The sequence below is a fragment of the Canis lupus genome, chromosome 7 (genome assembly GCF_011100685.1).
Source record: "Canis lupus familiaris isolate Mischka breed German Shepherd chromosome 7, alternate assembly UU_Cfam_GSD_1.0, whole genome shotgun sequence".
Lineage (NCBI taxonomy): Eukaryota > Metazoa > Chordata > Mammalia > Carnivora > Canidae > Canis > Canis lupus.
Genome location: NC_049228.1, coordinates 12640173 through 12712261, shown reverse-complemented (window position 1 = coordinate 12712261; position 72089 = coordinate 12640173). Strand labels below are relative to the sequence as shown.

Here is a 72089-nt window from a genome sequence, read left to right as displayed (position 1 = left end):
TTGTGAAAATAATTGAATTTTGAATGAGAATCTTAAACCTGTCTATAAATCAAAAGTCATCCTGTTGGTTTAGAGATAGGGAAACATAATACATAATTCTTCATTCCCAATCAGCCATGTCAACTACGTTATATTTTAAAGTGCTCTTTTCTCTGGCATTATATTTAAAACCATTCAGACTAAAGTTATTATTTTACTATTTTTTTCAGATACTTTTTTATACTGATCAGACCTAGTACCACAAATTTCCACACTCCAAAGGCCTTAACAGTTCTTCGATTTGGTCATTTGATGGAAAATGGGGAAAATTGAGGAAAGAAGAAATTGTCAATAGCATAGTAAAAAAAATTTTTTTTTAAATTTTTGCTCCTACCATATTCCATTCACTCATTATTTTTCACTTAACTTAGAATGTTTTTTTCAATTACTTATTGTGTTCTGAGCATGTGGAGCATTAGAGAAAACAACACAAGCACTTTCTCTGCTTTCTTCCTGATGCTTACAGGCTTCCAGGGTGGTAGGCATTAAACAAAGAATTACATGAATAAGTATTTAAGAAAACTAATACTGGGTCGAGGTGCAATCATAGGACTCAATTTCAGGAAAAAATTCAGGTGACAAAGGAGGAGCCCTAGCTGAAGGGTTTTTTTTTTCTTTTTCTTTTCTCTCTCTCTCTCTCTCTCTCTCTCTCTTAGTGAGCATGAGCGGGGAAGGGGCAGAAGGAGAGAGAATCCCAAGCAAGCTACACAGTCAGTGCCTCCCCACGAGGTGCTCCATCTCGCCACCCAGAGATCATGACCTGAGCTGAAACCAAGAGCTGGACGCTTAACCCACCCCCAGGCGCCCCTGAAGTTTCTTCTTACACCATCTTTACAAAATTCTGAAAACCGAAGTCTGCCTTGTATGGAGTATTCTTTGCCTCTGTTTATTTCTACCTTTGATATAGTTCTGACCATAGATCCTGATCTTTCACATTTTGCTGGAAAATGGAGGAGTTAAAATCATGGCAAAATGGGACAATTCAGAAAGGCGCCTTCTCTTTGCAGGAAAGATCAAAGTGACGGGGTCCCAGCTTGCAAAGCCTGAAGCAAGCCCCTAGGAGAGATTTTTCCCCTTCTTTCGTTTTCTTTAGATAACAAAAACAGCTGAAGTGGGACTGCTGAGTTCTATGATATTTCTTTTTTTTCTTTTTTTCTTTTTTTTTTATTTCTGGAGGAAACTCTGTACCGTTTTCCACCCGGTTGCGCCAATTTACATTCCCACCAACAGTGCACCAAGGTTTCCTTTTCTCACCAACTTGCAGTTATAAAGTAAGGTACAGCATGGGGAATCTAGTCAATGATGTTGTAATAACTGTTTCTGCGGTGACAGATGGCATCTTTTGTAGCAGTCAGGATTCTCAGTGACTAGTAAGAGGAGCTGACTGTGAGTGCAACATCACAGCAGGCGTGCGTTTGTTGTTGGAGGATGTAGGCCAGTTCACAGAGCACCTAGCTCCAGGTAACGGTCCAGGAAAACATCCAACATCACATCGCAGGACTGGTCTGATGGGGAACTTCCTGGCGCCGCAGTCAAGCAGTGAATGTGCTACTCTTGAACTTGATGTTGCTGCAAATACTTTCATCACCTGACACAGTTGCCTCTGCCACCTTTTTGGTCACTAGCTCCAGAGTTCAAGCGTGGCATGAGTGCCATTGACTGGCGGAGCCAGGGGGACATGCCTACTTGACTGTCCCTGCACTGTTCCCGAACCGGATTATGCCCTAAGCTAAAGGCAGACACTCAACCACTGAACCACCCAGGCATCCCAATGTGTGTGTATTTTAAATGTTTATTATTTCACAGTAAGCAATGCCATCAACAGAATAAATTGACAATGGACAGTGATGTTCATCATGGCTCAAAGTAACAAAAAAAAATTTAATTGCCATGACCTTATGAAGAAACTCTTTACCATTTATTGAAGTCTTAATAACTGAATCTTTTTCTAGTCTTTCAACTTTTCTGTGACCCGAGATTTAGGTGTATCTGTTACCTGGTAGATGAATTTCTTTTCTTCTTCTTTTTTTTAAATAAAGCCTGCCAATTTTTCTCTCATAAATGGAGAGTTTACTCCATTTAAATTTATCATGATGACTGATATATATAGACTTGTCTCTATAATATTGAGTTTCCGTTCTGTCTTTTCTGGGACTCTGATTTTCAATGAATGAGATTTTTATATTCCTTTTCTTCCCTCTCCAGCTTAGAAGCCAGGCACTATAGTTCTGTTTTTTAGCATTCCCCTACAATTTAACATGCATACTTATTTTAACAAAATATAGGCTCTAAGTATCCTTGAATTATTTTCATATTGTTCCTAACTTCAACACTAGTGTTTATTCTAAGGGATTAAACATTATTGTTTTATACTTTCAGTAGACTTTTAGAGTTACCCACTGGTTTACCAATTTCTTTGCTCTCCATTCCTTATGTTTTAGAACTTTAGGAACATTTTTCTTTTGCCCAAACTACTTCCTTTATGAGGGTCTATTAGAAGCAAATTCTGACAGTTGTAGTTTACCTAAAACTATCCTTATGTTGCTCTCATTCTTAAGAGATAGTTTCAGTGGGTTCTAATTTACAATTATTATGACACTGCATACCTGGCTATTAAAAATTTAGATGCCAGTTGAACTATATTTTTAATTTCCTTTGCTTTCTTCTGCTTTTAAGGAGATTTCCTCCCTACCCCCCTTCTGTCCACCCCGTCCTCCATTTACAATTTTATGCAATGTGTCTAATTTTGCATTTCTTTTAATTTACTGTGGAAGGGGATTTAATGAGCTTCCTAAATATAAGGATTGGTACCTCTGATCAATTCTGGGAAATTCTCAGCCATTAACTTATAATATTCTACTCTTCTCAGTTGTCTTTATACCATCAATTTCTGAACCCAAAGCTGGATTACATCACATTTTTTCTTTTTTAAAAAATCCTCTATGGGTCTTAAAAATATTTTTTTCATTTTCCTGAATCCCAGGGAAATTTATTTCCTCATATTTATCTTCTACTCCATTAATTTTCCCTTATGTTGTGTCAAGCCTACTGTTGAATTTATGTATCTTTAAATTTTAATGATTTTGTTTTTCACTCCTTAGTAGTGGGTTTTTTTCTTTTCCCACCTACAAAGAACATTTTAGTGGTCTCTTGTTCTCCTATTATACTTTCAACTCCCTCTTGAACATTCTGTGTTGACATTTAAAGTCTCTTTGGGCCTGTTTGTTTTTCTGCTGGTTCTAACTTACGATACTATATGTCCTGGTGTGTTTTGCAATATTTGTATACTCATGTAACTTAATCTTGACCTGTGGGAATTTCGAAGGGCTAAAACGAAGATTGTCTTGAGGCAATTTGTGTTTGCTCCTGCCAGGAACTTTCTGGAGTATTATGATCCCAGGGCACTTTCACTGAAATCTCAAGTTAAAGTTTTTTGTTTCTTTTTTTTGCCACACATATAGGGTTGAATCCACTTGATCTTAGCCAAAAGGCCGAGAAGCGATTATAGGGTTGAATCCAGATCACATATCTGTATGAGGGCTGATTGTAGTTACAGATTTTCAAGGGATTCTTTTCTTCCCCATTAGTTAACTGCAATACTTAGGATAGCCAAGATCCTTTACTATTCCCTTCTGAGGAATACATTTATTTCTAGTTTATGCTTACACTAAGGATGTGCAAACATTTGACGGCCTAGATGTATAAGGGCCTAGGTTTATAAGATTCAAAAGCCTCACTCTGAGTGGAAAATTCTCAGCAACTGTATTTTTAAAATATTTTGCTTTCTTATTATTTTCATAGCATTAGACTTCAGAATCTCCACTTAGGTATATTTTAGAACCAGGCTTTGTGAGTATATTCTGTGACTTGTGTGACCATCGAATTCTTAGCACAGGCACTATGGTTTGCTCTCGAGAGAAGAGTGGCTTAAATGTATACTTGCCTCACGGGTTTCTGGCATTTACTAATGTTCTGGCTTCTAAGGATTTCTGACTGCCTCACCATAAAGCATCTCACAACTCAGCAACACACATGAAATATTTCAACCTTCATGTGTCACTGTTTTCAGTGGTATACCTGTTCAGGTAATACTGCTAGAAAAAAAAAAAAACTGTCTTTTTTCCCCCCATTTATTCTTTTTTCTTTCTTTTTAAAAATAATATGAATTTAAAGATATCTTCAGCAGCCACATGCCAACTTCTATGTCTTAATATGAAATCTTAGCTGAAATGATCAACCTTTACCTACCTCACCCCATCCTCACTCTCTTCCAGTGCTATATTGAATCGGGGAGAGCGGTTCTTCTTTCTTTGTAACTTAAATGTTGAGGTCCTGATGAACTATTTCCAAGGGTTTATAGATAATTAATTATTGACCAGAGTAAATATAAGTAAGAGATATAAGTCTACATACCTGATATTAACAAATGCTGGGGTACCCTGCCCCTTCTAGTTGAGTTTTGGAAAATTTGGACTTTTAATGCCTCTTGGGTGAAGACAAGAGTGGAACTCACATGATTTTAAAGCTGGAATAGATTATATATTTCAAAGATGCATGTTCTTCTTTGCCCGTGGCAGATCTTTTGTATCAAAGAAGATACGTGGTGTGTGGAAGTAAAAAATACATGAGAAAGTATGTCTCCACTTTCCTTTTAATCTATATTCAGGCAAAAATAAAAGAAAGACTCACTGAAAAGATCCACCTATCATGAGAAATACTGTGTGTGACATGGTACAAACATTACAGATTCTGAGCAGACTGCAAGGTTTTCAGATTCAGGATAAACTTCTTCCTACCTTGGGGTCTAAATTTATGTTGAAAAATGCGAGCTATTTCACAAAAATGACTGGGAAGGAGAATCCCATTCCAAGAAGGTAAACCAGAATAGAGAGAGAACGGGCAAGGGAGGCAAACGGACAATACTTGAGAGGCACTCTTGTGACAGGAGCCAGAATCTGTTCTGAAGTGGAGCACAAGGAGCGTATGGTTCACTGTTCACAGGCACATAGACATTGGTCCAACTGGCAAACCAAATGGCTCTGCTCTTTTCAGGCCATTCCCAAGGCAAAGTGGGAGAAGAGTAGTGGTGAAAGGGCTCTACTCTCACTTGTTGTTGGGAATACCCAGGAATCAAACAGGAGACAAAAGCAATGAAGGAAGCAGCAGTGAGCCCTGTGGTTGGGTGTGGCCAGTCACTCCATCTCTCTGAGGTCTGGCCCAAGTCTTTCTGGCTCTGTGATTCTACTACGGTGTTTCTTAACCAGGACTGCTCATCAGAATTATTTGGGTGGCTTTTGAAACATACCTATGCCTGGAACCACCTCTGGAAATTCTAATGAAATACTTCTGGCAAAGAGTCTGGACAAAACTGGATGAAGCAACAATCCAGCAAAACAGGGGCCGTGGGTGCCAATCAGTACAGAATACTGAAATGCCCCTGGATGGGCAAAAAGAATTAGGAAATTGTGCTCATTAGAACTTCCCTCAGGTCCAAGTCCCTGCTCCGCTGTGTCAGGTATACTTGGACCCAAGCTCGAGCTTGTAAATAAACCCTCGTGTGTTTGCGTCGGTGTCGGCTCCTTGGTGGTTTCTCAGATTCACAATCTTGGGCACAACATTTGGGGGCTCGTCCGGGATCCGAGAGACCCCCCAGGACCCTATCCGGAGGGTTTCACGCGTGGTGAGTGCACTCAGCTTTTTCCACCTTTTGCGCGCATATTCTCTGAGAGCTCTAACCTGTAGGAATTCCAATCTGTATTAGGTCGGCATTGGCTTAGGTGGACGCGCTTGAGGGCCATAGACCGGGGGGTCTTGAGGAGACGTCCCTTACCCCTGCCTGGAGGACAGAGGTCCTCATCTGTAAGGAGGATGGGGTCCTCATCTGTAAGGGGGACGGGGGTCCTCATCTGTAAGGAGGACGGGGGTCCTCATCTGTAAGGGGGACGGGGTCCTCATCTGTATGGAGGACGGGGGTCCTCATCTGTAAGGGGGACGGGGGTCCTCATCTGTAAGGAAGACGGGGGTCCTCATCTGTAAGGGGGACGGGGTCCTCATCTGTAAGGGGGACGGGGGTCCTCATCTGTAAGGAGGACGGGGGTCCTCATTTGTAAGGAGGGCCAGCTGCCAGCCCTTTGGATTACTTTCTGTCTTGTCTCTGCGGCTGCCCTAGAACGTTTGTCTGTTACTGTGTTCTTGTTACCTGTTAGCGCTCTGGTCTGTGTTACCTGGTCGTGTGCTGGTCTGTGTTAACTGCGCGCTGGTCTGCGTTACTGTGTTCTTGTTAACTGTACATTTGACCGTGTTATTTGTTAACTGTTATAACTATCTGTGCCTTAGTGTGGACGGGGGACATAATGGGGCAGATGCAAACCACACCCTTGTCTCTTATGCTCTCCCACTTCTCGGATGTTAGGGAAAGAGCTCGTATTCTGAGCATAGACATACGGAGAGAGAGATTCCAAATTTATTGCATTTCAGAATGGCCAACCTTTGACGTGGGATGGCACCGAGAAGGAAGTTTTCACCTACCTATTATCTTACAGGTTAAGGCCGTGATCTTCAGGAACAAACCAGATGGCCACCGTGACCAGATGCCCAACATCCTGGCCTGGCAGGACATGATCGAGAATTCCCCTCCTTGGCTAAAACCCTTTTTACTCCCCAAAGCGCACAACTCGGCTGAAGGTAAGGAGAGACCCCGGGTCCACCGCCAGACTCTGGGGGCAGGTCTCCGGGCTGCCGCGCTCAAGCCTCCCAATCTGGCCAAGGTCTATGATGTGAGGCAGGGTAAGGATGAGAGTCCAGCAGCCTTCTTAGAGAGAGCCATAGAGGCTTTTAGGCAGTGCACCCCTATGAACCCAGAAGCCCCGGAAACAAAGGCCGCAATTATCATGGCTTTGTTAACCAGGCCGCGCCGGACATTAAAAAGAAATTGCAAAGAGTAGAGAGACTGGAGAGAAGAGCTTGCAGGACTTAGTGATAATAGCAGAACGAGTCTATAATAGAAAAAGTCCGGAAGAACCGCATGTTACCACCCCACACACTATTAAAGGGGCACTCAAACAGCCCCAGACCGCTGGATCAGCAATGCCCCTCTGACCCATTATCAGAGCCTATGCTAAACCCCACCAGAATTTTATTTAAGCCACCGACAACCCTGAATCCGGCAACGCTACTCCCTAACCCAGACTGGGACCCCCTTCCGCATGACTGTCAAGAAATTTTGGCACAGGTGCACGGAGTCAGAGCCGATCTCCAGGACCAGCCACTGCCGAATGCTGGTGCCACCTGGTACACGACGGCAGCAGTTTTGTCCGAGAAGGAGTCCGATACCCGGGGGCAGCCTAACCACGGAGACGGAGACCGTCTGGGCGGAGCCACTGGCAGCCGGACTGTCGGCTCAGCGAGCAGAACTGGTCACACCGGCCACGGCGCTGACCGCGGGGGAAGGTAAACGAATCAACATCTACCCCGACAGCAGGTCCGCCCTCGCCACCGCTCACCTCCACGGAGCCCTTTACAGGGAGGGAGGGCTCTGACAGCGGAGGGAAAGACCCTTAAAAACCAAACGGAGATCCTTGAACTCCTGAGGGCCCTCTGGCTGCCCAAGGCCCGGGCCGTCATCCACTGTCCGGGGCACCAAAAGGCAGACGCCAGTAGCCAGGGGAAACCGGCGAGCAGATTTAAAAGCAAAGGAGGCGGCCCTTCTGGTGACCCAGGTCTTAGCAACCACGCGACCTGACCCCGGGGGCACGACCCTGCCGGACACCCCCAACTATACTGATGCTGACTTACACTGGATCAAACGCTTGCCTGTGACCCTGTGCTTGCGTGGCTGGTGGAGGGCCGCAGACTCCAGCATCATCCTGCCAGAGGAACTGGGACGGCGAGGCCTATCCAAAATGCATCGGAGTCCTCACATGGGGACAAGGAAGATGGAAGACCTCATAGGACATGCAAAGATCACTATTAAAGACTCTCGAGCAAAGATCGAGCAGATTGCGGCGAGCTGCCACGCGTGCCAGTTAACTAATGCCACCGCCCATGGATCTAACCGGGCACCCGGCTCCGGGGGGACCGCCCAGGAGCCTACTGGGAAGTGGACTTCACTGAGGTAAAACCTGGAAAATGCAGATACAGGTATTTACTAGTGTTTGTAGATACTTTTTCAGGAAGGACAAAGGCATTTCCCACCAAACATGAAACGGCACAGACCGTGACCAAGAAACTGCTGGAAGACATCGCACCGAGGTATGGTTTTCCTGTTAGGATCGGATCGGACAAAGGCCCAGGATTCATCTCTAAGGTAACACGGGGAGTGGCACCAGTACTTGGGGCAGATTGGAAATGACATTGTGCGTATAGGCCCCAGAGCTCAGGACAGGTAGAGAGGATGAACAGAACATTAAAGGAGACCTTAACTAATTAGCCCTGGAGACTGGCGGAGACTGGGTGACTCTCCTCCCCTTCGCCCTATATAGAGTAAAAAACTCCCCATATAAGATGGGACTGACTCCCTACGAGATCATGTTCAGTCTTCCTCCACCTGTTATCTCCAATTTAAAACCTGAGGTGCTTGCTGAATTTGATGATCACCAACTTCTTTTCTCCCTCCAAATGTTACAACGAACCTATGAGCAGGTGTGGCCTTAGCTGAGGGCCCTCTATGAGACTGGGCCACCCCCGGGCCCCCATTGATATCGGCCAGGTGACTGGGTGTACGTGCGGAGATACCAACACCAGACACTTCAACCTCGCTGGAAGGGACCTTACATCGTGATCCTGACCACTCCCAATGCTCTCAAGGTCGACGGGATTACTCCCTGGGTCCACTACACCCACGTCCAGCCAGCTGACCCACACACCATTCTCAAGGACTTTGTTCCAGAATGGAAAAGCCAACCAGACAAGGACAATCCCCTAAAGCTAAAACTGCACCATTCTTCCTTATTTCCCACCTCCAAGACTCCCTAGTCTGAGGTTGTTTTTCCAAATAGAAGGGGATTAGACTTAGTCTTACAACAAAGGGTTGGGAGGGGTATGTGCTGCCTTAAACGTAGGATGTTGCTTCTTCGCTGGAATATAAATGGGAGCGAGAACAGCAACAAGGCTGGTTTGAATCCTGGTTTAATCATTCCCCCTGGCTCACTCTAAGAGCAACCTGAACCCATGATTGGGTCCTGCATAGGATCCTCTGAAAAAGGGGGGAATGTGGGACCCAGGAAATTTAACAAAAATCCCCTACCCCTGGAGAAGCAGAGCAGGACTGATTCCATTTTGTGCTACACCTGCCACCTCTTGTATGACCCCCACATAACCTGCTTATTGCTTAAGGCACTGCCCCGCCCTAGTCGAGCCGCTGGGCACACCCTAATTGGAAATCGGCTCATAACAATGTAACCCTGCTTTGTGCCCGCCAAAACTGCACGCCAATTCTGACCAAAGTAATAGGCCAGCTCAAATGGATACTATAGGGTAAGGTGTAATTCGATTGGCCACCTGCGTGTGGACCGACATGACTGTGCAACTATCTGCGTATCCCATTGGCCACTGGCCCCTATAAAACTGCTACACCTCTTAGTCTCAGGGTCCAAGTCCCTGCTCCGCTGTGTCGGGTATACTTGGACCTAAGCTGGAGCTTGTAAATAAACCCTCGTGTGTTTGCATCGAAAAAAAAAAAAAAAAAAAAACAACTTCCCTCAGCGACAATATTCTTTACAGTTGAAAGGACAAATGTTGATAAATTGCTTGAAAGCCAACAAATATTGACTTAATAAAAGGTGTGTTTACCCAACAACTTCCCTATGCTGAGAGCACGGTCTACCAGTTTAAAGATAAAACTGATGCCTCCTCCTCTAATCTTCTCCCACAGGGCATGTCTCCTCTAAATAGTGACCCCTGTTAGACAGTTGGTCCCAAGTCTACATGTGTCTTTTTATTTTAATGGTCCCCATGCCAACCCCCAACTTTATCCATATTCCAGGTAAGAGACATTGTTCTAGAAATAAGGCATAGAAAAATAATTTTGGAAACCAAATAGTTCTATATTATGTTATATCATCATCATCATCCTCATCCTCATCATCATCATGGAAAGTCAGTATGACACATAATAAACAATTATCATTATTGTCATTAATATTAAGATACTATAGAGCATATTTTTCTCCTTGGTATTAGGAAGCTCCGTAACCAACTACTTGCTCTACTACTTTTTATCACTGTGAGCTTGGACAAATTAATTCATTTGTCCATAATTTGTGCCTTGATTTCTCCATCAGTAAAATGAAGAGAAGTATTTAAGATTATTAAGAAAATTAACTATGGTAATATATGTCATGTATTTGTAAGAGTGCCTGGAATACTCGATAAAAGTTTGTTTTGTTATCTTGTTCATTGTCATCATTATTTGTACTATTATGAATCATGGATATGTTGGATCTGGAATCAAAATTGGTGTGACCGATATTAGAACTAACAGATTTTTTTAAAAGAATTTAAAAATGAACTGGAAGAAGCAATTGAGTGAAAGCTGACTTGAGTAATGATTTTCCAGATCCTGTCATATACAGACTCAGGAGATGGAAACTTTATCAAGTAAAACCAATAGCACAGAACATAGGCCTAGATTTATGGCCAGTGTCAGAACCAAAATATCTAATCTCTGAAATCCAAAACCAGTAAAAAAAAAGATCAAAAAGTGGAGACAGGCCAGACACAGGGAATCAAAATGAAAGAGCCATTTTAACAACCAAGAATTAAACCAGCGGAAGCTCCCTGGTTTCTCTCACTACACTGGAGCAAGTTAGGGACCTGACCTGCCATATTCCTGGTTTTCAGAGCAAGGCAACAGGTTGTTGCTCAGAGTAAGGGGGCCCATATGCATTTGACAGCACAGAATTGCAAATAAGTCTCCTCTCAGAATTGTTATGAAAATATAATGGGACTGTGCGCAGTCTCATAGTATAAATTGCTACAACTGTTATTTGGATAAGATTAAGTAACAACACTGAGATGCCTCTTTTTCCTCTTGGTTTATTCCCAGGAGAAAAGAAAGTCATTGCTGTTTTACTCAAGACTTAAATTTATTACTCAGGAATCTCAATTATTTAATTTTCGTAAATCTTTTTTTAAGTAACAGACTCAAAAAAAAAAAAAAAGTAACAGCCTCATTCAGTTTCTTGATTTCTATTTATTTCATGGGTTGTTACTCATCTCCCCCCTTGGTATGAAGCACGTTTTATTAATTCCTGGCCTTGGGAATTAAGTTATCTATATAACAGATGTAAAAGTAAGCTTAATTAGAGCCCGCATTTTAACAAGTTCAAATGATACATATGGTATGTGCATATGTTAAAGTTTGAGTAGATTTTTATCATAGAGGAGAGTACTTTGACATGAGCAGGCCTCATCAGGGTCTTCTCTCAGACTTGATATATGTATCTTAGAGAGAGGGACTTCCTTTCCTATATAGGCCTTCATTTCCTATAGGCATAAGGATTTAAGTTTGGGTTTGTGAGGGCTGCCTTCCCCACCACATAGAGAAAACCAGCCAGAAAGCATACCCAGGCCAAATAACAAAGGAAGGTTATGAGATATAGCAAGATAGAACCCATACAATATTACTTGAGTTCCTGCCATGCCTGAAATCAGAACTTGAAGTTCACAGTTAAATGAGTCAATAAATTAATCCCTTCTTGGCTAAAACTATTTTGAGTTGAGTGTCACTTGAAACAAAGCGTTCTGAAATACATAAGACAGCAGTATCAACCATCAAATATGAAATCCCAAAAAAGTACATACATTTATCATTCTGGAGCATCATGCAAGAGACAGATTTAATTTAATTTCCAGGCTATTTCTGAGACAGAAACTTTGTAGAGGAAGTAGTCAATGGGCAAATGGATAAATACTATATCTCATTGTCAGGAGAAACACTTGTCTCCTTTCATCCCATGCTGGTTTCCCCTTCTGTTCTTTTTCCAAGTATCTCCCAAGCTAAGATTTTCAATTAGTTAATAAACAGTCTCCAGCTGTTTCTCTTGTTGTGCAAATTTCAGGAGGAAAATTAATTAGCATGCACCTGAATGTATTTAGACAAGATTTTCAAGTGGCTTTTTACTCTAAAAAATATGAGCAGTCCTATACAAATAAATCAACAGGCATTGGGAATACAAGATTGGAAACAGATTTTCCCTTTGCCCTGGGTTAACAATATTGAATGGGCAAAATGATCAGAGTGATGGATACTTGCTAAAGAAGAAAAGTTTCTTTAAGGAATCAGGCATATTGTTCTATTAGTGCTGAAAAACTGTTTTTATTCTCTGGAAAGAGGGAGGATAATAATGCCTCTTTGATACATAAACATGCAGAGCAGAAGAAAATGATTGCTTTTAATCCTCTTAAAAGAGCAATTAAGTTTCAGTGGGTTCTACCCACTGTTTTATCTCTAGTTCTTTATCCACTCGATGTAGGCAATATCGTAGGGAAGAGAAGTTTGCTCTTACAGACTCATCAAAAAAGTAAGACTTCTAAGGCAAAAGCTTTGGATCCAACATTTAATGTTTATCAGTCCTCAGAAAACTCCGTTCTTTATTTGACCTGTAAATATGTTTTATGATAAATAAGATATAGCAATTATTTGAAATCCAAAGGAAAAACACATTTTCCTCCAAACAAAACAGAATGGAAATGTTGCATTAAGTAAGAGCTGTTTCTCTGTATCTGTGCCTTTGCCATTTCTTTAGCTCACAGTGTTCTCTCTCCTATTTCTAAAATATATAAAATAATTCTTGCCTTAATATCTATACATCCTAAATGCCTACCACTGATTAGAATTTGCCACCCGTACTTATGTAATAATCCTAGTTAACTTCTACATAGTGCCATTGTGTTGATTGCTTTACCCATATTAATTCATTTAATTATCAGAAGAACCCTATGCAATAGAATTACCATCATCTTCGTTTTACAGACGAGGAAACAGAGCATAATAATTTGCCTAAGATCACAGAGCAACTAAGCAGCAGAGCTGTGTTCCAAGCTGTGCTGCCTAGCACAGTATTTTTTTTTTTACAACAGACTATTCCATCTTTAAGGGAAAAATTAGCAGAGCTGTGACATGATAAACAGATTTACATAAACACACACACAATTTACTCTTCTCACAATTCAATTCAAATTCAACTTGATTTAAAAGCCCTTCTCGGGGATCCCTGGGTGGCGCAGCGGTTTGGCGCCTGCCTTTGGCCCAGGGCGCGATCCTGGAGACCCAGGATCGAGTCCCACGTCGGGCTCCCTGTGCATGGAGCCTGCTTCTCCCTCTGCCTCTGTCTCTGCCTCTCTCTCTCTCTGTATGACTATCATAAATAAATAAAAAATTAAAAAATAAATAAAAAATAGAAGCCCTCTTCTCAATGACCACTTCACGGTTCCCTCCTACCTATCCCTAATTTCCACTTGGAAATAACCTATGAATTTCAGTATAATTCTGTACTTTTTTAAAGTACTCATCTGAGAAGTCTTTGGATGATAATTACATATATGATTTACTGACTCAATGAAATTGCAGGCTCTTGAAAGAGAATTTTAAAACTATTTTTACAAAGCATCTAATGTAGTGTTTTCCATGGAATACATGCCTAATAGTCACTTGTTAATTTAATTAATTAATACTTTGTGCCAAAATTGTCTTTGCCTGAAGGATAGATTTCAAGAAGTCATCTCAAATTTGGGGGAAAAAGATGAATATGATGATGATGATGATGATGATGATGATGATGATAGAAATGTTAAGGATAAGGATAAATAATAACAGTAGATACAAAAAAGAAGAAAAAGAATCTAGTACTGGGTAGTTCTGTGGAAAGTAACTGCTTTCCAAAATAATGTTGATAATTAATTGAATTCTCTTATAAATACCCACTACCAATATCTACATAGACAACTCAATATTTTTTATTTACACTGTTAGAACAAATGTGGCTTCTTTCAATCTCTTATTAAGAAAATTTAAGGTAAAATAATGAAATAATGACATTTAAAACTTTCTGACCTGGTGGAAAAACAAGGCTCTTGTGCAAGGCTCTTGTGCACAATCCATATTGTGTATTTCTTCTTGAATATTTAGAAGAAAAGTAGCAAGAAGTAACCATAATGACAATTATCTAAACAGCAATATTCATCTTTTTAATTTTCTAACAATTTACTACTTAACCTCAGAAAAATGCCCATGACATTTTCTGGCACATTTCTTAGAGACAGCACAGAAACATGGTATCCAGTGTCTAGTCTTTGGGCTCAGATCTTAGCCCTCCTACCTGGACAGCCCCAGATCAAACACTTTGCCCTGTGGGTCCTGTGCTATAACACAATAACAACAATTCCCATTTCACAACAGCTGCCATGAGGTGAGGATGACATGCTAAGCACCGAACAGTAAATTACGTATAGAACGCACTCAGTAAGTACTGGTTACTATTTTAAAGGTGTTTTATTGGCAATATTCATATCTCCCTCACATTATCCAGTTGTCAGGAACAAAGCATTTAAAACCTGATTGTACCACAGAATTTGCATGCATGAGTGAAGATGTTGCCTATTTGGTAATGTTCTCAAAATGACCTCAGTCCTTTCCCTGTGAGCATTTCTGAGAAGGAAATGGCAATGATAATTATTTACTTTTTGATGTAATTATTCTGTTCTGAATTCATATTTATTTATGTATATTGTTATTTGCCTCATCAGGTCTTTTGTCAATATGACTATCATGTTTAATATCCTTCTATTAGTATCCTGATGTAATGCATTTAAGACAGGCATGGTCATTTGTTTTAGTACTTCTAAGCAAGGAGGTAATAAAATGAACCACAAAAGAAAATTCACATGGATTTTGAAAATCTAGACAGTAAAACAATGTCTTTTTAAATTTCTGATGGGCTATATATTTTCAATTTAATTCATTCCTCCTGAGACTCTTAATGTGGTACAATTTGCATATTAATTGTTGCATCTCAAAGGATTAATTGGTTACTTCAAATAAATTTGGTGGATTTTCTAATGAATTGTCCTGAGTGATGGAAACACACACACACAGAGTAATGAAAATGAGCTACAGCCCACACAAAAAGTTTCTAAAAGAACGCTCACATGCTTAATGGAAATTATTTCATGATTTTAAAAGAAATGAGCCTTATTTGGGAGCAGACTCCCCCATGCAGTTACAGAGAATCTACTGGTTCTTTGTGTCAAGTCAGGAGCTGAGGGATGTCTCAGAGGCTAACAGGCCTCACCAAAGGTCTGAATCAATCTGTTGGATGATTCAGATTGTGATCTAGTTGTCATCTGGTTAAACACACGTTTGTAATCTGGATTATAGCCAAATACAAAGCTATATTCCAAAACTATATCAATGATTTCTAATGTGAGTCCCTTCTCTGAAATTCCATGTGTTCTGGTAAATCAACATTTTCCTTCTCAAAACCCCTAATTTTTTTCCTATGCATTTCATTGAATGAATCACTAAGAAAGCCTAAGTGTATTTTCCCTTGACATTGAGAAAGTCTAGACTTCTCTAGCCAGACTGCAATGGGATTTTACAAATATCAAATCCCCTTGTATTCATCAAGAAAATAAGTGTATATTTGAATTGAGGCTCTTTGTAATTTTGTTAATTAATGGGTAATACTCATTTTCTTTCTTCTTTTTTTTTAAGATTTGTTTATTTATTCATGAGAGAGAGAGAGAGAGAGAGAAGCGTACCCCTAGGAGCAGGGAGCCTGATGTGGGACTCTATCCCAGGACTCTGGGATCATGACCTGAGCTGAAGGCAGTTGGTTAAACTGAGCCATCCATGTGCCCCTCATTTTCTTTCTTCTTAATCAAGAAACTAAATATAATTGCTTTTGCTGCAATTACCAATGTGCCATATTTCCAAGCTTTTTGACAAATGATTCTATGAAGTACAAATTGATTTTGCCATCATAATGAATAACAAAAAATCTTGATCAAAATAATTACTTCTATATTTCTGGCATTTTCATGATGCTTCCTTGGGAAAAGAAAACTAAAATTTTTCCTAGTTATGTCCTTCCCAAAAATGTGGAATCACTGAGTGAACAGATTTTTGCTCTAAAACACCTGCAAAAATAGTTATACTCATGGTCTTCTTCCAGAGAATTTTCATCCTGTGCAGCACTATTTAGCATTTAACACATCAAAGTCATGTCAAATTTTCCAATCTTCTAATCTTCCTTTTACCAGTGGTAGGTGGAATATTGAGTGGCAGCATTACAATTCTTTCCCAAACCAGAGATACTAAGATCTGCAAATGCCATACATGTGTAATAACTCTTCTTCACCCTTGTCTTTAATAAAAAGCTAAAATTGCATCTGCACAGGCAAAGCTAAGTCTCAAAAAAGAAAAAAGTTCTTTTAAAAGGCTGCATGTGTGATTCAAACAGCATAGTCTTTGAAACCAGATAAACCAGCATCCTCTGTCAGAAATTAACTCTGTGAGCCTCTGACCCTTTATCTGTGAAATGTGTAATAATAATATAAAATAATATCTAGCTTTCAGAACTATTGTGAGGACTAACTGATATAATCCACAAAAGAAGATGGGTACCTAATAGGTGTTCAATAAATGGAAGCTGTTTTTATTAAATTGTTTCATGGACAGAATTAATCAGTTACACCAAGGCCATTTAATTTGATTTGTATAGACAAAAACAGGAGTTCTAGTGATAAAATAAAAAAAAATAATAATAAAATAAAATAAAATAAAATAATTGGAACAGAATAACCTCAATCTCAGCTGAACCAGATCTCACACAAAACAGGAAAAAAACTATTCAGAGGAAGGAAATAGAGTTGAGCTGATTACTCTCTGAATCGAATTCTACAGAGAGTCATTGGGATAATTATTTGTTTCATTCATACATCACAGAATAAGCAATTCAGCCATTTCACTTAGCCACTTTCTTTTCTTCCATCCCTGCCTATATTTTCCAACTTCACAGGTATGTTTTCATCAAAGCCAATCAACACCATAGGAAACATTTTCTGTTGCTATGTAAGTGATTTTGCGTTAAGATAGTTTGAAATCAGCACTGACTTTTGAATTATTCAGATTGCCTGCTTACAGTGCCTACATAAGCCAATGCCAAAATACTTGCTCAAATGCTTAATTAGAAAAGAGCTACTTCCTAATTGATCACAAAACTCGTATAATGGAGAGCGCAGATGATAATTTTAAATCCACCTGTAGTAGTTAATTTAGATGACATTTTATATTGAATTTATGCACTGTCAACCCTGGGACCTCAGGCTTATTTAGATTGCCTGAAGTGTATAAGTGTCAAGGACATAACTGGGCTGGAAGCAATGGGGAAGATCTCCAGCAAGCTGAACATCATTGAAATACTGGGCAGAGGAAGGTATCATCCACATGGTTCCAGTTCTGTTTAATAAAACAAGAATGTCACTCACCACTGCTGACCATGACTAGTTCCATGTTTTGTTGCCAGTTAGGCTACTGTTAAGATAGTAAGGTCTCCTCAAATTTCAAAGCTGCCTTCCAGCTGTGGTGCTCTGGTTACAATATGATCAAATTTTCCATATTCTGTGGATTACAATTCCAACCTGGACAATTCCAAAAACTTTTGATTGCTTAAAAGATGACACCACCTATGGTATCCATAGAGGCCTCCCCCACAGTCATCCATGTTCTACCAAAGAAAAGACTGTGATGCTCACTTCTTCAATTGTGCCAGTACCTGGAGTACTCATTTTTAAATTTTACAAAGGCTTCATAGTTAAATCTAATGGCCACATAATATTTATTGGAAGCTGAGGAACAACTATTCTGCTAGAGTTGGATGTTTAAACTGCTTCCTCTCTTCCCATATGATAAATAATGATGCAATCATGATTTTCTTGTGTAAAATATTATCCTTTGTCACCATTTCCTTCTCAAGAGAAGGATTATTGGATCAAAGGGAATAACTTTTAGAGTTTTTGGTGTGTAGCACTAAAATTCTTTCCAAAAATGTTGAACCAACTCGTACTATAAAAAGTATCAGTTTCAAAAAAAAAGTATCAGTTTCACTTTGCATTTTACAACATTCAATTCTTTCAAATATTTTGCTAAATATGCCATTTTATTATTTTTATTACTTTGATCTTTAATATTTTCATTCTTCATAATATTCTTTTTTTCTTTCATTTATCAATCTTATTACCACAAATGAACAGTGTTTTCATATATTTTGCTTAGTAATCTGCTGGAATCATAATGGTTCTCCTATAGCTTTATAAAATCTTCATATTTGAAAAGTATTAAATTATTTCTGTTATATATGCTGAAAATATTCTTCTCTAAGGTGTGCTTTGACTTTTTTGTAGTTTTTTGTGTGTGTGTGTGTGCTTGCTTCAAAATCTAGACTTAAATTAATAAATGTTAATTAAGAGCTTACTGTACATCAGGCATTTGACAAGATGCTGGGGCTAAAGGTTATCATGGTTAGTCTTGTATAGTTAGTTCCATTTAAGAGGTAATACGACTGTGAAGAATGCATTAGTTAGTCAAATAACAGAAAACTGGAAATCAATGGCTTAAGCATACGGAGTACAAGTTTAACAAAAGATTCAAAGTTAGTTAGTCCAGGCCTGGTACAGCTGATAGCTCTTGAGCTTTTGTTGTCAAAGACCCAGATTCTCCTCTTTCTGTTCCATCAAGTTTAGTTCATGACTTTTATAGTCCTGATTGCACAATTGCTATTCAGTCTCCAGGCACCAAATCTACATTTCATGAAGGTTCTAGAAGTAGGAGGATATTTGTAAGCAAGAATTTCTCCAGACGTACAGGTAAGCAAGACCTTCCTCCGAAATCATCAGTTTATGACTCATTGACCAGACCTGTATTACATTGCCCCTCCTGGCGGCAAGAGCTTAGGAAAGTGAGTATTTTTGTTTACCCCGGTGCAATGGTCATCCAAAGAATAGCAAGAGCTTCTTAACAAGAGAAGTAGGACTGGATATTAAGTAAGTTTCTATTAGCATCAGCCTCAGGAAGGCTAGCCACAAAAATAAACAAATAGAGAATGAAAGAAAATAAATATACATTGTAATGAGTGCCATAAAAAGGGGTTAACAAATGCTGTTATAAAGACTAGTAGGGACTGGAAATATATTAGACAGAATGCCCCGGAAGTCTTCCTAAGGAGGTGAAACAGTTGCTGGGAAGATGAGAGTCAGTCTTGCATACGATGGAAGGAAAAGTAATCCAGGCAGAGGGAAGGAAAATTGCAAAAATGCTTTAAGACAGAAACGAACCTGGGTTATTCACAAAACTAAAGAAAGTAGTGGAGCTGTGAGGGTGAGGAAAGTGCCCAGGAAAGAGCCACAAGATGAAACCATAGAGTTGGTCAAAGTCTTCATTATTTGGGGCTTTACTGGCCATGGTAAAGTGCTTTGATTTTCAAAAGTAATGTGTAGACTTTGGTATGATGTCTTACATAATCTGATTTACATATTAAGAAGATTACCCCAGCTGCTATTTGGAAAAAGAATTGTAAATGACAAGAGTGGACATGAGACACCAATGGGCATTCTGTGGTGGTCCAAATGAGAAAGAGTAATTGTCTGGACCAAGATAGCAGAGTAGTGATAAAGAGAAGTAAAAAGAGTCACACACAGTAAGACTCAGAGGAAGAATTATCAGGATATACTGATAGCTTGGCCATGAAAGAAAGAAAGAAGGAAAGAAATCAAGAAGGGGTATAAGATTTCTGGCTTGAACAACAATAGTAAGACAGATGGACTTAACATTTATTAAGAGGACAGGGAGAGGAAAGAAATCAAGAGTTTGGTATAAAATGTGTTGAAATCAAAGCTTCTATAAACCAACCACATGAAGAGATCAAGTAGGTAGTTTAAAATATGAGCCAGAAGCTCAAAGGAAAAGTCTAGGCTAAACATAGATGTGAGAATCAGCAAAAAATAGATAGCATTTAAAGGCATGAGTATCAATAAGATCATATATGGAGAAAGTATGCAAAGATGGAAGAGGACCCAGGCAAGAAATAGAAATATTAGGAAAGAAAAAAGGTGTCAGAAAAGTGAGTGAGAGGGAGCAGTTGGTAAAGTAGGAGGAAAAGCAAGATAGTGGCATGTCTTGGAAGCCATAAGAGAAGTATTTCAGAAAAGAAAGAGAGCTCTTTACAAGAGCTCTTAGGAGATAAAGCAAGAGCAGAATACAGATATATCTACTATATTTGATATTTTTTCTAGCAACTTACTGATATTAGTCTTATCATTTTATCATAATTAGACTGTAAAGGCCTTGAGGGCACAGATAATGTCTACTACTATTTCTGTATCATCCATATGTTTAGCAGAGGGTTAACTCAGTAAATTCTTAGCGTCAGAGAATCACAGCAATGAGAGAAGTCTTCGGAGTTACCCAATCCAATCTCTTCAACAAATAGGGAAACCCAAACCAAGAGTAGTTAAATAATTTACCTATAGTCACCCTGCTAATTATTGTCTCCTAACAAGGAGATCTGCAATTAAATCCATACCCAATCAATTCCTAATATAATTTTTTTACTTCATTATACAATAGATTTATTTTAATTTTCAAACACAAACATGGAAGGGAGAGAAAGTAGTTTTCTTCTTTCTTATGGGCAAACTCAGCTTCCTATACTGAGCCAGTTTTAAGTCTAAATTAGAAAGAATATATAGAGAGAAGTGAAGTGTTGACAGTGACGTGTCTATTGAATCTATATAGATATAACTAAATGTCTTTCCATATTACAAAATGTGGATCACTCAATGACAATGATTGAGGAGAAAAATAAAAGGGAGAGAGAGAAACATAGTCTTTGTTTCAATCAGAATGTCTAGTAAATTAAACTACTTCCTTACCTATTTGACCACTTCCTACTCAACCTAACCCAGTTCAAAACCCATTGAAAATTGAAGACTTTAGGGAGAGAATTTACATCTTCCCTGTATGTGGTCTCACACCTCGCTGCTACCAGTGGTCAGAGATAGAAGAAATGGTTGACAAGATAATTCAAGACCATTGTGAAACACATATCTCACTAATAGTATGATATCGGCTCCTTATAGAAAATAGTATGTCATTGTGTTTTGCTGGTATTTTAATTCACTGATCTGAAATGATAAGCTATTTGAAAGCAAATACAGTATTTCATATAATCTTAATTTCTAGCAGCTCCTAACCTTCCATCATGTAATCCAGTGCTATTTTCCCTCTAGATAGTAAATCAAATGGACAATTCATTGTAAATATTAAATAAATCCTTAATGAATCACATAATAAAATCTTACATGGTTTCCTAGTGAAGTCTCTGCACAAGCACAAGAAGTTAATGCCTTTTTCTGATTGTCTTTTACCCAAAGTGTTCATATTCATGAGAAATTATTAAAAATGTGTTCCATGATTTTATATAGTGTTATTTGGACTAGAAAATGTACTATAAAATCTATATTAGTTCTAAAATTTTTTATTAGTTAGAAACTAAATAACTTAAAACACTAAAATATGCCATTCTCTGCTGCTAGAGACACAAAGAGACAGATGGTTCAGGAGAAAAAATTTTGGGAGGGGGAGAAATTATTATGACCCCTGTAGTTAGACACATTTTAAAATTATGTAAACAGAACCACACAAAGCAATTAATAAAAGTGGAAATTAACAATACATAAATGCAGAACATCATGATGTTGTTTTTAAGAAATTTATATTTTCATTTCTAGTTAAATTTATTCAAGTTCTATCTGTAAATACATCTTAAACAATCTTTCACTAGTTATTTCTTGAAAGACTTCTACTTTGAGAAAGACAGCTAACTCATAATTTTGATAGCTTTTCCAGTTGATTTTTGTCATCTCCAGAGAGTTCAAGAGACTTCACAGAATTGTATGGCACCTGTCCCTTAGCCATGAAAGACAAACTTACCAAAATAATATCTCAAAGAAGGAGCACCACAAAGATAACAAAGGATAACAAAACAAAAAATATGAAGCACAATTTGCCCAGGCGATACTAATACACATTGCCAACTGTAATCCTTAGTTTAAAAGAAATGTATTTAAGGAGAGTAAACTCTTTTGTAAAATGTCTCTCTGTAGGAATAGTTATTTACATACTCTGGGATTCTAAGTAGTTAAAGATGAATTGTTGCTTTCTTCTTCACTGACTCCCTAAGAGGCTGAGCTGAAAATGTTTCTTTAAATGACTCTAGACTCTAGAGTAGCTATGTATAACGATTTGACTACTATCAGCTCACCCTGGGAACAATGGTCCTTGACACCCTGGATTCTTGGTACTAGATATGTCATGTAACACAGGCTCTGGGACCTCCACTATATTAAGCCAGCTAAATCATTTGTAACAAAGGCTGGACATGCAGCAATAGTGGCTGGGCCACGACATGAAGAGAGCAGCATCTATGCTACCTTCTCTTTCATCTCATAAATCTTTAGAACACCTACATAGAGAAAAATGAATCATATTTGAATCTATTTTATCCCAAATATACCCAGGGCCCTCCAGGAAAGAACTCAATCCTTGAGCAGATGCTGGAGGACCATGTCATGAGCCTCTATGCAAGGGACTCCATAGTATATTGTAATGAAATCCACAAAACCATAATATTAAGAGAAATGAGACACTGCTAAGATGTCCTGAGATGGCTCAGGAATGCTCTAGATTAATGGTCTTGAAATTGACATTTAAATCTCTGGACAATGACAATGATGAGATTTTTTTCAGCAGTTGAATTTCTCAAAATTTCCTTCCTAGACAGAGGATGTTTTAGTGGTTACAGGTACCTGCTGTAGAGTCAAGTTGTCTGGGCTCAAATCTGGGCTCTGCTGCATTGCTCCACAATGAAGTGACTTTGGAAAAGCTTTCAATTTTTGAAAGTCTTAGTTTCTTCATCTGCAAAAATGGGACTTATTTTGTAGCTCATTAGGAGAATTAAAGAAAAAAAGATAGGTCAAGTATCTGGTACAGAGCTTACTACATTAGTAGTCATTCCAAAAAGTTATTAGAAGAGACCAAGAAAGAGCCAATAATTGCCTATGTCTAGGTCCATAAATAACTGAAGTTAAGAGCAGAGCGTCTCTCTGTTTAGTGCCTCGTATTTGTTTGATTTTCTATAGAATGGAAACTCCAGAAGTAACGTGACATGATGAATCCTTCAGTGTTCCCTAGGGCAGCCAGAATAAGGATAGTATCAGCATAATATCACATTCAGATTAGATTTAGTTACTATCAGAAGTTCATAAGAACAGATATCACAATACTTGCTGGAGCCAACTTTTTGGGTGTCATTCCATATTTATCCTTATGACCAGAAACTGCAGTGTTTAAGGTTAACTAACAAAAATAGATATTTGCTTTCAAAATTTTTTATATAACCTGTTTTTAAAAAGATGCTATTTATCTATTCATTCATTCATTCATTTATAGAGAAAGAGAGCATGTGTGAGTGGGGATAAGGAGAGAATCTCAAGCTGACTTCACACTGATCAGGGAGCCAGGTGCAGGGCTCCATCTCACAACACTGAGATCATGACCTGAGCTGAAATCAAAAGTTGGGTGCTTCACTGACTGAGGCACCGAGGTGCCCCTATAACACTTTTTAATAGCCCAAGATCTGCATTTACTTTCCATGATTTGCAGAGGTAGATATCCAAAAAGCACAGACTAAAGCTCTTCATAAAAAACAAAGCTGAAATACAATAGCAAACAGTGTAAATAATAACAGGAGTAATTTGTGTGGCTTACAGTATACATATATTCCTTATAAATTCATGATGTATAAATAAAACTACTTAAAATGTGGTAAACAGGTAGAGAATGAGTAGAAAATTCAAAAATTAATGCAGCTTGATTTGTAGAAAAGAGAACATTGCAGGTAAATAAAATAATTTTAATTTTTTTTCACAGTTGGGGCACCTGGGTGGCTCAGTGGGTTGAGCATCTGATTCTTGGTGTCAGCTGGGGTTGTGATCTCAGAGTCGTGGGATTAAGCCCTAAATCAGAGTCCACACTCAGCATGGAATCTTCTTGCCCCTCTTTCTCTGCTCCTCTCCTGTTCATGCTCTCTCTCTCTCTCTAAAATAAATGAGTAAAATCTTTAAAGAATTGTTTTCACTTTTACAATACTGTTTAAATGGTATTTTAAACTGGACACATGACCATATCTACTAAAATGCTTTTCAAAAAGTAGGTATTTGACTGTGGAAAGTTGCTAATTGTTTCTTGTCATACAAGCAAAAAATAAGTAGCTAATATCATTCTCCAAAGGATTACTCTATAATAGTTTACAAAATGCCATTTGTAACAAATTCTCAATAGCTGAAAATGCTGATTACTAGGAATCTGTAATAGTAGAAAAATGTTTGCTTATTCAATGTTGTAAAGATTCAATATAAAAGTAATATGAAACTAAGCCAGTTGGAATGTTTATTTTTTTTAAAGTTGAGTTTACCAACACACACACCCACACACCACACACACACACATTGAGAATAATCAGTTTTTAGTAATACTGAGTTATATAAGACTTTGATCTAGGAAAGTATATCTATATTAGATAGATCTTTAATTGAAACACTACAAATTATAGTCTCGTTGAGAAATTACTTTTTATGTTTTTTTAAAAGATTTTATTTATTCTTGAGAAACACAGAGAGGCAGAGATCCAGGCAGAGGGAGAAGCAGGCTCCCTGTGAGGAGTCCATTGTGGGACTTGATCCCATGACCCCAGGATCAGGACCTGAGCCAAAGGTAGGCAGTCAACCACTGAGCCACCCAGGTGCCCAGAAACTATTTCTTTCTTTTTTTTTTTTTCTTTTTTTTTTTTCTAATTTTTTTTTCTTTATGATAGTCACAGAGAGAGAGAGAGAGAGGCAGAGACACAGGCAGAGGGAGAAGCAGGCTCCATGCACCGGGAGCCCGACGTGGGATTCGATCCCGGGTCTCCAGGATCGCGCCCTGGGCCAAAGGCAGGCGCCAAACCGCTGCGCCACCCAGGGATCCCCAGAAACTATTTCTTATGTAACCTTTCTATTGAGAAAAGTTTTTCAAAAAGGGTCGAATCTTCATAAATGCATGTAAAATGTGTTTGCAAAATTACCTCACTATTACAATTTAGTGAGCTTTTTAATGTGTTCATACTTATTTATAAGAATAAAATGAAAGCATTCCAGCATTGAAAATCACCATTAAATACAACCTTTAGCCCTAACAAAGACATGTATAAAAAGATGTTCAAATGCAGATTTGAATTAACATGTTCTCACCCCCAACAATTTAGATTCCATAGCCTCAATGTCAATAGCACTATTTTAGGAATATATACAGTTCTGCTTTTATGTCAAAAAGTCGCTCTGCATCTTAACCCTGCAATGAACTTCTTTGCCCCTAAGCAGTACTATTTCAAGAAAAATGATAGGAAAATGGTTGCCCACAGAGGAATGGAGACGGTGACCCTGTCATTTGCTTAGTAAGATGTGAGTTGCTGAACATTGTCTAACAGGTGCCTGGAGTCTCTTGTGCGATTCTCAGAACAGCTACATTTGCACAAATTTTTGACTACATGAAGTAGACAGTGGAGAAAATTACAGTGGTAAGTCAAGAAACAAAAATTATTCCCTGTCTGTTACCTGATTATTTTAGGTGAAAGTGTTTCAGGGCTAGATTACTTGGAAGAACATTTTTAAATCTCCCCTTTGTTTTGTAAATTTAGTTACCGTAAGATCCCAGGCTCCTTATCATATCTTTCTACAAAAAAAGATACTTCTCAGTAAAGCACTTTGAATATTGGTATATAAGTTGTTCTCTAAGTCAGCTACATATTTAGTACCTACTTTCATCTAATAAAGGGTGCAATATATTTGCTGGGTCAACCAGAAGTTGAATAGGCAATATTTCAAAGGGAAACAATTAGGACATTACAATATTTTTTGCTTTTTGACCATCTCATATACATGATGCACAAAAACGAATAAATGCTAAGAGAAAGTCTCTAAATAACAGAAAAATTTTACCAAAGGCAACACTAAACTGTGCTTTGCTTGTTGTTCTTGTTGAAAGCATTCCTTAATGTTGATCTGTTTATTCTTTTAGAATGTTGTCGGGGGAGAAACTCAAGCTGATAAATCATGTTTTTCTTTGAATTTGTTTTTTTGAGTCCCACAGTTCGGTATTTACATAAACGGGTGCCCTGCTGCTGTGAAATCGCTCATCTATGTTTGTCTAGAAACTGTTTGCTATAAAGCTAAACCCATATGTTTTGCAAGGCTTTTTTTCCCTCTTAAAAATAAAGCTGAATGTCTCCTTTCCACGAGCATTGATGAGTATTCTAGAACTGTTTTCTATAAAGTCTCCATACAAAGGAGGATTAGGAAATTCATAATAATAACTAATCTAACATGCCTTCACAGTTAGTTTATTAGCAGGTTCTAAACCCTCAGTAACTTGGCTACAAGAAAAAAAAATACATAGCTACTATAATCAGAGTTTAGACCATAAAATTGCAAGTAGTCTTTTTTTTCCCCAAGTATCACAAATGTTTCAATTTTATTTTTCCTAGTTTGGGGAAATATGAGGCAGGCAGTTTAAAAACTAAAAATTCCTTTAAAAGCCATGATCATAAGGTTGTGAGGTTGAACCCAAACTCCTGAATTTATTTGTGATAAGTCATAGTATGTAGTCTTTTTAATCTTGCCAAAAGAAAGAAAAAAAAAATACTGCCTGCAAAAGTATTTGCAGGAGCTTTTTCAGGACATTGCTAAGAACTCCTAAATGTAATCCCAAGACAACCTTCCAATAATAAGAAACAAGTTTAGATTTCATCAGTGGGGAAAATTTAGAGATCAAATACTGTTATACTTTCTAGGCCCTTACTACTAATACTAGCTATGGGTGGGAGGCAGAAAGGCTAATGGTTTTAAGACTTTAGTTCTCTTTTCTACCTCCTCAACTCATTAAGTATTCGATTTAAAAACAAGCTGTTCCATAACTGGAAGCCTGTATCTCCCTTTCCTTTCACCCATTTTGTCCATCCTCCCTGTCCCCCATAACCATCAGTTTGTTCTCTGTATTTATAGGTCTGATAAGTCATGAGAATAAAAGGTACAACATGGGGAATATAGTCAATGGCATTGTAATAGCCTTGTATGGGGATAGATGGTAGCCACACTTGGGAGCATCGCATAATGCAAAATCCTGTGAAATTACTATGTCGTATACCTGAAACTAATGTAACATTGTGTGTCAGTGATACTCAAATAAAAAAAAAAGTAAATAAAAACAAGCAGTGTTTTCACTCTTTATTTCCCATCCCAAGTTGGGATGATGGAAAGAGTTCTCTATTTTGTCATGCTATGCTCCCTGCCTTTTCACTCCTTTTCTTTTCAAAAGAGATAAACATGTTCTTGTCATTCACAGCTGTTCTTCCAGATGTTCCTGAATCAGGACCAAAATCAGCTCATCTGTGCTTTTTAAATGTGGTCTTCTTGGGAAATCTCTGTCTTCTCTAGGTGAGATCTTTCATAACTCCAGTGCACAGCAGGACAGAGACCTTTGCTTCTAAGAACATCGCCTGCCAAGAGCAGGATAAAGCTCCCTGACCAACTCTGGCCATGGAAAAGACCGCCCCAAAATCAAGTGGCCCATCCAGGGGAGGCGAGAACAGCTAGCAGCTGGGAATTGGACAAAAGGAAACCATAGTGAAAGGCTCTATTGTAGAGGAAATACAATTGGCTGTTGAATTCAATCCGTTTATTGAGGATTCAAGGTGTGCTGTGTAACTGACATACATCATTTTATTTAAATCTTACTCGATGACAGAGTGAATTTCATCACCACTTTACAAATTAGAAAACCAAGGTTTAGGGAATGTATGAATAAAGATTCTTAGGATGACATTGCCAGAAATCCAATGCCAACTATTTTAAGTAAAAGAGAGTTTAGTTGGCTCAAATAACTGGAAAGAGGACAGTATTGCTTTCAGGCCTGGCTGAGTCCATAGGTTCAAAGGTTATCAATCATCGTATTTCTGGCACTTCATCTTTCTCAGCTGTTTCCCTCTGAGTTGGCTTTATTTTCAGATGGGCTCTTTCCATGTATTTCAAAGATGAACGTTTTTGTTCATTTCAATGAACATTTCAATGTCAGAGTTCCAAGCTGACATTTCCCTTATAGCTAGTAATTCCAACAGGGAGAAAGAGTGCCTTTTTTTTCTGACCACTCTAGGGAAAAATTCCTGGAGAAGAGTCTGATTGTTTTAGCTTGGATCATATCTTTATATCTGAACTAATTACTTGAACAGGGTGCTCTGGCCAGGCCTGGGTCATGTTGCTCACTTCTGTGGTGAGAGAATATGGTCTGACATATGAAGAATGTCCCCACAGAAGAGTTCAATGACCATTAAGAAGTGGGAAAGGAAACCATGCTTGGCAATAAACAAACAAAATCTGTAGTTAACCACATTCTTGTAAAGGGAGGTGAAAATGTTACCCAAGGCCCCAGTGCTGAGACTCTTTCTCACCTGAACTGACTCCAAATCCCATTCACTCCTACCCTAGAGAAGAAAAGGAGGAACAGGCAAACTACCTAAGGAGAGAAGACTGATGTTATTAGGTCCACCAAATGTCTCCAAAATACTTTGGAAGTAAATTAAATGGTAGAGGCAGTTCTTCATGGCATTTGAAGTAGAGATCCCTTGAAAACATGTGTCTCTGAATCATGGATTTCTAATTTAGGGTTTACCCTCATAATTATAAAAATGTTTACTATTCAATTTAACTTGTAATTAAAACTTTGTAAAGTATATTTAAAGTGTTCTTATCATTTTTAAGAGAGCATTTATATAGAATGTAATGGCTCAAAATCATGAACATAAACATTAGCTATTATAATGTACTACAATATAATTACACTCTAGGGTCTCTTGAGGTCAGTAGAACTATTTACTCATATCTTAAATTTGTTTTCCTATCAGTTTTTGTTATTCTTCTGTCACCTTCCTCATTTGTTAAGACAGTATAAAAACCAAAATAAAATTATATTTTTAGTAGGATAAAAGAACGTCATCTACCACTGCCAGCCTCCATCAATGAGCTCTACCATTATCTTGTTTGATGCTTCAAAAGTACAGCAAACGTTGAAACCAGATAAATGGTCATGTTAGAAAGGTGTAGGTATGTTTATTCAATGCTTTTAAGAACGGTCTTCTTGTAAATAGACTTCCAATAAATTTATTCCCGAAAGTGATTTTGTTGTATGGCTAAAGTATTAAGAAATAATATTTCTGGGACGCCTTGGTGGCTCAGTGGTTAAGCGCCTGCCTTCAGCTCAGGGCGTGATCCTGGAGTCCCAGGATCAAGTCCCACATCCAGCTCCCTGCATGGAGCCTGCTTCTCCCCCTGCCTATGTTTCTGCCTTTCTCTCTCTCTCTCTCTCTGTGTCTCTCATGAATAAATAAATAAAATCTTTTTGAAAATTCTAAAAAAAATTTTTCTTATTTAAGAAAAAGAAATAACATTTCTATGAAAAAAAATTAGTCAAGAACTACGTAGGCAATTCCTCAAATGTTTAAAGAAAAATAAAATATAAGCTTCTTTATGTAAAGTAAGCTTCCCCAAATACTGAGGACAAAAAGACATAAATAGAGATTAGGGTAATATGGTAGATCTGGATATCCCTCTCACTTCTAGAATATAAAGTTGGTAAAGAATCACTTTTTTTTAAAGAGATTTTATTTATTTATTCATGAGAGAGAGAGGCAGAGGTCTATTTTTTTTTAAGATTTATTTATTTGAGAGAGGGGGTGTGGGAGCAAGGGAAAGGGGCAGAAGGAGAGAGAGAGAAAGAGAGAGAAACAGACTCCCTGCTGAGTGTGGAGCCTAACATGGGGCTTGATCCGAGGACCTTGAGATCATGACCTGAGCCAAAATCAAGAGTCAGATTTTTAACCAACTGAGCCACCAGGTGTCCCTAGGATTGATCATCTTAAGCACTGACACAAAGCTAGTTTGCATGGAACTTCAAGGAAAAGCCATTTTTTTAACTGGAAAGCCAGCCTGTAAAGGATCAGTGTTAGGCAAGTTAATTCTTGCCTCTTAGCAGGTAAAGTCATAATTGTATATAATTAAAACTATCTTTGAAAAATCCCAATTTACCCAAAGCACAGTATACATGGTTTATATATAGAATTCTGCACAGTAATCTTATGCACACTAAAAGAGAGAATCACTGAGGTAAGCTAAAGAGTAAAAAAAGGAAAATCTGTCTATAGGGAAATACCCAGCACTAAAAGCATTTGACTTTTAAAACAACACTGAAATCTCTGCATGAATGAGAGCTTGGTGGAGAATTCTAGAATGTTCCTACTCATGGACAAAGCTTACTCCATTCTCTTTTAGTAGAAAATCTCTATAGCATTAATATTTATTAGCAGGTTTGTTGCTGGAAGAATTATGTCAGTTCTTAAGTTAAATGAACTTTATTCAGTGTTCACAGGTAATAATTGTTGATATAATAAAAAGTTACTGAATTATTTTGGGTTTTTTTGTTTGTTTTTTAAAGATTTTATTATTCACAAAGAAACACACAGAGAGAAGCAGAGTCATAGGCAGAGGGAGAAGCAGACTCCCTGTGGGGAGCCAAATACAGAACTCGGTTCCAGGATCCCAGGGTCATGATCTAAGCCAAAGGCAGACACTCAACCTTGAGCCACTTAAGTGCCCCTATTTTTGTTTTCATACAGCATTTAAGCTTTGCTTTGCTTTTGTTTTCTTGATCCAGAGCTATTTCAAACCAAAGGGAAAAGACATGCAAAATACTACAAAGAAAGAAGAAAAAATATTAATAAGAAATGCATATTAAAAAGTCAAATACACCATTTTTCCTGTCCTTTCACCTCATTAGAGGAAAACTACCATGTGCCAAGAAAATTCCTACCCATTGTCTGATTTAATTCTTTAAAAAAAAAAAAAGATTTTATTTATTTATTTTAGAGAGAATGAGAGAACAGGGAGAGAGATAGAAGGAGAGGGAGAGAGAATCTCAAGCCAACTCCACACTGACATGGAGCCCAACTCGGGGCTCAATCTAATGACCCTGAGATGACTTGAACTTAAATCAAGAGTTGGATGCTTAACAACGGAACCACCCAGGCGTACCTAGTCTGATTTAATTACTCAGTATTCTATGATACTTATCCTAGATGAGAAAACTCAGACTTCAAGAGATGGAATAAACTCAGGCTTATTTTACTTCATGCAGCTTGGGAATGACAATACCAAAAAAAACCAAAAAACAAAAAAACAAAAAAGACCTTCCTCTTTTGAATCTAGAGCTCTCTGTCCTTCTCTTACCTCTATACTGTACCTTTAAAAAAAATCTGATGTTTAGACATCAAATTAAACCTTAAATACAGCATAGACATTCACTTGCCTCTTCATATACCTTGCTAAAAATAGGCATGAAATCAGCCTATTAAATATTTATCTAATGATTCTATCTATGCATGCCAAAATATTAGCATCACCTGGTTCTGGATGTTATTAGAAATATTGTGGCATTACATAGTTCTAGATATTATTGGAAATACCAGTTTGCAATTCATCTGACTGGAGTAACTCATATACTTTGGAAGTGACAATTACTTCAATCTAACTCAGATATTTACCCAGCCAAGTGTTTGCACTTTTGGCTTTCCTTCTTAATCCTGGAAATAAGTTTCCCTCTTAAGCCCTGGAAAAAAGTTTAACTGTGCATCATTATGACAGCTTAAAGATATTTTATTAATTTCAATTATTATTTAGATAATCACATAATATGATTACAAAGGATGACATTTTAAGGTAAGAAATTGTAATGTAATATTTATCAATTAACAATTTACTTAATATGGAATATTCCAAAAAATATTAATTTAAGATTATTTATTGAACCCCTTTTACTTTTCAGATACTTCTCAGCGCTGAAGATGCAGCACTAAACAAAGCAGACAGGATCCCTGGCTTTAGGACTCACCTCCTTAGAAGCTGGAGATAAACAATAAGCAAGTGAACAAAATAATAAATAATTAATATGGATTACAGATTGTAATGTATGCACCAAAGGAAACAAAAGGGAGATGTGGGAAGTAATGTGGATGATGGGACAGGGGAGCCTTCTTTAGTAGAGAAGTCAATGAAGATTTCCCAGGGGAGATAGTTGATCTCATACCTGAAGGTGAGATAGAGCTCATTGTGCAAAGAGCAGGGATCAAGTTTTTTCAAATACAGAACATGGAAAATTCCTAAGACAGGAAAGAATGTGGCTGTTGGAGCAACAGAAAGTCATTCTGTGAAGCAATGGAGTAGGATGAGAATGAGGGGTGGGCAGGGGCCAGACTGCACGGGGACTTGTGGGTCACAGTAGGAGTTTGGACGTAATTCCAAGACCAATGGGAAACCTCTGAAGGTAGACTCAGTAGGGGAAGGATAGAGTTTGATTTGTGTTTAGCATGCCCTGGTGGTGAGCAACGCTCCCTTCGTGCTAAACACTGTGCTAAGACCTCTCCTTCTTATCCTAGTAAGTGGTCTCATCACTATCATGATAGGAGAAAACAGAGCCACAAAAAATTACTCAGCATCACTTAGCTGATGGATTTGAAACTCCTACATCTGACTCCCAAAACCAGCTACTGAACCACCAGGCCTAGCTCTGATAACTACCAAATGGTCTCATTAATGACACATTTTCTGTTGCCGATATTTTCAGCATTTGCTTTTTCCGTTTTTGGAGACTGACTGGGATCCAAACTCAAGTTAATAACCTGTTGAGAGCTAATGGCAGTAATAGTTTAAAACTAAGATTATAGTGGAACAAAGATTCTTAGAAGATAAGCGAAGTAATTAGAACATACAGATAGGTAGATAGGTAGATAGGTAGATAGATAGATAGATAGATAGATAGATAGATAGATAGATAGATAGATAATATATAAACTAAATATATATATAAAGAAATGTGTGGTTGGTGCTAACCAGGACCACTTTATTTTCACAGAGTACTTCCCAGGGAGCAAATAGGATTAAACCAACAAGAAGCACTTAAGAAAACATTACATGGAAACTCACTAGTGTTTGGTAAAACTTAATACACCACAAGAAAAATCAGATTATTGCTCTGAAAGTAGAAATAGATTTGACTGTGACATGGATGATTTAAGTACAGTCCAATTGGACATAGGTGTCTAAACTTCTCAGGATATTTCTAGTCTCAAGATCTAGTCTGTCATGTCAGCTTCCTCTGTTACCCTGCATGCATGGAACATGTGCTAGAATGGACATGTAATATGCTTCAGGTCTTAGGCCTTCCTTGACTCTGCAACTATATTATATTTCTTATTCTTATTCTTTATTGTTCGTTCCAAAACTGCTGGTTATTTCCTTGCACTTTGTGGCATCTTTTCAACAATGAGGTAACCAAAGACTAAGAGTGCATGTTGCTAAAGAGCAAGGATGTAAGGTCACAGTATATTTCAGTAAATTACATGGTTCTTATAAAGAATTAGAGAAGACATCTTAATATTATTTTTAGCTATAAAATAATAGTAATGGTAATGTTTACTATAAGCATTAGGCATGCCTCTAAGTGCTTTATACATATTAACTCTTTTAATTTTATTAGATTGCACTATTATCACTTCTATTTTGCAGATACGGAAACTAACACAAATACAGATTTTGTAACTTGCCCAGGGCCCCAGAGCAAGTAAATAGTAGAGCTTGGATTGAACTCCAGCTGCCTGGCTAATGTGCTCTTAGATACTTTTTTTATGCTTTTCTGTGGCAAGATCTAGAACATATTTGGAGTCATAGACCTTCTAAATTTTTAATAAATGTCTAGAACTTAACAGAGCATTTGTATACCCTAAAGCCAGGGGCATTCACAGCTTGGAGAGGACATTAATTGGCAGCATTATTAGAAGGGACTCCTCAGGGGCATTAAGAGGGAGAGTTTTCTATCAATCTCAAATGATTTAGCCAGAGACAAACAAAACAGCTCTTTAGTGCAAAGCATTGAGAAGAACTGGAGATAAGCCCTTTTAAAAGATTTCTGGGGTAAAAATGTAAACTCTAACTGAACCAAACCTGCTAAAACTATAGAAATTGGTAGATGATTTCGCCTAACATTAGTTGGTAAAAATGAAAAGACTCTTGCAGCTTCATTTATCACTGCCCCACAAAGACTGGAACCTTCTACTAACAGAAAATGTAAAGATTTCATCTTACCTGTGGGCTCACTTCCCCAGTGTAGTTCACATGTTTGCATTTCTTGCATGATGGGATTAATCTTGGTGTTATCACAATTCCCAAGAGGATTAAGGAATACCCAGAAATTATAGTAACTAAACCATGATGGGCTTTTATCGTGTCCCAAGAAGCTGGCTTGCATTAATGCTTTCACAACTGTTCTCTGAAGTCAGTTTTGCTGTTGGGTGGGGAGCTTCTTTGTCGGGCCTCCCCTCTCCTGACCCCACACTGGTCTAACTAACCCCTCTCCTATGCAGGAGTTGCTGATCTGAGTTCAGAACTAAAGGCACAGGTCTTTGTTTACAGTAGAAAAGATTACACTTCCTTAAAGTTACCATGGGATCCCCATGAGACTTCTTGTGGTAAACTGACCTGGGCAGGGTCTACCACCTGTATCACTTTTTTCCTCTTTCATCTCCTCCATGATGAGACAGGGTGGCTAGTGGGATCAAAACCAGATTCAAAAGCAAAGGAATAAGGGGCCTCATATATGCTCCGAGGACCATGCCACATTCCCAAATGAGTTTTTACCAGTCCTGGATGGTGGGTTACTGGGAACTCTTCCAGATAAAGTGGTTTATAACGTGGTTCCTTAGTTCCCATTTGATTATTTTCCTCATCAAATAAGTATATTGATTGGAAACTCCCACAGGAATTAGAATGAGTGGCAGATTACCAAACCTACCCTCCTTCAATTTCTCTAACAGTAAATGACTTTCTCCAGTTATCAAATGAGGGAACCAAGGTACAACTGGGTTAGGTGAAGTATCACTGGCATTTGGTTAAAATGCAAAGTGTTGAACACATGCCCTGGAGCATGAATTATTTAATCAGAACCGTTTTAGTAGAAGAAATGTAAAGGCTTTGGTTCCGTTGCCTGCAAAAAATCTAGAACTAACCTAGAATCCAGAGTGTGCTCTTCCATAATGGGAACTGGGTGAAGAGAGGGATATGAGACTGTTGATCTGCTTGAGGTTGATTGAAGCCTGTTGTTCAATAAAGGCCACAGATCTAGAGCTGGCAGCGATGATCTGGCCCCAGATTTTCACTACTTACTGCTTCTAGAGTGAGCTTCCTTTGCCATAAGAGGAACGCGTTGACCTAAATGACCCTCAAGCTACCTCTCAGCCCCAGAATTTCACAGCTCTTGGAAAAACCTGCTAGGAGAATCAAACAAGATATGAAACATATTTAAAACATTTTTCCACAGACAAAAACCAAAACAAAAAAAAAAACATTTTGCCATGTGCCTGGTAATGGATCATTACATGGCAAATCATAGCAAACTAGTTCTAAAGGTCTTAAGAACACAGGATCCAGGTGATTTCCCACTTTGGTCCCCTCTGAGGGCACTTCCATCCAAAGCAGCACCCAAGGAAACATCGAAAGGCCTGGAACATCCTTAAAGAGCAAACATCTCTACTGCTGGTTTTTTTTTTTTGTTTTTTTTTTTCCCTGAGACTCTTTTCTTCCCCAGCTGGAGTTCCTTTGAATTGATTTCCCCAGGAAGAACACTACCATTGTCACAAATGAAAGTTGCACCTGCAATCTATAGAGAGGCAAATAAAACTCACCAGGAAGGTAATGAAACAGGTTTTGCTTAAATCAGAGAACTGGGAAATAGAGAAGTATCAGTTGAAATTATACTTTATCACAGCAGTTAAAATAGAAGTCTAAGAAGGAGGCATTGTCTTTAGAGAAATGGACAGAATTTGTGAATGAGGCAAAGATCCAGTAGTAGAATGGGACCAAAGGAGATAATACAGCAGGTGAGCTTGGTGAGAGTAGACGCACATGCTAGAATGTTAAGAAAAAGTCCAACTCTCTATAAGGGACTTTACCTACATAGATTTAAAACAACCAAGCAAAACAAATGTTAGAATCCCCACTGCAGAGTAGAAGAAAGTGGAGCCTAGGAGAGACGAGTTGCTCCAGTAACAGGTAGTAAGTAGAAGCAGACTCCCAATGCTACCCTAAAGACACTAGTGATCCCTCAAATCCTCCTTCTTCCCACTCCTGTATTCATCAGTGAAGCCTCAATCAATAGCTGTGGAGGATGGGGGTGAGAAAAGTCTCGTGTTGTGCATGCAAGTGAGTGTTCATATGCATGTCAGAGTTAGCACAGCCATACCTGCTGGCTCAGGTGCTGAAGATACAGTCACTGACCCAGAGACCAGTGACGTTTGTCTGTCTCAAAAGTGAGGGCTCTCAAGCATGTTAAACCAAGCAGAGAAGTCTCTTCCTTTGTGTAGTCTCCTGCAGTTTGACCATACTGTAAAGTTAATCAGCTGCAAAATTCCTGGGAACAGGACAGGTCCCCATCCCTGGCCTCAAGTGTATAGTGGGGGTTAGAGTTGAGGCAGTTGACTTTTAGGTGGCAAATGGAGGATTTGCTAGTGCAGCTTTCTGTCACTGCTCAGGAGGGAGCCCAATGGGAAAGAAGAACCAAACCCACTCTGGGAGAGGTAAAATCTAGCCAATATGTACAAACTACTATTACATCAAACAAATACCATTTTCCTGGTTTCCAAGGTACAAAATAGTTCTTTTTTTTAAGATTTTGTTTATTTTTTATTTATTCTTGATAGACACACAGAGAGAGAGGCAGAGACATGGGCAGAGGGAGAAGCAGGCTCCATGCAGGGAGCCCGACACGGGACTCAATCCCAGGACTCCAGGATCGCCCCCTGGTCCAAAGGCAGGCGCCAAACCGCTGAGCCACCAGGGATCCCCCAAAATAGTTCTTAAAGTACATTTTTTTTCTAGTTTGTCTACTAACAAGAACCTCTTTTCTTTCTTCTTTAATTGAAGTATAGTTGACATACAATTTTGTAATAAGGATCTCTTTCCTTATATTTACACTGAGACCCCTTGTTTTCAAAGATCTTTATCAACCAAACTTCATTTATTGAGTAAAACAATTTATTTGCTAAGTTTTATTCATCAAAGACATAACTCCCCATCAAAGCTTCTAATGAGCTTTGGGATAACTAATATTTCCACAGTGTACTAATTGTAATTCCAGGCTAAAGCAAAGAAAGTTGACACTTTAATTAACATGGGCAGCTTTGCCATAGTAAATGAGTCATTTCTACTGACTATTTTATGCCGCAATACTGAGGATAGCTTCCAGTTGTCCTATAGATCCAGGCACCTAGGGTTCAGAAGGAATGGAGTCCCCTGGTCCTTGAAACTGGGTCAGATGCCCTTTTAATGTAATCCCTTAGGACTTTCCACAGGCTCTTTCCACCACATTGTCCATGTTGCATTCTAATTATCTTTTTTCTTTTTGGCTTAACAACAGGCATTTATTACTAACAGTTCTGGAGGCCAGGGAATCCAAAATCAAGGTGGTAGCTTTCATGGTTCCCAGTGAGAGCTCTTGCAGATGGCCTCCTTGGGGTTGTGTTCTCACACGGCCTCTTATTTGTGCAGCCTGGGAGAGAGAGCCATTGTAATTGTCTTTTTACATATACCTAGCTAGCTTTTGATTACTTAGCTATCATCTTTAATTATATGAGTTACGTCTACTACTGCTACTACCACTACTACTACTACTGAGTTTCTTCCAAATATGTGCTTTCCCTCCACAACATTTCTGATGGATGTTATTTTTTCCATCTGATGTCACCAATATCTGTTTTGTTACATGTTCATTCAAATATTTTGGTACTTAGGCATTTCACCTAAATGAAAATACCCTTTCTCCAACTTCCAACTTGACGAATAGGCAGAAGCAGATGGTTCACATGTTGAATGAATGAAACCAGGAGGAACAGTAAAGGAAGAGGGAAAGGATAGGGAAATATTTTTAAACTTATTAAAATATGAGCTTAGCTAAACATAGAAGAGAAGATGAATATCAATGCACAGAGGGCATGCTCACTAGCTGTATGGAACCAGAGTTTATGGACTTGAGGAGAAATGATGGGAGATGATGGTGCTCCCACTAAGAAATTTAGGTTACTTTCTATCTGGAAGCTACAGAGAAATTGAAGAATTTTGTAAAAGATGTATTTGTGCTTTGGAAAGCATAATGGCACTGATCACAATGTGACCAGTGTGGAGCCCAGATGTCAGCAGCATTGACCCTGCACAAGGACACAGTGGAAATGCCCCTGGGCTCCCCCAAGTCCACAGTCCTCTTGTATTTCCCAGGGAGTTCCTGTTTGGCATCCTCAATCTTTTGGGCCTCTGCTCTCTTTCAACATCAGTCCTAATCAGACATCCAGTTTTCTCCTTCAGTTTCAAACACATAATAAAAACAATAGTTTCTTTTCATTTACGCAGTCTTTGGGGTTTTTTTGTTTTTTGGTTTTTAGTTTTAATGGTTTGGTTTGGTTTGGTTTTGAAACCTGAATAGATTTCTTAGGGAAGAGGCAAAAAGATTTACGTCTCAATGATGCAAATTGATGGGAAAATGAGGCATTGTACTCAAAACACCCTTGGCCATCCACTGCCCTGAAGCTTTACTGCTTTGCATTGGGCAGTCATCTCTGCTTTTCACTGGAACCACTGTGATTTTCACATTTCCTTTTGGAATATTCCAGGAACTAGGAATGACTTTCCCTCTTTTGATCAGTGTGACCTCTGCTTTGATGACTGATTCCTGTAGACATCTCTGTCCTGGGGTGATTCAGGTGAGCCCCAGCAGACATATCAAGGTATATTCTCATAAAGAGTATTTCTTCCTCAGAAGAAACTCTCACAACAACTGTTAGGAGAGTTAGATCTTTCTTATTGTTAAAAAAAAAAAATGATTGAAAGGAGAGCAGTGGCCAAAGAAATTGTTGGTGCAGAAATACAAGGGAAAAAAAATTATAAGAAGCCTGAAAGAGTAACCATGCAGATAAAAAGGTCGTTTCAAGAGATGAGACAGAAACAACAGCACTTGAAGATGAATTGGATACCAACTTTGTGGAGGGAGAGATAGGGACAAAAATAATTCTGTTTTCTTACTAGGGCAACTGGGATATGATAATGATATTCACCAAGGTAGAGAATACTGAAGGATTGTTATTAGTTGGTATGTTATTTTTAAAGTACTGAGTGGAGATGTATGTGGAAGATGCAGTGAAGTTGTCCATTAGGTCATTGGATTTATTGGTCTAGAACTCTAGAGAAATATACTTAAACATCATCAGAATATCAGTAGATTTGAAGCTATACAACAGATTACATCAACGTGGGGCAGTATAATGTGAATGGAGAAGAGAAGTGACAAGAAAACTGGGAAGACGTGTACATATAAGTAGTAGAGAGAGAAAAAGAGGTCCTCCTCCCAGAGCTAGGAGGAGCTGCCAGTATGGAATAATGTACTATAGTAATCAGGAACTAATGTCTTGAAAGCCAAGAGAAGAAAATCTCCAGAAGGAAAGAGACTGATCACAGTGCTAATACTGAACAGAAGTCAGGTTATATGGGACCAAAGTCCTCCATTGGATTTTCTCCTTTACTAAAGAAAGAAAACTAGTGTGAGATTTGACAAATTTGAATTAAACAGCTGTTTTAATTTCTTCTCAGTTCTAATAATTTGTTTCTCTTTAACCCAACTTTCATTATCAATAGGTAAATATATTCCAGATGTTCCAGAATATGTCTTTCTTATTTTCACATTTATGGAATAATGATAATCATAGGTGTACCTTACGTGAGGGACCATACATCACCTCCATTTTAATTGATAAAGCTGAAAGTCACAAGGAAAGCAACATTAGCGTAGCATAACATTACCCTGGCAGTTACAAAGCTTCAGCCAATGCCTGGTGAAAATTAGGCATATTTAGTAGCTGCATTCAATCTTTCAGGTCACTGGGTCAGATGTTGTAGTAAATGGTATAAGAGAATAAATACAGATTACTGAATGTCCAGAAACGTATCTATTAGGAGAATGTGCCCTAGGACAGCAGTAATTTGATTTTTTTAATCTTATTTTCTTCCTTTATACATTATTCAGACAGTCATAACAAGATCTCCTTCAATATAATCTGCCTGGTTGCCTAACGTTAACAGATACTATTCTTTAAGAGCAAAGGATAACATCTAGAAGTATGCTCCTACCTAAGAGAAAACATTTCATAAAAACTGACATGGTGAGTCCTGTGCTATGCCACCCAGAACCACCACCTGCTCCCACCGCCCCAGCTCAAGGTACCCATCCTATGGGATGAGGGAAGAGCGCTGACCACTCACAGCTGAGACCCTCCCTAAGCCAGAAACACAACCTCATTCAAGTTTATCCACCATCCATAAGGATGATCCACACCCAATGACTGCCTGATGGGAATAGAAAGCTAGACCCTCTGTCTGGCTCCTGTCCTGAATCTGGACAATGCTACAGGGCCAAGCCAGTTCCAGCACTCCTGCAGCTCTAGCTGAGGCCTCCGTGGCAATTACGCACAGTTCCACTTCTTCCTTTGCCCAAATCTTCTTCCCTCATTCCCTCATTGGTGTAGATCCTGAGAGCACCCCCAGTGAACTCCGTACAAACAAATCTCAGTGTCTCCACCTCTGGCTTCCAGGGAACTCAACCCGAGATAACTGCTATTACATGTTTATTTAGATGCTAAGGATTAAGAGATAGTCAGTCTCTTAAAGCATTTAGTATTCTAAATATCTGCTTCTAATCCTTTTAAATACTAAAGTACAAAGTGATGATAATACACACTTGTAACTGTCAGTCATCCACATTGTGCATACTCATAGTTTAGTTAATAATGGTCGCATCCTCCATCATTTCTGTACAAATGCCATATTGAGTACAGAGCTTCTTAACTCTTAATTTAATCAGTCGTCTTAAAAATTTTAGGAAGTCTGTTGTGCTTTTGCTGTTCATGGTGTTATTGTTGACTACTACTATCTTCCTTATACTAACTTATTAATTTTGATTTTTACTTTCTTTATATTCAGATGTTCTCTATTTACAATTATTTAACCTTTTACACCCATCTATGGTCTCCACTGATTACATTAACCTATAGAAATATCTACTGATATAGATACTGTGATATATTTAAGTATCACAGATACTTAAAGTATCTGTGATTATTTTTCTTCACTTTGATTTACTTCCTTCATCTTTTTGGAAGCATTTCCCTTGATACTTCTGTCACTTTTGGGGGTTTTTAAAAAGATTTTGTTTGTTTATTGAATGATTGATTGATTGATTGATTTATAGAGTGTGAGCAGGAGGGCAGGCAGAGGGGGAGGGAGACAGAGAGAGATTCTCAAGCAGACTTCTCACTGGTCACAGAGCTGGACATGGGGCTTGATCTCACTCACCACCTTCGCCCTGACCCAAAATCAAGAGGCAAATGCTTAACTGACTGAGTCACCTAGACACCCTGTGTCTGTCACTTTTTCAAAAGGACCAATGCTTCCTTTACTTTAAAGCAAGTCTCATATTTTAAAGATCTCCTATTTGTTAGCAGTTTAGAATGAGATTATAATGATGTTAATTAGAGAAACTAGAGGTGCCCTAATCATGTCTATTCAATCACTTTATGCCCATGAATTCCCCCCTAAAAACAAAAATCTTAAAAATTAAACAACATGGTATACAAGATACTATTCCAAATCAGAAGACATAAGCAGACCAACCTCATGTAGATGAAAAGCCTCATCAGAATGCAACCCCAGCTCTTATTATCAACTAATTCTAAAGAATGGTTAGTGCATTTAAGCCCAAAAGTCCAGAAAAAAAAGGAGAAAGATAGCTGACTTCATCCATCTATTTACCCAATTGAAGGAATAGAAACAACGTACAGGGGCAACCCCGGGTGGCTCAGCAGTTTAGCACCACCTTCAGTCCAGGGCCTGATCCTGGAGACCAGGGATCGAGTCCCAGGTCAGGCTCCCTGCATGGAGCCTGCTTCTCCTTCTGCCTGTGTCTCTGCTTCTCTCTCTCTCTGCCCTTCATGAATAAATAAATAAAATCTTAAAAAAAAAGAAACAACATAAATGCACAATCTTTCACACAGTGTAATCTCAGCATTCCCAGCAGCTTGACCAGTCCCTTAGAATGTTCTCTTAGGGAAAAGCAAGAGAGAAAGTAGGCAGAAGGGGCTGGTAAAGAAAACAGCCCCCATTCTCTCTCTCACACACACACACACATGCTGATGTAGAGCAAATTTTCTATTTTCCTGAAGTTTTTATTTCTGCTAACTTTCTCTGCTTTTGAAAAATTAGGCTAGTGAAATAGAATGAAGCACTTACCATGTATTTCTATAAAGGGTGCTATTTACCTAATTTTTTCCCACTCTGGAAACCAGAATTTTTTTCCTAAACTCAGATAGGATCCATTGGGGATAATATTCAGCCTGTGACACTAGTCACTAGGCTATTATAATAATGAAATATTCCATCATATTTATAAATATCAGTTGGCCCTCATGAGCTCCCCCATCCTGATTCCATCTGTACACTTACCTCTTCAGAGTCTGTCAACTGAAGGGATAATGTCCCAGAACCCTGCTCTAGTAGCATAGTTGGTGGCCACACTGATTAGTCACCGCAGGTGATACATCACCTGTTACTTTGAGTATTGGACCTACGTACATAATACAAAAATTAGAGGAATTGCTTATTTTAGGATTTTATAAAGATGAGAAAGGCATGTGCAATATCCTAAGGGGGTGTTCCCGGTTATTAATCTATATTTTATAGCTGAAGAAACCAAGGCTTGGGGATAATAAGTGATGTTGTCAAGAATGCACCTTTACGAACTGAAATGAGAAGAATATACAATTTATTAGGCAGTGGATTCTGGTAAGAATTTCCCATGTTTCTACGTTCATGTGCTTAAGAGGTTGGAATAGGTTCCATTGGTTTCTCCCTAGTATCTCCATCTTGTTCATGCCCTATGTGATCTAATCAGTGCTAGACTAGTTCTTTCTTCAAGTCTTTATTAATCCTTTGTCTTCCTCTGTCTATTTCACCTACCACAATACCCTCTTAGGTCCACCCAAGTTGCCACAGATGGCAACATCTCATTCTCTTTAAGGATGAGTAATATTCCATTGTATGTGTGTGTATATGTATATATACGGACATATATGGATATGTGTGTATAAGTATACCATATTTTTATCTATTCATCTATCAGTGGACTCTTGGGTTGCTTCCATATCATGGATTTTGTAAATAATACTGCATTAAGCACGGGGTGCCTACATCTTTTTAATTGAGTATTTTCATTTTCATTGGGTAAATACCTAGTGGTTAAGTTATTGGATCATATGGTATTTCTATTTTTAATTTTTTGAGGAACCTGCATACTGTTTTCCAGAGTGGCTGCATTAGTTTACATTCCCGCCAACAGTGCATGAGGGTTCCTTTTTCTCCACATCCTCACCAAAACTTGTTATTTCCTGTCCTTTTGAATTTAGTCATTCTTACAGGTATAAGAAAATATATCATTGTGGTTTTGATTTGCATTTCCCTGATGAGTAGTGATGTTGAGCATCTTTTCATGTGTCTGTTGGCCATCTTTATGTCTTCTTCGAAAAACTATCTGTTCAGGTCCTCTGCTCATTTTTTAATCAGATTGTTTTTCTGGTGTTAGGTTGTGTGAATTTTTTATATTTTGGACATTAACTACTTACTGATTAATCTTGAGTCATTATCTTTCCTTACTGAACCACTATTGTCTTTAAGAGGTATTTTTATTTTTGCTCTTCTCTAACGTGTTTTACAGAATGCTCTTATTTTTCCCATCTTTAAGTAATTTCTCTTGAAACCACTTCCTTTGTCAGCTGCTGCCCTGCTTTGTAGAAAAACTCATCCAAAAAATCATCTGCATTCCTTGTCTGCAATCCTTCGGCTATTGTCTCCTAAACCCACTTGAGCAGGATTTTCTTCCACCACTACACTGTAACTGCTCTTGTAAAGGTCCCAAATTATAATCACATTGACAAATCCAGTGGTCAATTCTCAGCCCATGCCTGACTGAATAGATAGCAATGTTTGAGACATTGGATCACTATATCATCTGTGATTATATGTTCGTGATTTCCTTTGGTATTTCCAGGATTGTTACACTTCCCTGCCTTTCCTCCCATCTCACTGGTTGCTCTTTCTTTTCTGCTGTTCTAATGCCTCTTTATCTCTTAGATCTCTAAATGTTGGAGCTCTCTTGGGGCCGTGAATCCCTCACTTTTCTCTCTACACTCAGCCTCTTTGGCGAATCTCATCTAGTCTTATGACCTTGTGACTTTAATTAAATGCTACTTAGATTCTGACAACTTTCAATTTTTATATACAAGCTCAGATTTCTCTCCCAAGCTCTATCCTCATATACTCAACAGCCTATATGACAATTCCCTTTGATGTTGAAAGGATATCTTACACCTAACATGTCCAGAACTCTACCCCTGATCTTCCTTCCCCAGATTACTCCATCCATGGTGTTCCCACATTTGCCCAAGGTCATTCCATATCTTTCCAGTCTTCAGGTCAACATTTCAGAGTCATCCTTGACTTTTTTCTTTCTCTCACAAAGAATAGCCAATTCAGCAAGCCAATACTGTCAGCATCATCTCCAACATATACCCAGAATCTGACTGCTAATCCCCACTGTATTGCTACCATCTTGGTCCCATTCACTCTCACTTCTCACTGGGGCAACTGTAAGAGACATCTCCCTGTTTCCATCTTTGCCTCTCTTTAATCTGTTCTCAATTCAGCAGCCAGAGTAATTTTCATAAAATGTAAAGAAGATTATCCATCCCTATGCTCAAAACCCTACAATAACTTCTCACATGATATGTAGTAAGAGTCCAAATCCTATGGTCATCTCCAGGACACTATAGGATTTGCCTTTCCCATCTTTGATCTTCCCACGTTCAATACCTTATTCTCATTCCAGATTCCTTGCTGTTCTTAGAAGACTCTAAGCATATTTTTTGAGTTTGGAACACTATCCAGATAGCTAACTCCCTCACCTCTTTTAAGTCTTTGCTCAAATGTCACCTGCTCACTGAGGCCTAACCCTGATCGTCTATTTGAAATTGAAAACCTCCCTTAGTACTCTTGATCTCACCTACCCTGCTATAGTTTTTTTATATATATATATTTTTGGAGCATTTATCTCCTTTGACTATCCTATATAAATTATCTAATTTATTATATGTCTCCCCTATTTTAAGCTACATTCCATGAGAGGAAGGACTTTGTTTCTTTCAATAATGTATCCCAACTACATAAAATAGAGCCTGAATCATAGTAGACGCTCAATAAATATCTGTTGACTAAATGGCTTTGGTAATGCTGTCTCTCTAACATGAATACTCTGTTCCTTTTTCTGTCTTCCTTGGTGACTCTGACTGTTCCCAAGAGCTTAAAGGGTTTCTGAACATTCTATTAAAAGATAGGATTTTTTGTTACCATTTTTATTGAGGTGAGAGTTATATAACATAAAATTAACCATTCCAAAATGAACAATTCAGTGGCATTTAGTACATTCACAATGTTGCATAGTCACCACCTCTATCTAGATCCAAAATATTTTCATCATGCCAAAAGAGAAGATCATATGATTAAGGAGTACTTCCTTTTTTTTAATAATAAATTTATTTTTTATTGGTGTTCAATTTGCCAACATACAGAATAACACCCAGTGCTCATCCCATCAAGTGCCCTCCTCAGTGCCCGTCACCCATTCACGCCCCACCCCCCACTCTCCTCCCCTTCCACCACCCCTAGTTCATTTCCCAGAGTTAGGAGTCTTCATGTTCTGTCTCCCTTTCTGATATTTCCTACCCATTTCTTCTTCCTTCCCTTCTATTCCCTTTCACTATTATTTATATTTAAGGAGTACTTCCTATGCCCCCCCTGCTCTTAGCCCCTGGCAACCACCAATCTTCATTCTTTCTCTGTGGGTTTACCTATTCTGGATATTTTGTATATGTGAAAGTATATGATACCTGGCCTTTTATGTGGGTTTCTTTCACTGAGTGTAATCTTTTTAATGTATACCACATTGTAGCATGTATAAGTACTTCATTTATTTTATGGCTGAATAATATTTCATTCATGTATGTATCATACTTTGTTTATCCATTCAGCCACTGATGGCCATTTGGACTGTTTTCTACCTTTTAGCTTTTGTGAAGAGCTGCTATGAACATGTATATACATGTATTTGCTTGAGTACCTGTTTTCAGTTCTTTTGGGCATAGGCTTAGGAATAGAATTGCTGAGACATGTGGTAATTCTATGCTTACTTTTTTGAGAAACCACCAAACTGTTTTCCACAGTAGCCAAACCATTTTACATTTCTACCAGCAATGTGCAGGAGTTCCAGTTTCCCCACATCCTGTCCACACTTGTTATTTTCCATTTTTAAATTATTATTATAGCATCCCAGTAGATGTGAAGTAGTATTTCACCGTGGTGACTAATGACCAACTAATGATATTGAGCATCTTTTCTTGTGCTCATTGGCCATTTACATATCTTTGGAGAAATGTCTATCCAAGTCCTTTGCTCACATTTTAATTGGGTTTTTGGTTTTTTAAGAGTTCTTTATATACTGACTCCTGGACCCTTATAAGATATATTACTTGCAAATATTTTCTTCCTTTCTGTAGGCTGTTTTTCACTTTTATGGATAATGTCTTTTGATGCACAAAAGTTTTCATTTTGATGAAGTTTCATTTATCTGTGTTTTCTTTTGTTGTTCATAGTTTTGGTGAAAGGAAGGTTTTAAAGCCACTTTAGTGGGAGGAGTTTCTTCCTACTTGGAACCCAAACTTTAGTCAAATTCTAAATGTAAATAGCACATGACTATCTTTGTAACCTCATTCAGCATCACCTGGACAGCACCAAATCTGGACATCACCACTCATTATCACAGAACAGCTCCTCCCAGCTCCTGGTGTTTCTTTCCTTGCAGAATGAGCTTCCCTCTTGTAACATTCCTGACCTCTGTCCACCCCCTGCCCACTATTCTCCATTGTCAGTTTACAGATTTAGGAGTAATAAGCTTGGATAATTGGCACTGCTCCTCCTTTTCTCTTGACAGCTGGCCTGCCCATGAAGCACATGTACCCTGCTCTGTTATCTGTCCATGGTGAAAGGGCCTGCAGCTGAAGGTATACATTTGCTCAATTCTCTAATATAATTTTATGTCTGTAAAAACTTGACATTTTTATTTTCATATACCTTTCCCATCCATTCATTTATTCATTCATCCATTTGACCAGTAATAATTGAAACCTGTTCTAGACCAGGTCCTATCGAACATGCTGGGGATACAGCCATAAACAAAATAGATTTTAAAATTGCTGTGTTCATTGATCTATGGTGCTAACATGAAGGTTGGGAGAGAAAAACAAGATAAATAAGTAAAATTATGTCAGTCAAGAACTTGGGCAAAGAACGCAGAACAACGAATGACCAATTTCATAGAGTTTTCAAACTCATGACTCAGAAAAGTTATCATTTCTTGGGTTGGCATTCTTGCTTGCAAGCAAAGGAAAGGACCTCTGGCTCTCTAATGTATAGGATTAATAAAATTTTGCAGAGGTATTCATGAAGTAGAGAAGTAGGCTTGAAATATAAACAGGAGCCAAGGAGGTCTGGAAGCCAACAGCAGGGTGTAATCCTGACCACACATGGCTCAAAGCTCAGAGCTCCACAACTCCTTTTCAAGGGTCAGGTTCCCAGGCAGGAATAACTTAATGGTGGAGCCAAAATCATGTGTGCATGCTCTGGCTGCCAGAGATAGATTGAGAGAATAACTGGCTTTTCTCAATTTCCATAGTGAAAGGTATGGATCTGTTTCCGACTGAATCCCACATAATGAGATCATTTCAAAATCAAACTGGTTGGGTGTTGGGCTGCCTGCCTGGCCAAAAGGGACATATATCCATTATATTAACACCATGTTCTTTCTTGACCTTTAAGTCCTGTTAATCTTATTTTTCTACTTCCTTTTTCATAAGCAAAGCTTAGCCTGCTTTTTTTCCTTTTAATCTTATGGCTAGAAACTGAAAAAAAAAATGCCATTTGCAACTGCAAGTACTTTTGTCTCCTGACAGATGAAGAATGGAATTAAACTTTGAGGCAAATTGCTCCTTCATTTTTATGGAAAAAAAAACCCCACCTTTATTCAACAACACTGCATCCATTCTGAGTACAGATGTTTCTAGTAGAGTTATGTCTCTGAAGATTTACTGGGCTTGTTGAGATAAATGTTTCTTGTTTTCTGATGGAATAGAAACCACCCTATGTATTATTGCTTGTTTTGGAGGTGTGTGTGTGTGTGTGTGTGTGTGTGTGTGTGTGTACTCAAGTTCAAGCACTTTCTCAGAGGCAATTTGGGAGCAAAGACTCTAAAAACTAAAGAAATATGATATTTACTGTGAGCAGACAAGAAACTGTAAAAAGAAACTGGAAATATAATGCTCTACACATGGTATTGCTCAGAAGGGAATAATACAGAATGTGGAAAATATACTTATTTTTTGACACTGTTGAGGTATGAATATCTTTGGAGGCCCCCAGGACAATGCCATAAAGGGCTGCATTGTGAGTAAGCTTTGCTCAGGAGAGAGAACATCCCACCAGCACCAATTTGGCAACCATTTCATTTTGCTACAGCCACTTTCACCACTGCGTGCACTTCACGTTCACAAGCCCAAACCTGTAGCTACTGCTACCTCTACTGTGACCAAAAAGAGACCTGCCTACCCCTCCTCCTTCATGTCACCAGCTCCTGAGATGATATCTGACATGAGGGTTTCTGAGTGGCAGACCTTGGGAATCTGTCTGCAGTCTAATTGCAAGGCATACTGAAAGAGCCAGTGGGGAGCACTGACAGCTCCTTGAGACAGATAAGGTCTTTGCCAACCTTCCCTCCTCCTTACCAACCCACTCCTGCTGAGATGGGAAATCCCCAAACACAAGAAGAATTTCAATAGACAAAACAAGGACAAATGCCCCTTATACATTCTAGTATTGTTTTAAATATGGTCTTATAATGCAATCAAATGTTAGTCTTGCTACCATCACCTTCATTTTTTACCTTGAAACCAAAAGATACAGCTTTATAATTGCCTGGTGAATAGAAACTTAAATTTGCTGCCATTAAAAATTTCTTTAAATTCAAGAATTCAATCCACACAATAAGTACTTACAAGTGCAAAATCTTAACTTGTAGTATTTAGTAAAAATTTACAGTTAGGAAAGCTGAAAGCAATGTAGAATGCTTTCCATATTTTATTAAATATCCTAAAATTACTCATTAAAGGATGAATTTCAGAAAAAATACAATTTTACAATTCTACTGTGTCTCTGAATTTTTTTTGTATTTCCATTCTTTTCCAAGTTTTTGCATGTCTCTGATATTTTTCAACTTAAATTCAAAATATCACCAATTTAAAAATGAAGGCAATAGAGAAATGTCCAAATATATATATATATATATCAACTATATGTATATTTTTTTCTCTAAGAGCTCTGGAGGCACAGAGACATCTCCCCTAAATTTCAAAATGTATTTTCAAACATCATGTAATGAGCATATACTCTATAATAGAAAACACAGTCTGTTTATGAGATAGACTAATAAAATATATTTACCTTTCACACCAAAGCAGTTAACCTACTTCAAGTTAAATTTTGCTTATAGTGATATATTTTAATTTCTTTAATGAAGTATGAAAAACTTTTCCAGGGTCATTTATTAAATCATATATCCCTCTTCATTGATCCGCAGCATGGGCTTCCTCATATACCTAGCAGAAATTGAGTTATGGCTCTCAGTTATGCCCACTGCACTGTCTCACCATCTCTGCATTAATGGTGGGCTCTCCAAGCACAGAAACTGCTCTAGAGCAGCCTTATTTGGAGAAGGTGGGATGGGCCTAGGAACCTGGGTCCTGTGATGTAGGCAGCAATCATCTGAAGGGCATCCCTAGAAGATGGGCCTGTTTCAGGGTCTGTGAAAATGACCACATCCAGAACCAATCATAAATTATTCTCTGTGTTGTGCTTTCTTCCCACATCTCAAAACCTCCATTAAAATTGTGCTGAGTTTTATAGCCTTGTCTCATCTTTCAACAAAAGAAATAAGACACAAGGGAGTAATGGGATGGAATAGTACAAGGCTGGGTAACTTTGGGGAGGCAAGACTCCATAAATATTTTCCTGTTTCTCCAGTCAGAACTTTCTGACAAAAAAGCTCTAGCTCCTGTGTTAAAGGATAAATGAAGAGCACCTAAAGATAGAGACATCTGGAGAGACAGAGAGATTTATCTCCCTGAACCCATTCATTTACATTGCAGAGTGGTGAAGTAGACAACTCTCCTTCTTCTCCCTAGAGAGCATTTATTTACATTCCAAAACAAAATCCTCTCTCTCTTTCCCTCCTTCTCTCTCTCTCTCTCTCTCTCCTTTCCTCCTCTTCCCATCTCCCTCCAAGCCCCCAGAGGGGAGGATGGGCAGATGTGCCAACAACTCTGACATAAATTTCAAGTTTCATCATTTGGGGATTCCTCCCCTTATACAAACCCCCTCATGTAGAGGTACCAGTAGCATTCGCTGTGCCACCCCATGAAGAATCAGAGCTTGGGGAACTGATGCAAGCTGTTCTATGAGACACGTTTGTTTCCTAACCCTGGGATATCATGTTTATGGAGATAGATGTAGATGATAAACATATGGATGTGGAGAGGGAGTCAGACTAAATGAGATAAGATGTAAAATTATGGCAGGTGAGCTTGTTAGTTTGTAAGTAGAGTAACATTTCAGACTTTTCACAGCTGCAGACTTACCATCAGCTACAATCCAAGTGGAACTGCTGTGGAGATGATGGAAAGTGATCTTGAGTGAACAAAACAGGCAGCATGGGGACCAGAAATCTGGAGCTGGATGGTGCTGGGTCTACCAGAGGCATCTAGGGCAGATCTGCTCTCAAAGTTTCCAGTAGCTCTGTGGGGTGAGAAAATTGGTAACAGGTTAAACTTTCTGTGATCAATGGGTTTGGGAGATGAGGTTGGAGAGGCAGGCTGGAGTATGACCAGAATCACCAATGTTACATTGAAGAATTTGGACTTTATTCCATAGGTAATAAATACTTCTAAGCAATGATAAGATTTGTGTTTGTGAGTTTTTTCCTAAAGATCACTCTGATAGCATTGCCTAGTATAAATGACAAGAGGTGACTAGCAGTAGGAACTAAAAAGTAGAAAATACTATATTAGTCTGGGTAATAGATGATGACATCTTCCACGAAAGGTCTACGGATTCTAGTCTGGTTCTCTTAAACTGATGTTAAAGTTAGAGCTAGCTTCTCTGATGATCAAAAATGTATTTGTTCTTGTTTCCAGAATTAGAACTATAGCAAATATGCTTCTTGTGCTCAAATTGAATCTATAATCAAATCTCCACTACATATCCTCTTGCTAACACTGCTCCTTACAACTAAATATATCTTTCCCTGGAAGGGTCTTCATACTTCTGTTCCCTCATAGAAGCCACGTGGTTCTCATTTCCTCTCTTTCTCCTCTTCCTTCTCTCATTCTGTAGCCCTTAGAGAAGACAAAATGGGAAGACCAGATGTATCTTTCTTCCCTTGTGCCTTACTCCTTATGCTCCTTATGCACCTCTAACTTCTCAGTTTCTTCCTGTCATTTAATCCTTGAAAACTCCCACTTGTAGTTGATAACTGACATTGACAGTGTCCCTGGCTGGAGCCAAGGAAAGAATATTTGGGGCTTCAGCTACCTCAACTCCCCTGTGTCTGGGGTCCTAGCCTCCATGGCTGTTGACCTTGTATTCTCTTTCTCCCAAGTTCTGTATAATTTGAACCCATGCCTTCAGTGCATCCTGACTCTTCATCCTCTTGATGCTTGTTGGAGTCCCTGTGGATTCTATGTCCATTCATTTATTTTTCTTCTTCTCTCCACTGATGTCCATGTTTTTATCTCAGGAAGCTTTGGACCCTTGGAAAGGTCAACCTTAAATAATCCTGCAAATAAGCATAACAAAAGATATTATCTCAGTTTTGCAAATGGGAAAACTAAGTCACAGGGACATGCAGTGACTTGTTTCAGAGTCACACAGTTAATTGGTGTCAGTGCCAGGACAAACAGTTTGGCTCCCTTACTCATAATGCTCTACTCTTTCTAGGTTGACATCCCAACCAGCAAGAAATATATATATTTTTTCAAACCAAAGGCTTCCATTCATACCACATGACTTAATTGAAGCTTTCCATAATACTCATAAAAAAAGAAAAAATAGGGAAAGCTTAGAATAGCCTAGAATACCATGATTCATATTGCTTTTCTCTAAAAAAAGAAAAAAACAGGCCTAAAACATTGTCAAAACACTTGGGCTATATTTCAGACACAAACCAGAGAATTTACAGTTATCTAGAGTTCACGATAAAGCTTACAAAATTATTTCCAACTGCCCAGATGATGGAGGGAAAGCATTTAATGATTTTATTAGCATAATCAAAATAAATCAATTTCTATCCCATTATACATATACTAAGGAAAAATGAAACTTAAAGAGTATTTCAGTCACATCACTGTATAATTATACTATTTAGTTTTAGAAATACAAATTCTTGACTCAATAGCTTGAGAGATAGATAAATATCTAATAGATAACTTGATGCTTTTTCCAAAGACATTGAAATACTTACTGAAATTCCAAGAAACAGCTCTTAGTTTCATTGATCTTTTCTATTGCTTTTTTTTTTTTTTTTTTTTTTTTTTGGGTCTCTACTTCATTTACGTCTTCTCTGATCTTTGTTATTTCCTTTCTTCTGCTAACTTGAGGTTTTCTTTGTTCTTCTTCTAGTTCCTCTAGGTGTAAGTTTAGACTGTTTATTTGAGGCTATAAACTTCCCCCTTAGAAATGCTTTTGCTTCATCCCAAAGATTTTGAACTATTGTTTTCAATTTTCCTTTGCCTCAGGGTATTTTTTAATTTCTTCCTTGATTTCTTCGTTGACCCCTTGGTTGTTTAGCAGCATGTTCATGGAGGCTACCTGCAATGACCACTGATACTACTGCAGGCATGCTGGTGGGCAGGGGCTGGCCCCCTGGCACAGCTGGCTGAGAGGCCTGTCACTCCTGTGGGTGTGCTAGTAGGTGAGATTAGCTCCTGACACAGCTCGATGAGCGACCCAGTTGCAGTTGCTGCAGATGTGGTGGTGGGCAGGGCAACCCTCCCATCCCCCAGGGCAGGAATCATTTCAGGAGATGCCAGTCCAGAACAAGGCTGCCTGCTGCGTATAGTGGAGTGGGAATTGTTTTGGGGGGCACCTGCCAGGGCAGGTATGTTGGATGAGATGGGTCTACAGAGAACACCAGGGTAGGGCAAGCAGTGCTAGCAGGGTAGATGCAGAATGTCAGAACTGGCTCCTACAGGTGTCCAGCTAGTTTGGCTGAAGGAGCCAAGAAAAAAGATATCCACCAGCACTTCCGTTCTTGGAGAGAGTTCCTATAGATCCCTGCCACTCTGGCCCATGCCCTAAAATTAGTCAATTATTCTTTCACGTATAACCTAGGTACTTTTCAAATTGCTACATCTGTGCTGGGTCCAGGACTAAGGGATATATAGTACACTGGCCCTTTCAGAGTGGAGTCTTGGTTTCCTATAGCCTTCCAACTCTTCTAGAGCTAAGCTCTCCTGGTTTTCAAAGCCAGATATTGTAGGAGCTCATCTTCCTTGTGCAGGTCCCCATGAATAGTATGCCTGATGTGGAGTTTGAGCTCCTTACTCCCCAGGGAGGCCCTTCATGCTTATAATACCCCTTCCTCTTGTGAATTGCCATGCTGCGGTTTTGATTTCTGGTTGCATCTCTGTCCCTCTTATCCTTCTTGATGTGACTTTTTCTTTGTGTCTTTAGTTCTGCTCATCTTCAGGTCATTTTCAGAGTGAGTTGAATTATGTGTAGTTGTAGCATCAGTATGTCTGTGAGTGGAGGTGGGCTCAGGATCCTCCTACTCTGCCCTGTCTTCTGAAAAAAATCTCTGGTTTTTGTTAATGATTTCTATTCCTTTGTTAAATTTCTCATTTTATTCATGCATTTTTTAAAACTCTGTTTAATGGTCTGTCTGTGTGTTCTTATAGTTTGTTGAACCTCTTTATGAGATTATTCTGAAAATTTTGCCAGGCAGTTCATAGATCTCCATTTTTTTTTTCATGTCAGTACTTGGAGCTTTAGTAGTTTATTTTGATGGTGTCATGTTGACCTAATTCATTGTGATCCTTTTATCCTTGCACTGGTATCTGCACATTTATATAAGTTGTCTCCTCTTCCAGACTTTATAGGTCCGTCTTGGCAGGGAAAGCCCTTCAATTAGTCAGCCCAGCCTGGGGTACTGGAGAGGCCAGTTAACTGTTAGAGCCCATAGGCAGGCAGGGCTTGCTATCAGGGTCTTGATTTGGGTGAGGACACTGCCTATGCTCTGAGCTTAGGGAGTAGGGAGTGTGCCCCTCTGGGTGAGCACCATTGTGGAGTGGGACTGCTGGTTGGGCTCTTTGTTCAAGCAAGGCCACAATGTGGGCTCCCTGCCAGTTGGGCACCGCTTGACTATGCAATCACCTGTGGTTAGGAGAGGCAGCAAGCTGTGTTTCCTGGCAGAGTGGTACCACCAGTTAGATTCTGCAGTTGGGCAAGGTTGTTGGGTGTCTCCACAATTGCTTCTGGTCTGGTGGGGCCTCAGACTGCAATTCCCAACTGGATGGTGCTATTTGCTGGACTTCACATTCAGGTGGGATGTAAGCAGGCCTTCCTGGTAAGACAGGGCCCAACCTGTGCTCTGTGATCTGGTGAGGCCCCTAAGCTGTATCCCAAAGTTTGTCAGAGCCACAGGTTGGGTTTTGCACTTGGGTAGGTTGCTGGCTACTGGCTGTGCTGCTCTTTTGGTTAAGGTTCCCGGCCAGGCACTGTGATTGGGCAGGGCCTCCAGCTGTATTTCACAGTTGGATGGTACTGAGGCTGTGCTTCATAGTTGAGAGTCACTGTCCAGGCTCCCTAGACGGGTGAGGCAGTAGGCTATGTTCTATGATTAGGTGGGGACACTGGCTGGGCAAGTCCACAGGTTGTGTTCAGCAATTGGGTAGGCTGAACTCCGAGACTGCCCAGGGTCACTGATCATGCTTTCCGATTATGCAGAGCCAAAGGCTATGCCCCACAGTTAGGCAAGGCTTTTGGCTGGCTCTTTGCCCAAGTAGGAATGTATGATGGGTTCTGCAGCTGCCTGGGTTCCTTGACCAGGCCCCCTGGTTGGGTAAGACTGGAGGCTGTGCTCAACAGTTGGGTGGGTCTGTGAACTTGTTTCCTTGCCCAGGTGTGACCATGGGATAAACTCTGTGGTAGGTAGGTCTCGTTGGCTGGAGATTCAAATCAGGTGGAATTGCCAACCAAGTTCCCTGGCCAAATGGGTCCACTGGCTTGAGTCTGCCCATGTTGCAGGGATGGGGGCCCCACTGGTTGAGATCTCTGCACGGGCACTGCTACAAGCAGGAATGTGGTTCATTGAGATCTGAGCCCTAGTAGCTATAAACCTTACTCCCTTCATCTCTATCTGATCCTTAGTGGTCAAGCCGTGAAGATTCCCCCAGTGAGCCTCATGAAGCAAGACCTGAGTGGGCCTCCTGAGAAGTGTCCTGCAATTCCTGGGAAGCTGGATGTCCACCTCAAGCTCTCCTTTATCACAAGAGAAATTGCAGGCCCAGGGGGTGCTCTCTTGGTGCAGTGCTGTGCCAGCCTGGGGGAAGTGTATTGTAGTTAAGGAGAAATTGCTCTTCCTACCTTTCTAATTCAGTCCTTCTTGGTGCCTGTGGTCCAGGTGAGTGCTTCGGTCACACCCTTGGGTTCTGGGGTTTTCACAGTGGTGTCTTGTCTATGGAGAGGTGTCAGTTAGTCTTCTCATGGTGTCTTTAGAACATTTTTAATTCAAGAGTGTAATCGAATATTAAATATTTGCTCTTATTCTCTCACCCCATACATTCATCCACTGAATCCTTATGCAATGTCAGGAAATTGAAGATTTGGTCTGTGGTAGTTTCCATATTTATGGTCTTTCTGCTATAATTGATGCCACCATCAAGTACCTGTTGCAACTTCTCAGAGCAAGCTAGAGAGGTGTCCCTCCCAGCATTTGTCTTCACAAAATGCCAGCCCAAACGCAGGGGTCAATCTTTCAGCATCCATGAGTCATTGCCATCAGCAGCCCACTATGTCTTGAGGAACTATGCAAATCTCCATCCACAGAATCCATTCCCTATCAACTTAGCCTGGTTCAGTGAATCCTTCCTCTGGACACTCTTCTTTCTTCCAAGCATCAGCCTCTCTTCCCTCAACTCTCTTATGGGCAACTTGACTCCATCTCTTATTGAGTCTGATTACCCAAAGGGTATATGGCTGAACGTGAAATGATGCAAAAGGGAAGGGCAGGCAGGGCCTTTGATCAATCATTCACAAAACACACTGCTCATGAGAATCACTTGAAGTTCCTTTTAACAAGTACAGGTTATTCAGTCAGTTTTGAGTGGATCCCAGAAATTTGCAAGAAGTGGAAACAGGTGGTTCCAGGACCACCTATCGTTGGCCTAGGTCGTACAATACAAATGCTTGGCTAACCGTCCAAGAGGAGGGCAAAAATGCCTCTCAGTCTTAAGTCTGGAAAATAGTTGATTTATCAAATCAGTTTATCTTGCTTCATATGTTTCATAGATTTTTCTAAGACATAAAGATTTTGGAGATCAGGATAAAAAACTGTCCCTCTAAACTGAGATCAAGTCATTTAATGTTTTAGAAGCAGAAAAGGTAAGAACATGATATATATTGGACTACTTTACATGTCTATATAAATTACATATACATATTTTCAGATTTTGCTATTCCAACTGTTTTCATTGGCAGCTTATTTTGTAAGCCTATATTTATATAAATATATATACACACATGTAATATATATATATATGTCTATATATAAATACATACACACACATCTACTTATGCCTTATAAAAAAACCACAAAGTAATTTTACTTTTCACATAAAGAAATGTTTTCTTATTTTGCTTTCACCCCATAGTATATATCTAGTCTTATAATAACCATTCCTACCTAAAAAAAGAAATATATGAAGAGTACAACATGTAGTAATGAAGCAAATTCAAGTGAATATTGCAACTTTCAAAGTGGATATTTCTTTTCTTTTTTTTCTCCCTCCAAATAAGTATTCCAAGAAATCTGCTAGCTGCTCATAGGAAAAAAAAATTATCTCTATGAATTATGGAAGCTTAAAGCTAGAAAATGTATAATAATGACAAAAATTATAAATAGTCGCTTCTTCTGGAGTGAGATACATCCAATACTTTCACTGTTTTCCTATCACCATCCCAAAAAAGATCTAGAGCCTCATAGGGAGGATATACCCATGATTCCAGTTAGATCATTTCCTTCTTTGGACACCTATCCCCAAAATTTTTGTTATTGGGCCATTTACAGAAATGGCGACAAAGTCATTGCACATTAAAGGTAAAATACAACTGCATATAAAATCACTTTCAGATTATTTTATTCCTTTGGGGTATATTACATTCTTCTATTACTTACTAGATAAGAATTCAATGTATACTTGCCTTAATAAATACTACATTGAAGGTACCTCTCCAAACTGGGCAGGAGAGTACCTTGAGTCTTTTCATTTCACTGAGAGAAAAATATCAGGAGACCAAGAGATAAAGAATGGCCAAAAGTCTTTATTCTCCTTTGGGTCCCTACCAAGTGCAGTATACATAGTAAACCAGATCTTTAGAACCCACACAGCTCCTGCCCTCTGCTGAGAGGAGGATCTTGTCAACTATTTGAGGAGTCTTAAAGTCCCTAGCAGGATGACTCTCCAAATAGCAGGATCAAACAACAGGGACTGCTTCAGAGGCAACCAAGACTCTGTGTTGTAAGCCAAGGTGACCGTTGAACACAGTAGAGGTGTACTATTATTCCCCCCTCCCCCCCACAAAAAAAGAAAGTATGACTCTTTGTGATAGTCCAGGTTTCAACTGTGTTTCACCTCATTTTAGGACACTGATGGGCAAGTTTTAACTTATTTTTCATTAAAAAAATAAAAAGAAAATAAGGGTTGTCTCCAAATAAAGAGAACATTTAACAGTAGATTATCAGATGCTATGTGGTCTCCAACCTTTTACTCTTTTTCTAAGAAAAACACACTGTACTCACCACCCATTTGTTCATTGGCTGCTCATAAGAAAAATGTATCTTAGATCCCAAGTAGGTACCCAAGTAGATTTTCACAGGAGTGTCATACAACTACACTCCAACAAGAGGAGAGAGAGAAAGATCCTTTAAAACATAGAAGAGAATAGGAAAGTTGAAAACGGATTTGTTGAAAGATATATTTCTGAAGATGTTGCATGAAGTCTATTTTGTTATTAAAAATTTGTTTATTGTCTTATGGTTTTAGGAATACTTTAGCTCCATTTCTGAATTATTTTTCTTAGCAATGGCTCCTAGCACACTAGCTTCCTAAAGGTGTAGCTTTCAGGATTTCTGTCTTTCCTTGTCCCTGCTTTTTCAGAGTGGTTAATGATTTGTTAACCAAGATTTACATGCATCAAGGAAAGCAATTAATAATTTGCAAAACGAGGTCATTCTTTTTGTAATGTGAATCCTCACAAGTTGCATTATTGATTTGCAAATCTATATTTTCTTAATGACTAAACAGAAATCTAATTTATATTTTATTCATTTAAGTAAGTACTTTGCCATTACTTAAAATTGCCATTCAACTATTCTATTCAAATTAGTTTATTATGTTCAAGAACTCTAGAGAGCTATTGATGCTTGGCCTCTAATATGTGAAAGGCAACTCCTATGATCAGCTCATTTTGGATCCATTTTATTTCTCTTGGGATCTTAAATATAAAATTAAGCCACTTTTTTATCTTCTTAACTTTATCCTATTATTCAAAAACAATTACATCATCTCTCCTATGTGGAATCTATTAGTGTTTTTAATGTTCGAGAGTGAGTGTATGTGTGTTTAAGCAAGGGCTAGAGCGAAGCAGAAAATACTTTTTTTTTTTTTAAATACTCACATTTATAAAAACTTCAAAAATGGAACATTCACTTTTGGACTGAGGGCAAAAAGGTGATGTTTTGAAAGTAGACAATAAGACTTTAAGCAAGTTTTGTCTTATTTGATTTTGTTTTTAAAGTTTTAAACTTTTCAAGAGAACACAAGCAGTAGTTTCCTTGACATTGGCTGTAGCAACACTTTTCTAGATATGTCTTCTAGAGCAAGGGAAAAAAAAGCAAAAACAAACTATTGGGACTACATCAAATTAAAAAGCTTTTGCACAATGAAGGAAATCATCAACAAAACAAAATGGCAATTTACCAAATGGGAGAAGATCATTGCAAATCATATATTCAATAAGGGGTCAATATCCAAAATGTATAAAGAATTAACACAACTCAAAACCAAAAACACCAATTTGATTTAAGGATCAAATATTCTTATTTGATCTGATCAAGTATATCAAATATACTCAGAGGACCTGAGTATATATTTTTCCAAAGAAGACATACAGGTGGCCACAGACACATGAAAAAAATGGTCTACATCACTACTCATCAGGGAAATGGATATCAAAACTGCAGTGAGATATTATCTTGTACCTGTAAGAATGACTAACTTCAAAAGGACAAGAAATAACAAGTGTTGGTGAGGATGTGGAGAAAAAAAGAACACCTGTGCACTGTTGGTGGGAATGTAAACTGGTACAGCCACTGTGGAAGACGGTATGGGGGTTTCTCAAAATATTAAAAATAAATACCATATAATCCAGTAATTCCATTATTAGGGCATTTGCTCAAAGAAAATGAAAACACTAAAATAATAATAATAATAATAATAATAAATAAATGAATAGATAGATGATAGATGATAGATAGAAAATGAAAATACTAATTCAAAAAGTTACAGGCGAAGGGAGGGGCAAGATGGTGGAAGAGTAGGGTCCCCAAATCTCCTGTCTCCACCAAATTACCTAGAAAACCTTCAAATTATCCTGAAAATCTATGAATTCGGCCTGAGACTTAAAGAGAGAACAGCTGGAATGCTACAGTGAGAAGAGTTCGCGCTTCTATCAAGGTAGGAAGACGGGGAAAAAGAAATAAAGGAACAAAGGCCTCCAAGGGGGAGGGGCCCCGCGAGGAGCCGGGCTGAGGCCGGGGCGAGTGTCCCCAGGACAGGAGAGCCCCGTCCCGGAGGAGCAGGAGCTGCACCGACCTTCCCGGGAGGAAAGGGGCTCGCGGGGAGTTGGAGCAGGACCCAGGAGGGCGGGGAGGCCCTCAGGCTCCCGGGGACAGTAACAGGCACCTGCGCCCCGGGAGAGTGCGCCGAGCTCCCTAAGGGCTGCAGCGCGCACGGCGGGAGCCGGAGCAGCTCGGAGGGGCTCGGGGGCGGCTCCGCGGAGGGGGCTGCGGGGCGGGAGCAGCTCCGGGGGGCTCGGGGGCGGCTCCGCGGAGGGGGCTGCGGGGCGGGAGCGCGAATCCAGCAGCGCAGGCCCCGGAGCACAGGGCGCCGGGACACAGCCCAGGATCCGGCCTCCCCCCGGGACAGGCAGAGGCCGGGAGGGCCCAGGACAGCGAGGACGCTCCTGCCCCGAGCTGAGCACATCAGCGGCCCCGCCCCGGAGCCTCCAGGCCCTGCAGACAGAGAGCTCCGAGTTACTGCAGGGGCTGACTCCAGGGCTCCAGAGCTGGCCCCGCCACTGGGGCTGTTGCTCCTGGGGCCTCACGGGGTAAACAACCCCCACTGAGCCCTGCACCAGGCAGGGGCACTGCAGCTCCCCCAACTGCTAACACCTGAAAATCAGCGCAACGGGCCCCTCCCCCAGAAGACCAGCTAGACGGACAACTTCCAAGGGAAGTCAAGGGACTTAAAGTATACAGAATGAGAAGATACTCCCCCGTGGTTCTTTTTTTCTTTTTCTTTTTCTTTTTCTTTTTTTTTTTTTTTTTTTGTTGTTGTTGTTGTTTTGTTTTGTTTTGTTTTGTTTTGCTTTTTGGTTTCCTTCCCCCACCCCCTTTTTTCCTTTCTTTCTTTTTCTTTCTTTTTCTTCTTCTTTTTTTTTTTTTCGTTTTTTTCTTCCTTTTTTTTCCCTCTTTCTCTTTTCTTTCCTTCTTTCTCTCCTCTCTTTTTCTCCTTTTCCCAATACAACTTGCTTTTGGCCACTCTGCACTGAGCAAAATGACTAGAAGGAAAACCTCACCTCAAAAGAAAGAATCAGAAACAGTCCTCTCTCCCACAGAGGTACAAAATCTGGATTACAATTCAGTGTCAGAAAGCCAATTCAGAAGCACTATTATACAGCTACTGGTGGCTCTAGAAAAAAGCATAAAGGACTCAAGAGACTTCGTGACTGCAGAATTTAGAGCTAATCAGGCAGAAATTAAAAATCAATTGAATGAGATGCAATCCAAACTAGAAGTCCTAACGACGAGGGTTAACGAGGTGAAGAACGAGTGAGTGACATAGGAGACAAGTTGATGGCAAAGAGGGAAACTGAGGAAAAAAGACACAAACAATTAAAAGACCATGAAGATAGATTAAGGGAAATAAACGACTGCCTGAGGAAGAAAAACTTACGTTTAATTGGTGTTCCCGAGGGCGCCGACAGGGACAGAGGGCCAGAATATGTATTTGAACAAATTCTAGCTGAAAACTTTCCTAATCTGGGAAGGGAAACAGGCATTCAGATCCAGGAAATAGAGATACCCCCCTAAAATCAATAAAAACCGTTCAACACCTCGACATTTAATAGTGAAGCTTGCAAATTCCAAAGATAAAGAGAAGGTCCTTAAAGCAGCAAGAGACAAGAAATCTCTGACTTTTATGGGGAGGAGTATTAGGGTAACAGCAGACCTCTCCACAGAGACCTGGCAGGCCAGAAAGGTCTGGCAGGATATATTCAGGGTCCTAAATGAGAAGAACATGCAACCAAGAATACTTTCTTTATCCAGCAAGGCTCTCATTCAAAATAGAAAGAGAGATAAAGAGCTTCCAAGACAGGCAGGAACTGAAAGAATATGTGACCTCCAAACGAGCTCTGCAAGAAATTTTAAGGGGGACTCTTAAAATTCCCCTTTAAGAAGAAGTTCAGTGGAACAATCCACAAAAACAAGGACTGAATAGATATCATGATGACACTAAACTCATATCTCTCAATAGTAACTCTGAATGTGAACGGGCTTAATGACCCCATCAAAAGGCGCAGGGTTTCAGACTGGATAAAAAAGCAGGACCCATCTATTTGCTGTCTACAAGAGACTCATTTTAGACAGAAGGACACCTACAGCCTGAAAATAAAAGGTTGGAGAACCATTTACCATTCGAATGGTCCTCAAAAGAAAGCAGGGGTAGCCATCCTTATATCAGATAAACTAAAATTTACCCCGAAGACTGTAGTGAGAGATGAAGAGGGACACTATATCATACTTAAAGGATCTATCCAACAAGAGGATTTAACAATCCTCAATATATATGCCCCGAATGTGGGAGTTGCCAAATATATAAATCAATTATTAACCAAAGTGAAGAAATACTTAGATAATAATATACTTATACTTGGTGACTTCAATGTAGCTCTTTCTATACTCGATAGGTCTTCTAAGCACAACATCTCCAAAGAAACGAGAGCTTTAAATGATACCCTGGACCAGATGGATTTCACAGATATCTACAGAACTTTACATCCAAACTCAACTGAATACACATTCTTCTCAAGTGCACATGGAACTTTCTCCAGAATAGACCACATACTGGGTCACAAATCGGGTCTGAACCAATACCAAAAGATTGGGATCGTCCCCTGCATATTCTCAGACCATAATGCCTTGAAATTAGAACTAAATCACAACAAGAAGTTTGGAAGGACCTCAAACACGTGGAGGTTAAGGACCATCCTGCTAAAAGATGAAAGGGTCAACCAGGAAATTAAGGAAGAATTAAAAAGATTCATGGAAACTAATGAGAATGAAGATACAACCGTTCAAAATCTTTGGGATGCAGCAAAAGCAGTCCTAAGGGGGAAATGCATCGCAATACAAGCATCCATTCAAAAACTGGAAAGAACTCAAATACAAAAGCTAACCTTACACATAAAGGAGCTAGAGAAAAAACAGCAAATAGATCCTACACCCAGGAGAAGAAGAGAGTTAATAAAGATTCGAGCAGAACTCAACGAAATCGAGACCAGAAGAACTGTGGAACAGATCAACAGAACCAGGAGTTGGTTCTTTGAAAGAATTAATAAGATAGATAAACCATTAGCCAGCCTTATTAAAAAGAAGATAGAGAAGACTCAAATTAATAAAATCATGAACGAGAAAGGAAAGATCACTACCAGCACCAAGGAAATACAGACGATTTTAAAAACATTATGAACAGCTATACGCCAATAAATTAGGCAATCTAGAAGAAATGGGCGCATTCCTGGAAAGCCACAAACTACCAAAACTGGAACAGGAAGAAATAGAAAACCTTAACAGGCCAATAACCAGGGAGGAAATTGAAGCAGTCATCAAAAACCTCCCAAGACACAAGAGTCCAGGGCCAGATGGCTTCCCAGGGGAATTTTATCAAACATTTAAAGAAGAAACCATACCTATTCTCCTAAAGCTGTTTGGAAAGATAGAAAGAGATGGAGTACTTCCAAATTCGTTCTATGAGGCCAGCATCACCTTAATTCCAAAACCAGACAAAGACCCCCCAAAAAGGAGAATTACAGACCAATATCCCTGATGAACATGGATGCAAAAATTCTCAACAAGATACTGGCCAATAGGATCCAACAGTACATTAAGAAAATTATTCACCATGACCAAGTAGGATTTATCCCTGGGACACAAGGCTGGTTCAACACCCGTAAAACAATCAATGTGATTCATCATATCAGCAAGAGAAAAACCAAGAACCATATGATCCTCTCATTAGATGCAGAGAAAGCATTTGACAAAATACAGCATCCATTTCTGATCAAAACTCTTCAGAGTGTAGGGATAGAGGGAACATTCCTCAACATCTTAAAAGCCATCTACGGAAAGCTCACAGCAAATATCATTCTCAATGGGGAAGCACTGGGAGCCTTTTCCCTAAGATCAGGAACAAGACAGGGATGTCCACTCTCACCACTGCTATTCAACATAGTACTGGAAGTCCTAGACCCAGCAATCAGACAACAAAGAGACATTAAAGGCATTCAAATTGGCAAAGAAGAAGTCAAACTCTCCCTCTTCGCCGATGACATGATACTCTACATAGAAAACCCAAAAGTCTCCACCCCAAGATTGCTAGAACTCATACAGCAATTCGGTAGCGTGGCAGGATACAAGATCAATGCCCAGAAATCAGTGGCATTTCTATACACTAACAATGAGACTGAAGAAAGAGAAATTAAGGAGTCAATCCCATTTACAATTGCACCCAAAAGCATATGATACCTAGGAATAAACCTAACCAAAGAGGTAAAGGATCTTTACCCTAAAAACTACAGAACACTTCTGAAAGAAATTGAGGAAGACACAAAGAGATGGAAAAATATTCCATGCTCATGGATTGGCAGAATTAATATTGTGAAAATGTCAATGTTACCCAGGGCAATTTACACGTTTAATGCAATCCCTATCAAAATACCATGGACTTTCTTCAGAGAGTTAGAACAAATTATTTTAAGATTTGTGTGGAATCAGAAAAGACCCCGAATAGCCAGGGGAATTTTAAAAAAGAAAACCATATCTGGGGGCATCACAATGCCAGATTTCAGGTTGTACTACAAAGCTCTGGTCATCAAGACAGTGTGGTACTGGCACAAAAACAGACACATAGATCAATGGAACAGAATAGAGAATCCAGAAGTGGACCCTCAACTTTATGGTCAACTAATATTCGATAAAGGAGGAAAGACTATCCATTGGAAGAAAGACAGTCTCTTCAATAAATGGTGCTGGGAAAATTGGACATCCACATGCAGAAGAATGAAACTAGACCACTCTCTTTCACCATACACAAAGATAAACTCAAAATGGATGAAAGATCTAAATGTGAGGCAAGATTCCATCAAAATCCTAGAGAAGAACACAGGCAACATCCTTTTTGAACTCGGCCACAGTAACTTCTTGCAAGATACATCCATGAAGGCAAAAGAAACAAAAGCAAAAATGAACTATTGGGACTTCATCAAGATAAGAAGCTTTTGCACAGCAAAGGATACAGTCAACAAAACTCAAAGACAACCTACAGAATGGGAGAAGATATTTGCAAATGACATATCAGATAAAGGGCTAGTTTCCAAGATCTATAAAGAACTTATTAAACTCAACACCAAAGAAACAAACAATCCAATCATGAAATGGGCAAAAGACATGAAGAGAAATCTCACAGAGGAAGACATGGACATGGCCAACACACACATGAGAAAATGCTCTGCATCACTTGCCATCAGGGAAATACAAATCAAAACCACAATGAGATACCACCTCACACCAGTGAGAATGGGGAAAATTAACAAGGCAGGAAACTACAAATGTTGGAGAGGATGTGGAGAAAAGGGAACCCTCTTACACTGTTAGTGGGAATGTGAACTGGTGCAGCCACTCTGGAAAACTGTGTGGAGGTTCCTCAAAGAGTTAAAAATAGGCCTGCCCTACGACCCAGCAATTGCACTGTTGGGGATTTACCCCAAAGATACAGATGCAATGAAACGCCGGGACACCTGCACCCCGATGTTTATAGCAGCAATGGCCATGATAGCCAAACTGTGGAAGGAGCCTCGGTGTCCATTGAAAGATGAATGGATAAAGAAGATGTGGTTTATGTATACAATGGAATATTACTCAGCTCTTAGAAATGACAAATACCCACCATTTGTTTCAACGTGGATGGAACTGGAGGGTATTATGCTGAGTGAAGTAAGTCAGTCAGAGAAGGACAAACATTATATGTTCTCATTCATTTGGGGAATATAAATAATAGTGAAAGGGAATATAAGGGAAGGGAGAAGAAATGTGTGGGAAGTATCAGAAAGGGAGACAGAACGTAAAGACTGCTAACTCTGGGAAACGAACTAGGGGTGGTAGAAGGGGAGGAGGGCGGGGGGTGGGAGTGATTGGGTGACGGGCACTGGGTGTTATTCTGTATGTTGGTAAATTGAACACCAATAAGAAAAATAAAAATAAAAATAAAAATAAACAAAAAGTTACACCACCCCTATGTTTATTGCAGTATTATTTACAGTTAGCCAAGATATACATACACATACACCATGGAATATTTGCAGCCATAAAAAAGATGAGATCTTGCCACTTGCAACAACATGGATGGATCTAGAGGGCTTTTCGCTAAGTGAAATAAGTCAGACTGAGAAAGACAAATACTGTAAGATTTCACTCATATGTGGAATCCAATACAAAAGAAGTGAATGAACAAACAGACAAAAAGCAGAATCAGAGAACAAGCGGATGGTTGCCAGAAGGAAAGAGGATAAGGAGATAGGCAAAATGGGTGAAAAGGAGTGGGAGATATTGGCTTTCTGCTATGGAATGAATAAGTCACAGGAATAAAAAGTACAGCACAGAGAATATAGTCAATGGTGTTGTAATAGTGCTGTGTGGTAACAGATGGCAGCTTCACTTGTGGGGAGCACAGCATGACCTGTGAAGAAGTTGGATCACTATATTGACTATGTTGTACACCTGAAACTAATGTAACACTCTGTGTTAACTATACTGAATTAAAAACTGTTTTTTAAGAGACTTCAACTTTTCTACTGTTAAGTGTAATTTTTAAGAGCTTGCTCAAGGAAAGTTTGGGAATGTGAAAAAAAAACATCAGACAATAGCATGTATATATTATATAGTATTATTTCAATGTGTACAAAAATATTTTCATTTTGTTAGCCTTAAGATCAGATCAGAGTATGTACTTGTCTGTGAAAACTTAAGTGAAGAAAAAAGCTTAACATATCATACCAAAAAGCAATTTTCGTTCACTATCTCACTGTTTTTATTGCTTTTTTTGGTTTGATTTTATTGCAAGGCCATAGTATTATGACGTCAATTTTTTCATCTGTGAAAAAAATTCATGTCATTCACCAATAACATTTTATGTTCTAATAAAAAGATCTGAGAATAATGGCCAAAGAAATCTCAGACATACAGAAAGACTGTTTTTATTTTTATTTTATTATTTTATTTTATCTTATTTTATTTAGAAAGACTGTGGGGTTTTTTTCATTTTTTTATTTTTATTTTTTATTTTTTTATTGGAGTTCAATTTGCCAACATATAGCATATCACCCAGTGCTCATCCCGTCAAGTGCCTGCCTCAGTGCCTGTCACCCAGTCACCCCAACCCCCCGCTCACCTCCCTTTCCACTACCCTTTGTTCGTTTCCCAGAGTTAGGAAAAAACTGTGTTTTAGATAGAGAAAAACCAGAGCTTAATGTATCAATTAAATAACTTATGTTTATTGACCTTAAAATTATAAACAAATAATTATTATTTCAAACCAACAAGTTTTGAAGTAGTTTGTTTTGCAGTGAAAGCTGATAGCTTCCATTTATAGAAAGTTCAAACAAAGGTAACATTAAATAATATAATGCTTTTGATAAATAATACAAAGTTAGTTTTAAAAATAACTATTTTGTAAAGCAAGAGAATGACTAACACAATAGTTAAAATATTGCCCAGGATGGGGATGGAATTGGAAAAGAACATATAGAGAATTTCTAAAGTATCTCTTTACTCCTGACTTGGGTACTGTGTATCCATTATTGGGCTTATTGCTATTATTCTTTAAGAGATACATATATATGCTCACACATCCTTATAGAAGTATATTTCATATTTTAAAAAGTAAAGATAAAACTAACATAAAGAAATAACAAACAGCAAAATCAATGCCATATATTGGGGAGGTGAATACAAAATAAACAGAATGGAAAGAAAAGACCTCCCTAATTCCAGTAAAGAAATACAACCAAGAAACCTGGCTGAACAGAACGAGTTGGTGTCTAGAAGTAAATAAAAAGAATTACCCTTGTCTCTGAAATAATTGTGAATAGCCCCCAATTGGAGAATTACAGACTTCTGAGAAAGTGATACAGACCTGTTAAACAACTTCAAAAGCTTTTGATATTGCCTGAAGATTCCAGGCAGGTAAAAGACCAGATATTCCAAGAAGATCAAACTATGAGCACCAGGAAAGTTAAAATAGAAAATGAAAGGAAGCTACAGTGAAACACTCCCTATGTATTTATCTATTTTGCATACAAGCTGAGTAAAGGAATAATTTATTACCAACTGGAACTTTGATCTCAAGTCTCGGTTTAGGATAGACTGACCCATCTTGTGAATTATTTTTGCTGAGGCTTACCTGAGCCCAGGGACCTAAAGCAATAGCAGAAAGAGCGTTTTGTTGTTGTTTTGTTGCCTTCCCTAAGCTCACAACTGCTTCTTTTTTTTTTTTTTAATTTTTATTTATTTATGATAGTCACACAGAGAGAGAGAGAGAGAGAGAGAGAGAGAGAGAGGCAGAGACACAGGCAGAGGGAGAAGCAGGCTCCATGCACTGGGAGCCCGACGTGGGATTCGATCCCGGGTCTCCAGGATCGCGCCCTGGGCCAAAGGCAGGCGCCAAACCGCTGCGCCACCCAGGAATCCCTCACAACTGCTTCTTAGACTTCTGGTGAAGAAAATCCTGTCCAGAGCACACATACCATCAACAGGAGAACAGTTTGCAGAGATAGCTCTCAGCCCAAGAATGAGAAAGCCACTCCCTTGACTGGCTTGCCACACTACCACAGAGCACTGAAAGAATTAAAAAGATTCAAACAAGAAGCCAAAGTAAAAGGAGATTATTGGGGTTTCTCTGGAAAGGGAGCATCTCATATTCCAATCCTATTAGACTGTGTGCTATGAGAAGAACTCAGGGAACAGAGTGTCCGCCCTTTGAGAGTCTGTGTGGTTGAGAACACTGATCAAACTCTAATTGTATCTACAAGAGGGGAAGAAGGTAGTGATCACAGAAAGTGGAGCTCATGCCACAGGGAACCTGGTATAGAGTGGACATTCACACCTGTTTGCCTAGGAAAGTTGGAATTACCCCTATTGTCCGGGCATAATTATTAATAGCACTCCATCTCACTCAGAAAAGTGTCTCTGGCTTTACAATAAATTATATAGCCTTCCTACTTATAAGGAAATTCTTTTGAGGGAAGTTCAGGACAAGAAGCTGAAAAGAAGCACCTGTTTGTTTTCATGGTGTCTTGCCTTCATTCACTTTTTTTTTTTTTTTTTTGCCTTCATTCACTTTTTATAAGTACTTCTCTCCAGCATATTTCACCTTCTCCTTGGCTCCTCCCCAGTTTCTTCACATTTCATTCTTCTTTCCTGATTCTCCAACTATAGAAGTCACACCATCAGTATCTTCATTCCATGTGAATGGACATCTCTAAACATTTTTGAGAGAGTCATTCAGTGGGTCATAAGAACAGTAGGAATCTCCAAATTACAGTATTTAAACTTGGGTAGGGGTTAGGAGGGAAGAAAAGTGGAACTTTGGGGTAAAATAACATTGGCAAATTCCTGCTCTGGATATGTCTTGATTTTTATTTTAGTCCTTTTATTTCCCTTATAAAATACCTGCCGCAATATCAAGAGGTACTATTTTCAACAGAATTAGACATTCTATATTCACATTTTTCCTCATGGAGTGTGATAAAGCACATCTTTAATCCAGTGACACCCACTTCATTTGCTCATGTTTACTTTCATTTCTCCATGTGTGCTGCCGTGTTTTCAGCAGCTAGATGGGGTTTTTTTCTTCTTTTCTAATTTAGAGATTATCTGATTGTCCATTTACAAAATATATGTACTTGTTACTGAAGATGATTTATAAGTGTAGTTGTCATTATATAAAACTGAATACATCTAAAATGCCTAAAAATTATCTCTTAGATCTCAACTTTTGTTCCTTAATTTTTTTCTCATGCAATTTTCACACTAGACTTCTAAAAGCTCCTATTTGAGTTTTCTTTTTAAAGGTGAGAACTCTACCATCTGTCTCTACAATGATCAATTTTTCCCCCAAATAAATATAGTACAGAACTCTTATTTTCTAATTTAAGTCTTATTAAGGCAGATGATATTTTACAAATCAAGTAGAGGCCAGTCATTTGGGAGAGATTATCTTTAAAGGGAGACAAGCATCAAGTTGTGAGCTGGACACAAGCTATTGATTTATTCAACAAGCATTTATATAGTGAATAAAGTTAACTATAATAGATTATAAGCCTAGTTTTATTGCTGTCAAAATAAAGCAAAGCCAAAGATATTGGAATGCCCCAATAAGTCCCTGCTACCTGTCTCTCATCCCCAGAGGATTTTAAATCAACAACCCTATGCCCAAAAGGTAGTAGCATAACAGAAATCAAAATGCCAATTTATTGATTAACAATACTCTTTAGTCAAAAGCCTAATCTGGAAACCCAACTGCGATATTTTATTTTCTACTACTACCATTATTTCTAATTTCAATTTAGTGTCTGATGTATATTAGTTGCCTCCAGAGAAAGAGAGATGATCAGGTCACAAGAGAGGGTGGGCCATGAATCCATTCAACTGCTTTATTACAACGAACAAGAGAGGAAAAAATGATAAACCTTCACCTAATGGCCTTGACTTTCCCAGGAAAGAGACAGAAAGGAAATACAGATGATAGAGATGCAGACGGAGGTGCAGATATAGATGTAGATATAGGTGTAGGTATAGATACAGAGAAAAAGAATAAAGGCACTGTGAGTGCAATGCTGGGAGTTAATGTCCTTTAACCCAAATGTGTAATAAAATGTGGCTCTGGCCAATTGATTTATTAATTCTTCCTCTATTTTTGAAGCAAGATGAACTGGAACTGAAGAATTTCCCTCCCCAAGAGGTACCCAGGCCATATGCTATGTATTAATGTTATAGAGATCAGTATTATAACCCTCAAATGGCTCATACTTATGAAGAAAATGGCAAATGAATCAACTATCAAGCTCTTTACAAGACTAGAACTATACTATATGAGTCTACTACATATGCCTTAATCTAATCAATAGGTCAGGAACTAGTTTTAAAATTTTGATCCCTGTAATCACAGGGCTCCATAAGACAACTCTGGAAATTCACTAAAATTAAATGACTTGTTTAATCCATTTGATTCTAATAATTTCAGAGCCCATCTATCCCCAGACAGGCATAGATAGTGTCTTCTGATCAGTGAAAAGCAGCACATAAAGAAACCATAGTTTCAAAAAAACCCTGGAAATCATTAAGATTTTCATGCATTCAATAAATACTGATTGAGCATCTAATATATGCAAGCACTGGGGATGCAGTCATGGACAATGAAGCCAAGGACACTTCCTCAAGGAATTTACTTATATAGCACACAAACACACATACACACACATAAACACATGTACACACACACACAGAGTATACATAACTTAACAAAATTATTGTTTTCAAACAACCATGGATCTCTTTAAGCATCTTAGAATTGAATAAATTTATGCCATAAATTAAAAGGCACTCACAGAAAGACTATTTTAAAAATCAGATAAGGAATTCAAAAGCAAAACGTAAATTGTATACA

The 72089-nt window shown here is 38.8% G+C and overlaps 1 protein-coding gene and 2 long non-coding RNA genes across 3 annotated transcripts; all 3 read left to right on the top strand.

The window, feature by feature from the left end:
• Positions 1 to 6329: 6329 nt before the first annotated feature.
• Positions 6330 to 8157, top strand: LOC119872662. The gene is made up of 2 exons (XM_038541764.1): positions 6330 to 6723; positions 7271 to 8157. The coding sequence occupies exons 1-2, from the start codon at positions 6393 to 6395 to the stop codon at positions 7384 to 7386; spliced, it is 447 nt and encodes a 148-aa protein (XP_038397692.1). The 5' UTR covers positions 6330 to 6392; the 3' UTR covers positions 7387 to 8157.
• Positions 8158 to 25089: 16932 nt separating this feature from the next.
• On the top strand, positions 25090 to 32155 carry LOC119872661. Its single transcript, XR_005361613.1, has 3 exons — positions 25090 to 27624; positions 29161 to 29286; positions 32060 to 32155. It is a non-coding gene; the product is annotated as an uncharacterized LOC119872661 (long non-coding RNA).
• An 8215-nt stretch (positions 32156 to 40370) lies between these two features.
• LOC119872660 lies at positions 40371 to 51416 on the top strand. Its single transcript, XR_005361612.1, has 4 exons — positions 40371 to 40487; positions 43060 to 43161; positions 47417 to 47486; positions 51159 to 51416. It is a non-coding gene; the product is annotated as an uncharacterized LOC119872660 (long non-coding RNA).
• Positions 51417 to 72089: the final 20673 nt, after the last annotated feature.

Excerpts from the sequence above, each read along its gene's own strand:
- LOC119872662 (XM_038541764.1), top strand. The coding sequence starts at position 6,393 with ATGGGGCAGATGCAAACCACACCCTTGTCTCTTATGCTCTCCCACTTC. Across the intron at positions 6,724-7,270 it reads AGCGCACAACTCGGCTGAAG|GTGCACGGAGTCAGAGCCGA; the intron begins GTAAGGAGAGAC and ends ATTTTGGCACAG.